This window comes from Cervus canadensis, chromosome X, assembly GCF_019320065.1.
Source record: "Cervus canadensis isolate Bull #8, Minnesota chromosome X, ASM1932006v1, whole genome shotgun sequence".
Taxonomy (NCBI): Eukaryota; Metazoa; Chordata; class Mammalia; order Artiodactyla; family Cervidae; genus Cervus; species Cervus canadensis.
Genome location: NC_057419.1, coordinates 50859914 through 50932002, shown reverse-complemented (window position 1 = coordinate 50932002; position 72089 = coordinate 50859914). Strand labels below are relative to the sequence as shown.

General features: G+C 40.5%; 2 protein-coding genes and 1 pseudogene across 6 annotated transcripts; 2 read left to right on the top strand and 1 right to left on the bottom strand.

The window, feature by feature from the left end:
• The first annotated feature begins 28011 nt into the window (after nucleotides 1-28011).
• LOC122435545 lies at nucleotides 28012-28487 on the top strand (annotated as a pseudogene).
• A 5582-nt stretch (nucleotides 28488-34069) lies between these two features.
• LOC122436004 (sperm acrosome-associated protein 5) lies at nucleotides 34070-36421 on the bottom strand. The gene is made up of 4 exons (XM_043460126.1): nucleotides 36225-36421; nucleotides 35634-35792; nucleotides 34364-34442; nucleotides 34070-34260 (listed from the first exon to the last, which is right to left on the bottom strand). Exons 1-4 carry the CDS (start codon nucleotides 36367-36369, stop codon nucleotides 34164-34166), a joined length of 480 nt encoding a protein of 159 aa, XP_043316061.1. The 5' UTR covers nucleotides 36370-36421; the 3' UTR covers nucleotides 34070-34163.
• A 4235-nt stretch (nucleotides 36422-40656) lies between these two features.
• ZNF182 (zinc finger protein 182) lies at nucleotides 40657-64434 on the top strand. Of its 5 annotated transcripts, none has more exons than XM_043457762.1 (6): nucleotides 40657-40839; nucleotides 41047-41229; nucleotides 42105-42164; nucleotides 56800-56884; nucleotides 57198-57290; nucleotides 61564-64434. In XM_043457762.1, exons 3-6 carry the CDS (start codon nucleotides 42150-42152, stop codon nucleotides 63192-63194), a joined length of 1824 nt encoding a protein of 607 aa, XP_043313697.1. In that variant the 5' UTR covers nucleotides 40657-40839; nucleotides 41047-41229; nucleotides 42105-42149; the 3' UTR covers nucleotides 63195-64434. The 5 variants fall into 5 exon arrangements, with proteins under 5 accessions (XP_043313697.1, XP_043313694.1, XP_043313693.1 ...); XM_043457759.1 differs by having other exon boundaries at nucleotides 56752-56884; XM_043457758.1 differs by having other exon boundaries at nucleotides 40658-40823; nucleotides 56752-56884; nucleotides 57195-57290.
• Nucleotides 64435-72089: the final 7655 nt, after the last annotated feature.

The following is a 72089-nucleotide window of genomic DNA, read 5'->3' as shown; positions in this document are numbered from 1 at the left end:
GTAAACATATAAGTTTGGCATCAACAGGCTTTTGAGCTATTGAATCTCAGCCTGCAGTGAAGAAATAAACAACTTTGGGGCCAATAAGTAAAGGCCATCTTTGAACTATCTATATAACAGGTGAAGGGCACAATCTATCCCATTAAGTCCTTACAAATTCTGGCGGGATCTTAATTCCCAGACCAGGGTTTGAACCCATGCCCACTGCGGTGGAAGCAGAGAGCCCTAACCATTGGGCCACTAGGGAATTCCCGGAATTCTGGCATAAAGGTTTAAAGGTAGTTTCTCATTTAGGGATCATCCCTGGTTCTGGCACCTGCAGTTGTAGCCCTGGTCCCAAGACTACTGCATCATGTTGGAAAGAAGAAAGTGGAGGTGTTGGAGGGAAATAATTGTGTAGTAGTAACAGCATCTTCCTTGCTCTCTCTGCCCCAGACCTCACATAAAATTGGAGGAATATATCAAGCAGGGACTGTCCCTTGGCCCTTATGTTAAATGTGAGCACACATTCATAAAGGAATGCAAGCCAGCTCTTCATGCCTTTATCCACCCCCTATTTTAGACATTTGCCTGTTCCATTTCTCTGAGCTACATAGGCAACATGATCTATTCATTTAATGTGATATCTGTGCTCATTTTTGGACACTATTATAAGCTATAAGTGTAGCTATAGCTATAAGTGTAGCTATAGCAACACATAGCTATAAGTGTATTCCTAGGTTTGAAAATGTAACTGTGGTTCAAGTTGCTACAGTAGCTTCTATTCCAGTCCTTTTATAGTATTCTGAGTATTTGCTTCTACTGCTCAAAGCCCAGTACAGAGTGTCTGTTCCTGTCAAGTCACATTTATAAAAGACTCATTTATGTGATGCCATAGAGATGGTAACATATTGCAATATATGTGTATCAAGTCAACATGCTGTCTACCTTAAACTTACATAAATGTTATATGTCAATTATACTTCAAATTTAAAAAAAAGATCCCAGGAGTTCCTCGGTGGTCCAGTAGCTAAGACGCTGCACTCTCAATGCAGACGGCCTGGATGGGATCCTTGGTTGGGGAACTGGATCCCACATGCTGCAACAAAAGATCCTGCATGCCACAACAAAGACAGAAGATCTTGAATGTTGCAACTAAGAGCCGGTGCAGCCAAATAAATTTTTAAAAGTTAAATTAAAAAATGTTTAAAAGATCCATTTATAACCCCCTGGAACTATCAGCAGCAGTCTGACATAGTCTACTTGCCAGCTATGTGTGGGGCCTTCCTCCAGGGACTCTGCCCCCATCAGTTCAGTTCAGTTGCTCAGTCGTGTCCCACTCTTTGCAGTCCCATTGCACACCAGGCCTCCCTGTTCATCACCAACTCCTGCAGTTTACTCAAACTTATGTCCATTGAGTCGGTAATGCCATCCAACCATTTCATCCTCTGTCGTCCTCTTCTTCTCCAGCCTTCAATCTTTCCCAGCATCAGGGTCTTTTCAAATGAGTCAGTTCTTCGCATCAGGTGGCCAAAGTATTGGAGTTTCAGCTTCAGCATCAGTCCTTCCAAAGAATATTCAGGACTAATTTCCTTTAGGATGGACTGGTTTGATCTCCTTGCTGTCCAAGGGACTCTCAGGAGTCTTCTCCAACACCACAGTTCAAAAGCACTCAGCACTCAGCACTTAGGCACTCAGCTTTCTTTACAGTCGAACTCTCACATCCATCCATGACTACTGGAAAAACCATAGCCATGACTAGATGGACCTTTGTTGGCAAAGTAATGTCTCTGCTTTTTAATATGTTATCTAGGTTGGTCATAAATTTTCTTCCAAGAAGCAAGCATCTTTTAATTTCATGGCTGCAGTCACCATCTGCAGTGATTTTGGAGCCCCCAAAAATAAAGTCAGCCACTGTTTCCACTGTTTCCCCATCTATTTGCCGTGAAGTGATGGGACTGGATGCCATGATCTTAGTTTTCTGAATGTTGAGTTTCAAGCCAAGTTTTTCACTCTCTTCTTTCACTTTCTTTTTTTTTTCCATTTATTTTTATTAGTTGGAGGCTAATTACTTTACAATATTGTAGTGGTTTTTGCCATACATTGACATGAATCAGCCATGGATTTACATGTATTCCCCATCCCGATGCCCCCTTCCACCTCCCTCTCCACCCGATCCCTCTGGGTCTTCCCAGTGCACCAGTCCCGAGCACTTTTCTCAGGCATCCAACCTGGGCTAGTGATCTGTTTCACCCTTGATAATATACATGTTTCACTTTCATTAAGAGGCTTTTTAGTTCTTCTTCACTTTTTGCCATAAGTGTGGTGTCATCTGCATATCTGAGGTTATTGATATTTCTCCCGGCAATCTTGATTCCAGCTTGTGCTTCCTCCAGTCCAGCATTTCTCATGATGTACTCTGTATATAAGTTAAATAAGCAGGGTGACAACATACAGCTTTGATGTATAGTCATCTGAAATCTCTGCCTCCTTTGCCAGACAGGGCAGTTCTGGTTGACATTTTGTGTCTCATTGGGTGCTAGAGGAATATGTCAGTGATCAGTTCATCCTTGCATTGCTGTATCTTTCCCTTGTCCATTCATTTCATGGACCCAGGTGGCTATCTCAAGCAAGCACGTCAATATCTACTTGTAAAATCCTTTGGCTCCTGAAAGAGGTTCTTCTGATGGGTATCAAAATGTTCTACTTTATAGCACCATTTAAATTCCCCTATTGCTTTTCATAGAGCTGTGCCCCATATGCGGATCCTTTCAACAGTCCAATTTTCTATTGCTCATCTATCTAACCACATGGCCAGACCAGTCAGTAAAAACTCAAACACAGTGGCTCTTTTCTTTGTCCAATTCTTCCATTATTGCAAGAAAAATAGCATGCAATTCAGACCTGAAAGTAATTTGTTCTTGCTGTCTTCATTTGGAGATTTTATGAGTCAGCTGTAATGTGGTAGCCTCCCAAACAGGGTGTTATCTGTCCACTTTGGAACCACCATCAGCAAACTAGGTAGCTGTCTGATATTTAATAGAGAGCTATTCACAGGACAGCACCCTTGTGGTAGTAGGATTTGGCAGCTCCTCGTTCAAAGTCAGCCCTAAGAGTCTGCCTGCTTGTGAATACAATTTCTTACTACACTTGATCTTAGCCAAAAGGCCGAGAAGCGATGTGAATACAATTTCTTGCATTTCTCTTATGGCATATCGTTGTTGTTCAATCACTCAGTTGTGTACGACTCTTTGTGACCCCATGGACTGCAGCATACCAGGCTTCCCTGTTCTTCACCATCTCCTGAAGTTTGCTCAAACTCATGTCCATTGAGTCAGTGATGCCATTCAACCATCTCATCCTCTGTCATCCCCTTCTCCTCCTGCCTTCTATCTTCCCCAGCATCAGGGTCTTTTCTAATGAGTCAGCTCCAGTTGTCAAGCAGGGGGCCACACTAGTCCACAAGAGTCTCCAATAGAACTGCATTAATGCCTTGATTTTGGCCCCATCAATGTCTCTTTTATTAATCCCATTTTAATAAGTGTTTCTTTTTTCTTAATTTTTTAAAAATTGAAGAATAGTTGATTTACAATGTTGTGCCAATCTCTGCTGTATAGCAAAGTGACTCAGTTATACAATACATATACACATTCTTTTTAAATATTCTTTTCCATTGTGGTTTGTCCCAGGAGATCGGATATAGTTCCCTGTACTATACAGTAGGACCTTGTTTTTTATCCATTCTAAATGTAATAGTTTGCATCTACCAACCCCAAACTCCCAGTCCATCCCTCTCCCTGTCCCCAAAGTCTATTTCTAATGAAGGTCAAGTTCCATTTGCTTTTCTCTATACTCAGTTTTGCCCCACTGTTATTCCACATCTCACAATTACAAAACATACCGTAAGTCTCAGTTTCAGCATCTGTAAAACAGTGCAAAGTGCATCATGGTGCTACTGCAGAGTTAAATCACTGAACCAAACCCGAGGATTGGCAAGTATAAGCACTCTGGCAGCCACCCTGACTATTACTTACTCCCAGCACTGCCCCTGGGGCTGGATAAAGTCTAAAGGATGAGGGTGGGCACATGGCAGGGTCATGCCATAGAGGTAGGTCTGAGATCACCCTGCCCCAGCCCTGACACCTTGGTTGCTACAGGGAAGTGTCCATGAACAGGTGGCTGAGTCCCCTCTTAATAACTGTTTAAAGGTTTATATATAAAGATATATTAATGTATGAAGATACTTGTTCATCTTACTTGGACAAATCCCTTGACTTTTCCCTATTGTAGTTCTTCATTCTTTTGTAAATCACCCTAATTTTCTTACATCTGTAAGACACATAAAGGGAAGGTGTTGATAGTGATCTACAAAATGAGGTAAGTCCTTGTTATGACTTTGTTAAATTAAAATTTGTTAAATAGAGGCCTGGGGAGCTGAATGGAGAGCCTAGATTTAATAAAGAAATTGAAATTAAAGGGGTTTATTTTTTATACATCCTGGAGGAGGCACATCTTTGTGGGCCACATTGGGGGGTGGTAAATCAAGACAGGGTGCAGGTGGACAGAGAGGCAGGACCTGGGGCACATGCCTTTATTAAGGTCCGTTGAATTGAGTGCTTTAGGGTTTCTGGACTAAGGCTGAATTGGTCAATTCAAACAAAAAAAATGGGGTTTTGGTAAGTTCCACAGGGGTCTTATCTAAGGGGTACACAAGGGGAAGGCCCTAGGTGGGGAGACTGTTTATCACAAGGGTTGTTGAGGAAGTCATATCAGGAACTTACATTTACTTGTTATTCTGTGGGCTGTTATCAGTGTACATGCTTGCATGAGTGAGCTAGTGACAGTTTAAGGCCCCCACAGGCTGCTTGGTCAAACAAAATGGATGCTGAGGCAGCAAAATTATGGAGCAGCTTAGTTAAACTCTTGACACTCATTTAGTCTGTATCCTCTGGTGTCAATAGTCTCTTTCTTTTGCTTCCCTGCCACCTGCACTACCTTCCTGGTGACCAGGGGTTGTAGAGATACTATCTGGTGCATGCTAAGTTGCTTCAGTCATGCCTGACTCTTTGTGACCCCTGGACTGTAGACTGCCAGACTCCTCTGTCCATGGGATTCTCCAGGCAAGAATACTGGAGTGGGATGCCATGCCCTTTTCCAGGGGATCTTCCTAACCCAGGGATTGAGCCTGAATCTCCTGCATTGCAGGAGGATTCTTTATTGCTGAGTCTATCCAGGCAAATTTACTCTCTTTGCTTGACTAAGCTGAGACATTGGTCTACTCTTGCCTTTGAACTGGGGGTGGGGTCGGGGGGGAGGGTTGTGTATACCATTGATGCTCCTGGTTCTCAATCCTTCAGATTTGGACTGGAATTTATACCACCTGCCTTCCTGGATCTCTAGCTTGCAGACAGCATATTGTGAGACTTCTCAGCCTCTATAATTGCATGAGCCAATTCCTTATAATAAATCATATGTGTGTGTGTGTGTGTTTATGTATAGTTTGTTCATTTGGTTCTGTTTCTCTGGAGAACTTTATTTATTTATTTATTTTGTAATAGAAGTGCTGGCAGAACTTTATTGCATCTCAAATAGCTCTGCTACTTAGACTGTAAATATTTGTAGAATCTTTACTTTGCAAGAAGCTACCTTGCAAAAAAAGTGAGAAGAAATGACTATTTTATTTATTTATTTATTTTTTTTTGGAGAGCCATTATAGAATTTTTATTTGGCAAGTTTGGACTTTGTTCTGCAGGCACTTGGGGGTGAGATTAAAAGCAAAGGTTTTTGATCTTAATTTATAGAAATATGCATAATTTAAAATAAAATTTAAAAGACTCATATCATCATTATAACAAAATAACTCTTTTTTTTTCCTATGTGTATTTCCTCTGGCCTCTGTCCATGTAAGTATATTTTACACAACTGTATATATATATATATACATTTTGACATAGTTGTATTTATAGTGTACATGTACTTTTTGTCTACTTGTCAATCACAATACACATGCGTCTCAGGGTTGGGAAATTCTCCTGAATTATTTTGTTGATTCTCTCCCCTCTGCTTTCTCCATTTTCCCATCTGGAACGTCCATCATTCAGATGTTGCATCTCCCAGATGGTCTTCTAATTTTATATTTATTTATTTATTTTTCATTTATTTTTATTAGTTGGAGACTAATTACTTTACAATATTGTAGTGGTTTTTGCCATACATTGACATGAATCTCTCTGAAGAACTTTAATACATCCAATGAGGCAATTCCTCAGGAGAGAGGTCTGTCATTTCTAAATTCCATTGGTAACGTTTACCTCTAGTAACTGATCAGAGCACAGCTGTTACTTTATACTGTGAGTGATTTGGAGGCTATCCAGGCATCAATGGGTCATCAATTCTTATCCACTCATCCTTCCTTTTCCCAAACAATACTTTTACCATGTTTCAGTGAGTCAGGGTCATTCTAGTGAATGTCACTTCTGATGTCAAATATGGGGCCTCCAGGAGCACCCTCAGTTTGATGATTCAGTAGAAGGACTCACAGAACTCAGAAAAGTGGTTGTGATTTCATCAAAATATAGTATACCATAATCAAAAGCTCATGACTATGGTTTACTATAGTGAAAGAGTACAGATTAAAATCAGCAAAGGAAAAAAAGTGCAGAGGGTAGAGTGCAGAAGAAACCAGGCCTAGCTTCCAGTTATCCTCTGCCAGTGGTATTGCATGGTCAGCACTTGTTTTTTCTAGCAGTGATGTGTAACAACATGTATAAAGTATTGCCAACCAGGGAAGTTTATTGGAGCCTTGGTATTCAAGTTTTTATTGGTGGTCAGTCACATAGGCATGTAGTACCTGCATGACTCACCTTAACTACTTAGTCTCTAGCCTTCCAGAGGTCAAACCAATATAGTGTGACCCAAAGTCCCAGAGACACAAAGTGTACATTCAACATAAATTGGGTTTTAGCATAAAGTATCTGGTGTAGTCCAAGATCTCAGATACACAAAGGTGCTCTTATCAGGCAAGATATTCCAAGGATTCAGAGGTTATCACCCAAGAACTGGTTAAGGGCCACTCCTGAAGACGTTTGGAATATGCAGGTTTTGGGAAGCCCAGGCCAGCTGCATTAAGTCTTTACTGCACAGGCTAAACAAACATCTCACTAGGGACTATATAATTTTTCATTCCTGTTTAGAAAGGCCCCAAGGGGAAGAACAGAGTGTTGAGAAACCAGAGTGGCAAACATCTTTATAATGGAATGTGTGAAAATGTTGTTTCTTCATATGAACTACTTGTTGCCCTCTTATGATACAGCAGTTCTATTTATATTTCTAGAAATTCATCAAAGACAATAATTATGGATTTCACAGAGGTTTAAGTTTAGGAATCTTCATCACAGGTTTTTAATTAACACCAAGAAATTGGGAATAACCCAAATTACAACCATGAGTACTGGAGAAAGAAATGATACCTCCAAAGTATGGAATGCTAGAAGATCACTAAAAACAATACTAAAGAGGGAGTTCCCTGATTGCCTAGTGGTTAGGATTCCAGGCCTTCACTGCTGTGGCCCTGGATTCAATCCCTGGTCAGGGAACTAAGATCTTGCAAGCTGTGTGGTATGGCCAAAAAAAAAAAAAAGCAATAATAAAAATGATTATGGTACTCCTGAGACATAGCAACCAAATGAAACATGTGGGTTCAACATTGAGATCTAGATTAGAAGAGGAATTGGTAGTGAAATAATTTTAACAGGGCTGAGTTTAAGGTAAGATCAAAAGGACTGTATAGGTACAATAGTAAACAAGGGCTTGGGTTCTACTTCAGACCTGAAAGACATGGATGTTGTAATATTTAACAAAGATCCACATTCAAGATAAAATCAGAGCGACACTGGTGGTGAATGACTTAATTTAAGTATAGGTTCTATAGCAACGAGAGAGGAGCATGATGGCGAAATAGTTGACAGAGGCCAATTTAAGAGCATAGTGAAGAAACACTGATGGTGGAGGAATTAATAGACAGGAAATACTGAATCCTAGACTAGACAGCCATTGATAGTGGGCAGGTTAACAGTAGTCCAATCTTAAGATCCAATATAGAAGAACACTGATGGTAGAAAAGTTAACAGTAGTACAGGATTTGATATCTAGATGAAATTCATAAAATATTGAAGAGCGTTGATGAAAAATTAATCAGTTGATCTAAGAAAAAATCGGAAAATTTTATTTGAGCTAAATTTGAGGATTATAACTCAGGAAGAGCATCTCAGAAAGCTCTGAGAACTGTTGTACTTGTTAGAAGTCAAGGCACAGTTATATAAGTTTTTTGAGACAGAGGGCTTTACATTAAATGACACATTATTGACAGTTTACATAATCAAGATCTAAGTGTCAGCCTGGTGGGTCATGTGACCCCTTACAAGATCAGGAAGGAATGCTCTCTTTTTAGGAGTTGTTTTGTTGATGCTAGAAGAATGTTACTTTTTATAGTTGAGCAGGTATTCCTGCTGATGGGGGAGGTTTGGTCAATGTATAATTACAGATACATACTGCACAGTAGGGGGGAGGAACATGCATCCATGCTTAGTTGCTCAGTTGTGTCCAGCTCTTTGCAACCCCATGGACTACAGCCCACCAGGCTCCTCTGTCCATGGGATTTTTCAGGCAAGAATACTGGAGTGGGTCGCTGTTTCCTCCTCCAGGGGATCTCCCCCACCCAAGGATTGAACCCACGTGTCCTGCATCTCCTGCGTTGCATGTGGATTCTTTACCTGCTGAGTCACCAGGGAGGCCCGGTTGAGGGGAGAGAGGAGATCAAAGGGTAGAAAAGAATGTTTATGTTTAATTTTTTCTTGTTTTGCCATAAACTGTGAATTTTATTTCACATGAATTAACAGAGGCCTAGTTTAGATCATGGTTTCTACTTGTAGAAGCATTAATAATGAAAGAGTAAACAGAGGCCTAGGGTCAACACCAATTCACAGGGGCATCAATGGTGGAAGAGTTAACAGAGAGTTGGGTTTGTCTGTAGAGAAGAGCTCTTTTGCTAGAATAATTAATAGAGTTTTGGATTTAAGTTTAAAATAGAAGGTCTTTTGTGTGTGTGTGTGGCTACACTGCAGGGCCTGTGGGATCTTAGCTCCCTGACCAGGGATTGAACCCAAGCCCCCTGAATTGGAAGGCAGAGTTTTAATCAATCACTGGACCACCCAGGAAGACCCACAACAGAGGATCTTTGATGGTGTAAATGTTGAGAGGAACCCAACATTCCTCTCAACTCGAACCCAGTCTCAAGATGAGACTGTGTGCGTGTGTGTTAAGTTGCTTCAGTCGTCTTCAACTCTTTGCAATACTGTGGACTGTAGCTCACGAGGCTCTTCTGCCCATGGGATTCTCCAGGCAAGAATACTGGAGTGGGTTGCCATACCCTCCTCCAGGGGATATTCCCAACCCAGGGATCATCCAATCCATATCTCTTATGTCTTGGGCATTGGTAGATGGGTTCTTTACCACTAGCACTACCTGGGAAGCCCAAGATGAGACTAGAGGAGCATTTGAACCATGTCCCCATAAAAGTGAATTACTCTACTGACTTTATGATTAACCTCTCTATCTAAAATTTTATTCCCTTCTTGTCCCTTCCCTGTTACCCTCAGGATAGATGAATATCAAAAAAGAGGGACTGAAATTGAGCAGGACCCTGTGAGACCCTACTGGCTCAAAAGTCCCTCTGTGTCCCCTGTTTCTTGTTTGTAGAAAAAGACAGTCTCCCAGACTTCCCTGAGTTCCAGAGAGCAGACTCAAATGGTTACTAATTAGAGAAGTTACGGAATGCAGAAACAAAGGAAAAGCAGTCAAGAAACAAGAGTTCAGTGAAAAGACAGAGTCTTATTTTCTCCTCAAGGTTTTATATATATATATATATATATAAGCTAAAGCTCCCTACTCAGGTAAGGGATGATGACTCCATGCTGAGCATAAGCACTAGACCTCAGACTGGTTGGAACCAGGTTGATGATTAAAATTCCTTAAACGTCACCCTGTTATCTTACCACCAACAACCAATCAGAAGAAAGTCCATGAACTGATTACACACCCTGCAGCCCCCACCCCTAATGTTGCTTTAACTATCTTTCCCTGAAAGCTGTCAGGGAGTTCTGGTCTTTTGAGCATGAGCTGCCCCTTCTCCTTGCTTGGCATCTGCAATTAAAGCCGTAATTCCCTTCACTATAATCTGGTGTCAGGAGTGCTGTGTAGGCAAGCAGACCCAAGTTTGGTTTGGTAAAGTTCTGATGATTGAAAATATAATACAAGGCTTTATTTGAGGACAAACCAAAAAGACCTTTATGGTGAAATTTGTTCCATGTGTCCAGGAACAAAATCCAGACCAGAGGAGTATTGATGGTAGAAGAATTCACAAAGTCACAGATTTTACTTAAGAATCACAGGTCATTAATATTGGAAAAGTTAACAGAGAGCAGGATCAGCAGTGATGTGATTATTATCACAATTATTAACAATTGTGGTAGACTGTTATATTACTGTATCTAAATGAGTCATGCCTTCCAATTAAGTCACTCCTCCTGGTATCCATGCTCTTGTGTAGTCACCTGAAGACGGCTTGAACTGAGATTGGACCACAGCAACATAAATGGTGGAAAGTTTAAGAAATATTCAACTTTTTGGTCTGTCCGGAGGGGCATTAATGTAGCAACCATTTACAAGTACTTGAATTGACAATAAAAGCGAGAGATACTGACGGCAGAACAGAGCTCAGAGACCCAGGCTTTGAGACTTAGAGCAAAGAACCATTGATAGTGGGAGAGTTAAGAGTAACCTAAATTTACAGTCAAGGCAGAGGGGCACAGTGGGGAAAGTATTATCAGAGGCCTAGGATTTGATATCCAGAATAGAGAATCATTACTGATGGAATGGTTAGCAGAAGGGTTCAAAACATAAACTAGAGGGCATGGGGAGCAAAATGGTGACCAGAATAGGAGGTCATAGCAGAGGGATGATGGTGATGGAAGAATAAAAACAAACCCAAGTTCAAGTTAACAACAGATGATAGAAGAGTTAACAGAGACAAATATTTGAGTTCACACAAAAAAATTGTCAGTGAATAACAGAGGCCTGGATCAGAGTAGCAATGATAGTGGAATAGTTCAAGAACACCGAGATTGAGGTCATTGATGGTGGAAAGGTTAACAGAGGTCTGGGCTTGTATTATAGCAGAAGGCTAGTGAAGATGGGATGCTTAACAGAAGTCTGAGCTTTAGGTCAAATCAGAAAGGTATTAATGATTAAATAGTTAACAGGGGCCCAGGTTCCAAATAAGAACAAAAGGGTTGTACTAGTCTGGGTTTTTTTCAGAGAAACAGAACTGATTGTGTGTATGTGTGTATGTGTGTGTGTGTGTGTGTGTGTCTAGTGGTGTGTGCACATTTGTGCACATGGGCATGCATACATAAAAAGATTTATTATAAAGTTATTGGCTCACACAGTTATGGAGGCTAATAAGTCCCAAGATCTGCAATCAGAAAGCTGGAAACCCAGGAGAGCCAATGGTGTAAGTTACAGTCAGGGTGCACAAGAATGGTGTCCATCTCAAAGACAGTTAGAGAGTGCATTTTCCCTTACTGAGTCTTTTCTTCTATTCATGCCTTCAACAGATTGGATAGGGCCACTTACTTTAGGGAGGGCAATCTGCCTTATTTGTCTACAATTCAAATGTTAATCTCATCAAGAAACACTCAGATACACAGAATAATATTCAACCAAAGTCATAGTCCAGTAAAATTGATATAAAAATTAATCACCACAGAGTCATTGATAGAGGAAGAATGAACAAAATCCCAAGCCATCAGGCCAGAAAGGCTGTTGGTTTGATGTTAGCATAGTTAACAGAGACATAGGTTCTAGTTCAGAATCAAGGGGCACTGATTGTATAAGTGAAGGTGGAGGCACAGTTTCAAGGTCTAGAACAGAGAGTTACTGATGGAATAATTTGAAGAAGCCCAAGTTAAGGTCATGCCAGAGCAGCATAGATGGTGTAATACTAAAAAGAGGCTTGATAGACAAGAGATGTCAAGTGTTAGTGAGAGTGTGCAGAAAAGGGAACATTTATACATTGTTTGTGGGGATGTGAATTGGTACAGTCACTTTTGAAATGTGGTGCTGGAGAAGACTCTTGAGAGTCCCTTGGACTGCAAGGAGATTGAACCAGTCAATCCTAAAGGAAATCAGTCCTGAATATTCATTGCAAGGACTGATGCTGAAGCTGAAGCTCCAATACTTTGGCCACCTGATGCAAAGAGCTGACTTATTGGAAAAGACCCTGATGCTGGGAAAGATTGAAGGCTGGAGAAGAAGAGGACGACAGAGGATGAGATGGTTGGATGGCATTACTGACTCAATGGTCATAAGTTTGAGCAAGTTCTGGGAGATGGTGAACGACAGGGAAGCCTGGTGTGCTGCAGCCCATGGAGTTGCAAAGGGTTGGACATGACTAAACAACCAAACAACAATAGCCACTATAAGGAAAAGTGTGGAGATTCTTTGAAAAATTAAAAATTGATCCAGTATTCTCACTTCTGGGTATATACCCAGAGGCAATAAAATCAGAGTCTCTGAGAGATATCTATACTCTCATGTTCATTGCAGCATTATTCACAATAGCCATGGTATGGAGACAATCTAAATGCCTGTTGACAGATGAATGGATAAAGAAAATACATGAACACACACTATAGAATATTATACATCAATAAAAGAAGAAAATCCTGCCACTTGCAACAACATGGATGAACCTGAAAGGCATTATGCTTAGTGAAATAAACTAGACAGAGAGATACAAATATGTATGGTATAACTTATATGTAGTAGATATAATGGTCATCTGAGTTAAATTCACCCATTCCTGTCCATTTTAGTTCGCTGATTCCTAGAATATCGACATTCACTCTTGCCATCTCCTGTTTGACCACTTCCAATATGCCTTTCATGGACCTAACATTCCAGGTTCCTATGCAATATTGCTCTTTACAGCATCGGACCTTGCTTCTATCACCAGTCACATCCACAACTGGGTATTATTTTTGCTTTGGCTCCATCCCTTCATTCTTTCTGGAGTTATTTCTCCACTGATCTCCAGTAGCATATTGGGCATCTACCGACCTGGGGAGTTCCTCCCAGTATCCTATCATTTTGCCTTTTCATTCTGTTAAATGGGGTTCTCAAGGCAAGCATAGTGAAGTGGTTTGCCATTCCCTTCTCCAGTGGACCACAATCTGTCAGCCCTCTCCACCATGACCCGTCCATCTTGGGTGGCCCCACACGGCATGGCTTAGTTTCATTGAGTTTGACAAGACTGTGGTCCTGTGATCAGATTGGCTAGTTTTCTGTGATTATGGTTTCAGTGTGTCTGCCCTTTGATGCCCTTTTGCAACATCTACCATCTTCCCTGGATTTCTCTTACCTTGGACGTGGGGTATCATTTTAGGGCTGCTCCTTACCTTGGACGTGGGGTTGCTCCTCTCGGCCTCCGCCCCTGACCTCCGCCTTGGGTAGCTCAATTCAGCCGCCGCCCCTGACCTCGGTGTGGGGTAGCTCCTCTCGGCTGCCGCCCCTGACCTCGGGCGTGGGGTAGCTCCTCTCGGCCGCCGACCCTGACCTCGGGCGTGGGGTAGCTCCTCTCGGCCACCGCCCCTGACCTCCGCGTGGGGTAGCTCAATTCAGCCGCCGCCCCTGACCTCGGCGTGGGGTAGCTCCTCTCGGCCGCCGCCCCTGACCTCGGGCGTGGGGTAGCTCCTCTCGGCCGCCGCCCCTGACCTTGGAGGTGGACTAGCTCCTCTCTGCCGCTCCTGCGCTGTCGCAGCCTGGCGCTCTCGGTCGCCTCCCTGAATTTGGGCGCGGGGTAGTTCCTCACCGCCGCGCTTCTGCGCAGTCCGTCGCAGCTGGCCGCGCTTCTGCGCGGTCCGTCGCAGCCCGCGCACTTCTGACTACCGCACGATTGCACTCATCTCACATGCAGGCTTCAGCAATAGGTGAACCGAGAACTTCCAGATGTTCAAGCTGGTTTTAGAAAAGACAGAGGAACCAGAGATCAAATTGCCAACATCCGCTGGATCATCGAAAAAGCAAGAGAGTTCAAAAAAACATTTATTTCTGCTTTATTGACTATGCCAAAGCCTTTGACTGTGTGGATCACAATAAACTGTGGAAAATTCTGAAAGAGATGGGAATACCAGACCACCTGACCTGCCTCTTGAGAAACCTACATGCAGGTCAGGAAGCAACAGTTAGAACTGGACATGGAACAACAGACTGGTTCCAAATAGGAAAAGGAGTATGTCAAGGCTGTATATTGTCACCCTGTTTATTTAACTTATATGCAGAGTACATCATGAGAAATGCTGGGCTGGACGAAGCACAAGCTGGAATCAAGATTGCCAGGAGAAATATCTATAACCTCAGATATGCAGATGACACCACCCTTATGGCAGAAAGTGAAGAGGAACTAAAAAGCCTCTTGATGAAAGTGAAAGAGGAGAGTGAAAAAGTTGGCTTAAAGCTCAACATTCAGAAAACTAAGATCATGGCATCTGGTCCCATCACTTCATGGGAAATAGATGGGGAAACAGTGGAAACAGTGTCAGACTTTATTTTTTGGGGGGCTCCCAAATCACTGCAGATGGTGACTGCAGCCATGAAATTAAAAGACTCTTACTCCTTGGAAGGAAAGTTATGACCAACCTAGATAGCATATTAAAAAGCAGAGACATTACTTTGCCTACAAAGGTCCATCTAGTCAAGGCTATGGTTTTTCCAGTGGTCATGTATGGATGTGAGATTTGGACTGTGAAGAAAGCTGAGCACCAAAAAATTGATGCTTTTGAACTGTGGTGTTGGAGAAGACTCTTGAGAGTCCCTTGGACTGCAAGGAGATCCAACCAGTCCATCATAAAGGAGATCAGTCCTGGGTGTTCATTGGAAGGACTGATGTTGAAGCTGAAACTCCAATACTTTGGCCAGCTCATGCGAAGAGTTGACTCACTGGAAAAGACCCTGATGCTGGGAGGGATTGGGGGCAGGAGGAGAAGGGGATGACAGAGGATGAGATGGCTGGATGGCATCACCAACTCGATGGACATGAGTTTGAGTAAACTCTGGGAGTTGGTGATGGACAGGGAGGCCTGGTGTGCTGCGATTCACGCGGTTGCAAAGAGTCGGACACGACTGAGCGGCTGGACTGAACTGAAGCAACTGAACTTATATGTAGAATCTAAAATAAGCTAACTCATAGAAACTGAGTAGAATGTTGGTTGCCAAGGGTTAAGAGGTGGGGGAAATGGGGAGAGTTTGGTAAAACGATACAAGCTTTCAGTAAAAAGATGAATAGGTTCTGGGGATCTAATTACAGCATAGTTACTATAGTTAATAATACTACATTGTATACTGGAAATCTGCTAAGAATGTGGATCTTAACTGTTCTTACCACCACTCCCAAGAGTAAACATGTGAGGTGATGAATGTGTTAATTAACTTAATTGTGGTGCTCATTCACAGTCGTGTCTGACTCTTTGCGACCTCATGAACTGTAGACCACCAGACTCCTCTGTCCATGGAATTCTCCAGGTGAGAATACTGGAGTGGATAGCCATTCCCTTCTCCAGAGGATCTTCCTGATCCAGGGATTGAACCTGGGTCTTGTGCATTACAGGCAGATTCTTTACCACTGAGCCACCAGGGAAGCCAGTGTATGTATGTATGTATGTATGTATATATATATATATATATATATATACTTTTTGTTTGTCAGTTATACCTCAATAAATAGGGGAAAACTGAGAAGTTTGGGTTTAAGTTCACACCTGAAAAGCTGGATATTAAAATATTTAACAATAGCCCAGATTCAAGGTTAGACTAGAAGGGTATTAATGGAAGAATAGTTAACAGACACATGGGTCACAGGAGGAGCACTGATAGTGGAACAGGTAACAGGTGTCCAGGTTCAGTATCAGCACAGAGAGAATTTGAAAGTAAAAGCATCCATTCTATGGCCTGAGTTGAGAAGAAAATTGATAATAGAACTGGTAACAGAGGTTCATGATTTTAGATCTAAGCCAAATGGGCACTTATTTTGAAAGAATTCACAGACCAAAATTTGAAGTCAGACCAGAATAAAACTGATAGAGGTAGATAAATCAGAGGCCTGGGATTTGAGATCTAGACCAGAAGGTAATTTGTTGTGGAGGGGTTAACAGGGGCCTGGGATTAAGGTCAATCCACAGAGACCTTGATAATAGAATAGTTAAAAATATACTTGAGTTTGAGGTCTGTCTAAAGGGGCATTCATGTTGGAAGAGGTAATAGAGGCTCTGGGTTTGAAGTTACAGCTGTGGGACACTAATGGAGACATAGTTAACAGAGATTCACTTTCAAGGTCAGACTCAAGGGGCATTAATGGTGGTAAAGTGACCTGGCTTCAAGGTCACAGAAGATGGCTATTCACAGTGGAGAAGTTGACAGAGATCTTTCTCAATTTCAAAGCAGAGAGGCATTGATGAAGGAATTGACAGAAGCCAAGGATTTGAGACCTAGACCCATGGGTGATTATTGTTTGTATTACACTAATTATTAAAGAGTTAATTACTATAGTTTCAAGGTATAAGTGGAGTAGTTTAGAAAGACTGACTTTGAAATCAGTCTAGAATATCAGAGATATTGGAAAACTTAATAGAGGCATTGATCAACAACAAGATAATAGAACCAAAGACAAGTTCTAAAAAAGAAGGAAATTGATGGTAGTCAAGTTAACAGAGACCCAAATTGGAGGTCAGTTTAGGGGGACAGTGATGATGGAAGAGTTGTTTGATGCTTGGGATTTGGCATCCAGATCAAAATGAAATTGATGTTGGAATAGTTAACACAGGGCCAGATACAAGTTTAGAGCAGAGGGGTATTGATAGTGGTATTGTTAATAACCGTCTGGATTCAAGGTTTACACCAAAGTAGCATTTATGATGGAATAGTTCATAAAGGGCTGGAATTGACATGAGATCATAAAGCTATTAATGGCACAATATTTGACAGAGACCTGGGTTCAAAGAGTGGGACATGACTGAGCGAACTAAACTGACTAACTGGGTTTAATGTTAGGCCAGAAAAGTGTTGGTGAAAGTGTTAACTAAGGTACAGTTGGGATGTCAAATTATGGTGAAATAGATAAGAAAGTCTCAGGTTTATGGTCAGGAATATGAAACAGGTGATGGTGGAATAGTTTGTAGAAATCCAGATTCATGGTTAAAGCAAAGATTTGGTTGATGGCTCTTCAATGTGGCAGAGCCTATCCCCACCTGTCACTCTTGGTCCAAACATCACCTGCAGTCCTCCTATTGGCTTCAATGCTGGTACCACTTCTCCCAGGCTTGGGGTCACTGCCTCACATTGGGGCTATATATTGGCAAAGTCAGCCCCTCCCCATCACTGACCTGGCCTGTTACTCACAGACCCAGCATTACCACCCTCCATGTCTCTTATTGGTCCTTAGACCCAGTATTACCTTCCCTGCAACCTCCCACTGGGCTTTAGTAGGATAAAACCTGCTTCTGCCTATCACTCACAGCCCTCCAGAACTTCTACTGTTCCTTCAGTGCTGGCAGGGCCCACCTCATCTGACCATCAAATCCCAGCACTGCAATCCTTCAGATCTACCACAGATTCTTTACTGCTGATAGAGCCAACCCTTGCTTGTCACTTGCAGCCTCCAGGTCAGCACCCTCCAGGACTCCCATTGACCCTTTTATTTGGGCAGGATCCACCCTAGCCTGTCGTTTTCAGCACCAGCATTACCACTTTCCAGGCTTATCATTGGCTTTTTTTTTTTTTTTTTTTTTTTTGCTATTCTGGGTCTTTATTGCTGCACAGCCTTTTCTCTAGTTGTGGCGAGTGGTGGGCACATGGACTTCTCATTGCAATGGCTTCTCTTGTTGTGGAGCTTTAGGGTGCATGGGCTCAGTAGTTGCATTTCCTGGATTCTATAGCACAGGCTCAATAGTGGTGGCCCTCAGGCTAATTTGCTCCATGGCATGCAGGATCTTCCTGGATCAGGGATGAAACCCGTGTCTCCTGCACTGGCAGGCAGATTCTTTACCACTGAGCCACCAGGGAAGCCTTCACTGGCTTTTCAATGTGTCAGAGCCCATTCCAGGCTGTCATTCACAGTGCTAGTGTCACATTCTCACTGTCTTCTGAGCCTCCCATTGTCCCTTCAGTGGGGCAGAGTCAACTCCTGCTTGTCACTCATAGCCCAAGCATAATTGTCTTCCAGGCCTCCCATTGTCTTCCCAGTGTCTATCCTTGCCTGTCACTTTCAGCCACTGGCCCCTCAAATGGGTACAGTTTGCCTCTGCCTGTCATTCACAGTACTAATATCCTCTCAGCCTCCCATTGGCTCCTCTGAGATCTGCCAAGGCCAATCTTTGCCTATCACTTACAATCTTTCTGGGCTTCCCTTGTGGCTCAGCTGGTAAAGAATCCGCCTGCAATGTGGGAGACCTGGGTTCCATCTCTGGGTTGGGAAAATCCCCCAGAGAAGGGAAAGGCTACCCACTCCAGTATTCTGGCCTGGAGAATTCCATGGGTTGTATAGTTCATGGGGTCACAAAGAGTTGGACACGACTAAGCAACTTTCACTTTTACTTTACAATCTTTCTGCTCCTGGAATCCCAAAGTCTCTGACAGAGTTAACAAAAGTCAGAATAGATTCAAGAAACAGATTCAAGAGCACATTTGATCAATACCGATGGTGGAAAAGGGACTCATAATTTGAGACCCATACTTTAATTACAAAAGAATTAACGTAGTCACAATTTTATGATCCATAGCAGAATCATTGATTGTGAAATGGTTGTGTGAGATCTACCTTTGATGCTCAGGCAAGAGGAACACTGCTGATAGAAGGGTTAAGAGAAACCTGGACACTCTGAATAGTTAGGAAGGGTAGTTATAGGGGGAATATTAGCAATACCAAAGATGCAGTTTAGACCTCAGGGATGTTGATCATAGAAGTAGTAACAGATTCATGAGTCTAAGAAACAGAGAAGCATTGGTGGTGGAAGAATTAATAGCTAATTTGATATAAGATCTAGATCAGATGGGCATTGGTATTAGAAAAATTAGCAGGAACATTATTTCTTTGTCACATGTGGTAAGTTTAAAATGGCCACAATCCTTTTCATTTTCTCCCATTCTTACATTGGGCTGGCCTGGTTATTTACTTTGACTAGTACAATGTCACAGAAGTGATGTTATGAGGTTTGCAGTTTCTGCCTTCACTCTTGTAGAACTCTTCCTCCATTATGCAAAGAAGTCTAGGATGGAAATCTAAGTGGAGAAGAGAGGCCCAGGCATTTTAGCTATTACAGTCACCCCAGGTAAGGCCACTGACACGAGAGAGAGGCCTTCTTTGACATTCCAGCTGACTGCAGCTGCATATGTGAGCCCAGGTGAGAACAGCAGAGGAATCACCGAGGCAATCCTCAGACTCCTTAAATTAATACATGGTTGTTGTTGTAAGTCACTAAGTTTTGTGGTCATTTGTTACACAGCAATATGTAACTGAAATCTCATATCAGAGGAGTTTTAATGGTGGAATAGTTATCAGAGTACAAGGACAAACCAGGGTCCACTGATGGACCAGAAAGGCTTCTGTAATACAGTAATTGATAGAGCCTAGACTGAACAGCAAAGGTTTGATTTCAAGATCACAGGGGCAATGATTATGGATGAATTAACCTACAACCAGGTTGAATTTCAACCAAGTGATCACCAACAGTGGAATAATTTTAAAAGGCTCAAGTTCAAGTTCAGACCAGAAGAGCAGATGGTAGAACATTTAGGAAAGCCCCAGGACTCAAGATCTCTAGCAGTGAGATATTAATGTGGAAAACATAACAGTAGCCCTGACTCAAGGTGAAATCAGAAGGACCTTAATGGTAGAAGAGTTAATAAAAATCTAGTTTCAAGGTCATTCCAGAGAGATTTTTATTTTAGATCATAGTTTAGATTTCTAATGTACAATGTGAAATAATTTTTAAAAGTCAACACTTTGAGTATTTTACTTTTATACTGTAGTGTAATGCTCTGCAACTTTTAAGCTTCAAAATAAATGGTAAATATAGTATTTACTTTAGAAGGTCCTGAAAAATGAAAGTTAAACTGGCATAGACAGCTTGGAGAAGGCCTTCTTTGAAAGTTTTGATTAGTAGCTACTATCCAAATAATAGGCTTCCCTGGTGGCTCAGCAGTAAAGAGTCTGCCTTCAATTCAAGAGCCACAGGAAATGCGGGTTCAATCCTTAGGTCAGGAAGATCCCCTGGAGAAGGAAATGGCAACCCACTCCAGGATTCTTGCCTGGAGAATTCCATGGACAGAGAAGCCTGGTGAGCCATAGTCCATGAGGTTGCAAAGAGTTGGACATAACTGAAGCGACTTAGCGTATACACATGCATCCAAATAATGTCAAGAAGTTTTAAACAGGGTGAAAGATGAATAAACTAAGGGAACATATGTATATAAGCAAAGGGTTGTGATTAGATATGAACAATGCATTATTTGTAGGAAAGAACTAATTATAATACCATGGAACAGCAGCTACTTTATTTCATCTAATTTAAGGTACCATCAATTGTAAGATGTAGCATTATTTCATGTACCACTGAGGGAAAAAAAAACCTTTGCCAATGGAATCATTTCTTGCCATTAATAGTAAAACAACCTGATTTCACAGATGTTACATTTTGAATAACAATGGATGTCCTTAATAGAATGAAACATGACATTTATTGGGAATTTGTATAATGCAAATTTAGATGCATGGGTGAAGCTTGACTGTGTAAGGCTTTGTCAGGCTGATCACTGTAAAGTTTTTCTCATTCAATATCATTTAGAGATACGAAAACCAAGACCTAAAAGTAGAGGTTAAAGTGTGGGGGATCTTTTAATTTTGGCCATAATGGAGTAGCTTGTATCGGACTTACTCTCTTACTGAAACAACTATATAGGCTGAATAAACATATATGAAACTTTTTGAAGGCACTGGAAGCCTACTAATACATGCAGGACTTGAGGAGCTATAATTCTTGAAAGAAGGGAAGCACAGGGAGTTCTACTTTTACCTTGATATTTTCCAAATGGCAGTTCAAGACAATAAGAGGGAAGAGAGACCATTAGAAAGTGACTACCTTGCCAAAGCAGTTGGAAGTAGGAGTCAAAAAACCTCAGAGAAGAAGGGACTGCAGACAGAAAGAGAGCCAAAGTATCTGTGTACAAATACCCTTTTGTCTAAGTTCTATGTGTGCAGGGTAAGATTCCAAGAAACCCAACAGAAAACTATATCTTGGAGAGTAAAGAGATGAGTGAGGCTTTTTGTAGCTATTTGGTGCTAGAGAAACAAAGAATGGAGTTCAAGCCCCATCAAGGTAGAGAGGCCCTGGCAAGCAATCTAGGCTTTCGGTTGAGACTCAGAAGAGCTGTGTCCTTGGAGTAAGAGCTACAATTTAGTAGTAAGGGTTACACCTTATGAGTGAGGGTGTAAGCAGAATAGACCAGCTTCAACAAAGCCTAAAATCAAGTCTCAATGGCATCAGTGTGATTTCACCAGACTCTATCTGCAGCCAGAAGAAACTATGATTAACAAGTTCAAGAATATGGAGGGAAGGATGGACAAATAGATGTAAAGATATAAAAATTCAACAGAGAACTACAATCACTAAAAGAAAAAAAGGATCAAATGGACCTGCTAGAGCTCAAAATTATAATATCAGAGGTTAAGAACTCATTGGAAGGGCTTAACTTTGTATTGAACACAGCAGAAGACAGGATTAATGAATTAGAAGACAGGACAATAGAAAAAACACAAAAAGTAACACAAAGAGAAAAAATAAAGCATAAAAATAACCATGACATGAATAATAAACGACATAAATGGACAAGAGCTATAGTGGAAGAGTTCCTCTACCATGTCCTGGTGACCTTGTATGTATCCACATGAGCCACATAGAGAAGGTTGAATAGAGCTGAATTGATGTCTTGGCAGAATGCTGTGTTGTTCCTGGAAAATGAGAGCATGAGAGGCTTGTGAGGAGCTCCTATAGGGTTATTTCCCACTTGCCTCCCTATCACCTCTGGGAGACCACTTCTCTCTCCTTTGAGGTTCAAAGAGGTATGAGATTTTCTGCCTCATTCTCTTAAAGTAGAACTGCAGGCTATAAAACTTCTTAGCTGCAGCTATTTCAGTATCAGAGGGTCCTATCATTCTTGTTGCATTCATCAGGCCCCTTTGTTTTGTTGCTGCCCTGCACAGGGTCTTAGGGAGCTGTAATCTTTGGTTGATCCTTTTATTTGTTGCTTCAGTCAGTAATAAACAGTCTGAATCTTAAAAAGGGTTCATTGTTTCTTTACCAGTTGAATCTGTCAAGCTTTGGCCTTGCCTTGCCTTGTGTTTGCCAAGAGGATAGAGCAAATAGGGGAAGAAGTATTAGGTTACTGCAAGTAATTGCGGTTTCAGACTGTGAATTTTAAATCATTATAAGTAGGCTCAAACACATCTTTATTGATAAAAAAAAAATAGGAGCCAGTACAAGCAACACATTTTTGCCAATGGGAAATAAGTTTGTTTATTCCTGTAGCATAAAAATCTGTGCTTTGGGATTCAACTAACTCTTGGAAAGCATTTTCTGCATCCTGTTGGTTGTGGAAGTGTTTTCTCTGCAAAAAGTTGTTGAGATACTTTAATAAATGGTAGTTGGTTGGTGAGACATCAAGTGAATATTGCAAATGAAGCAAAACTTTGTAGCCAAATTTGTTCAACTTTTGAAGCACTGGTTGTGTGACATGCAGTCGGGCATTGTTGTGGGAAAGAACTGGGCCTTTTCTGCTGACCAATGCTGGCTGTAGGCATTTCAGTTTTCAATGCATCTTATCAATTTGCTGAGCATACCTCTCAGATGTAATTGTTTTGCCAGGATTTAGAAAGCTGTAGTGGATCAGACGGGCAGCAGACCACCAAACAATGACCATGACCTTTTTTTGGTGCAAGTTTGGCTTTGGGAAGTGCTTTGGAGCTTCTTCCTGGTCTGACCACTGAGCTGGTTGTAGCATATAATCCACTTTTTGTCACATGTCACAATCTGATCAAGAAATGGTTTGTTGTTGTTGCATAGAATAGGAGAGGATGACACTTCAAAATGACAATTTTTTTGATTTTCAGTCAGCTCATGAGGCATCCACTTATCGAGCTTTTTCACTTTCCCAGTTTGCTTCAAATGCCAACTGACCATACAATGGTTGATATTGAGTTCTCCAGCAACTTCTCTTGTAGTTGGAAGAGGATCAGTTTCGATGATGGCTCTCAGTTGGTCATTGTCAACTTCTGATGGCTGGCCACTACACTCCTCATCTTCAAGGCTCTCATTTCCTTTGCAAAACTTCTTGAACCACCACTACACTCACTATACATTCATTAGCAGTTCTTGGGCCAAATGCGTTGTTGATGTTGTGAGTTGAGTCTGCTGCTTTACAACCCATTTTGAACTCAAGAAAATTGCTGCAATTTGCTCTTTGCCTAACATCATTTCCATAGTCTAAAATAAATATGAAATAAATAACACGTAATAAGTCATTAGCAAAAAAACAAAGTGAGAAATGCACATGAAAATGATGTGTAATATAGCCACATTTATTTAAGAATGTATTCCAATATCAATGGCAAATTTCAACAATGCAAAAACCACAGTTACTTTTGCACCAACCTAATTTGTAGAATTACTGTTTGAGTATTTTCCAACACTAATGGAAGTCATCAGCAAACAGTTTCAAGAACCACACCAAACTGTAAGTATTATAAACACAAATAAAACCACATCTAAACACACCATACTCAAATTGATGAAACCCAAAGTTATAAAGAAAACCTTAGAAGTTGTCAGAGAAAAAAGGACAAGGACAAAGGAAAAACAATAAGATGAATGGCTGGTTTTTCAAGAGAAATTCTGGTAATCAGAAAAAAAAATGGAATGATATCTTTGAAGTGCTGAAAGGAAAGAAAAATCTGCCAACTGAGAATTCTACACCCAATTCTATCCCGGTAGTCCAAAACAGCAGGTTAAATAAACACAAATATTTATTACAAAATTTAATAAAAGCTAAGAGAATTCATCACCAGTAGACTTATATTACTAGAAATACTAAGTGGAGTTATTTTAATCTGATCCTAAATGGAAGCAAGAAATATAGAAAGGAATGAAAAGGCACAGAAAAGTTGAACATAAAAGGATGAAAAAATGTATACAATGAAAACACTAATAGAAAGCTGTTGTAGCTATAATAATAGCAAAGCAAGCAGGCTCTAAGGTAGAAGTATTGGTAGAGATAAAGAGGGAAATTTCATAATGATAAAAGTGATAAAATCTTCAGAAGATTCAGCAGTTCTTGAATTTTAATCTACCTGCATTATTAGTTTTTGTTGCTGATGTAATAAATTATCACAAACTTAACAGCTTAAAGCAACACCCATTTATTACTTCACAGTTTCCATGGGACAGATGCCCAGGCAAAATGTGGCTCAGCTGGGTTCTCTTCTTAAGGTTTCATATAAGGTTGAAATTATGGTGTTGGCAGGACTGTGTTCCTTTCTGGAGGCTCTAGGGAAGAATACACTTCCAAAGTCATATAGTTTTTTGTCATAAATCATTTATTTTTTCACATGGTCCCCTCCATCTTTAAGATGACAGTAGCATGGCAACTTCTTTCTGTGCTTTGAATCATTGACTTTCCCTTCTGCCTTCCTCTTCCACCAGTATCTGCTTTTAAGGGCTCATACATTTACACTGGGCCTATATGGATAATCTGGGATAATCTCTCTAAATTAAGATCAACTGATTAATAATCTTAATTATGTCTGTAATGTCCTTTCTGTCATGTAAAAAGCATTCATGTGCATGGTAACTCATCATATTCAGTTTCTGGGGATTAGGATGGTGCATCTTTGGGGGTTCATTATTCTGCTTACTATATCACCTAATAGCATAGGTTCAAAACATGTAAAGTGAAAGTTGATAGAATTAAAGGGTGAAATAGACAAACCCACAACATAGCTAGAGATTTGAACACACCTCTGTCAGTAACAGAACAAACAGAAGAAAATCAGAAATGATATAGAAGAGTTGAATATCACAGTTAACCAACTTCATATAATTGGCACAAATTCATATAATTACTACACCCAATAACTAAAGAATTTACAGTCCTTTCAGGTGCATGAGGAGTATTTATCCAAATAGATCCCATGTTGGTCCATAAAGAAAGTCTCAACAAATTTCAAAGGATGAAGTTATACAGTGTATATTCTCTGGCCATGGTGTAATTAAACTACATGTCTCTAACAGATAACTAGAAAATCCTGAAATGTTTGAAAATAAGTCATACACTTATAAATAACCCATGGATCAAGAGCAAATTACAACTGAAATTAGAAAATATCTCAACCACATGATACCATCTCATTTATGCATAAAAACCATTTGACAAAATCTAACATCCTTTCATGATTAAAAAACATTCAACAAACCAGGAATAGAAGGCAACTTCCTCAACCTGTTAAAGGGCATTTATAGAAAACCCATAGCTAACCTCATTCTCAATAGTGAGACTGAAAGTATCCTCCTAGGATGGAGAACAAGACAAGAAGGCCCAGTTTTGTCACTTCTGCTAAACATTGTACTTGAAGGTCTAGCCAGAGCAATTTTCAGTCAAGAAAAAGAAATAAAAGGCACCCAAATTGAAGTAAACCTATTTCTATTCCAAGATGATATGATCATACACACACACACACACACACACACACACACATATATTCCTAAAGAATCCACAAAAATCTATTAGCGCTTATAACTAAATTCAGCAAAATGGCAAAGTACAAAATCAACAATAAGAATCGCTTGTATTTCTATACACTGGCAATGAACAATCTGAAAAGGAAATTAAGAAAAACAATTCTATTTATAATCTATTTTATTCTATGTATAGTAATTCTATTTATGATCCATTTTATAGGATCAAAAAGGATAAAATACTTCTTAATAAATTTAGCCAAACAGGTGCAAGACTTGTACACTTAACAGTACAAAGCATCATTGAAAGAAATGAAAGACCTAAATAATGGAAAGACTTCCAGTGTTCACCGACTGGAAGACTTAACATTGTTAAGATGGCAATACTCCCCAAAGCAATCTACAGATTCAATACAATCCCTATCAAAATTCCAAAGGCCTATTTTTTGCAGGAATGGAAAAGCAGATACCAAAATTTATACAAAATTACAAAGGATCCTGAATAGTCAAAACAATCTGAAAAAGAACAAATTGGAGAACTCACACTTCCTGGTTTCAAATCCTACTACAAAGCTACAGTGTGATACTGGCACAAAGATAGATGTACCTGTCAATGGAATATAATTGAAAATCCAGAAATAAACCCACACTTTTATGGTCAATTGATTTCAATAAGGGTGCTAAGACAATTCAATGGGGGAAAGAGAAGTCTCTTCAACAGCGTGCAAGGACATCTGGATTTCCACATACAACAGAAGGAAATTGGATCCTAACTGCACATCACATGTAAAAATTAATTCAAAATTTACCAAAGACCTAAATATAAGAAGTAATACATTCTTATATGAAGAAAACATAGGGGTAAATCATTGTGACCTTGGATTTGGCAATGGTTTCCAAGATATGACACTAAAACCATAAGCAATGAAAGACATATTAGATAAATTAGACTGCATCAAAATTTAAAACTTTTGGGAACTCACTGGTGGTCCAGTGGTTAGGACTCTGGGCTTTCGCTGCCAAGGGCCTGGGTTCAATCCCTGGTGAGGGAACCGAGATCCTGCAAGCTGCACAGTGTGACCAGAAAATAAAAATAAAAACTTTGGTGCATCAAAGGACATTATCAGGAGAGTCAAAACGCAACCTAGAGAATCAGAAGAAGTATTTGCTAATCATACATTAGATAAGCATTTGGTATCCATAATGTATAAAGAACTCTTACAATTGACAACAAAAATCCATTTAAAAAAATACATTTTTTTTCCAAAGACATTTCTCCAGAGAAGATATACACATGGCCAATAAGCACATGAAATATTCTCACTGTCACTAGGCATTGCATGTGTGCTAAGTCGTCGCTTCAGTCATGTCTGACTCTATGGACTGTAGCCCTCCAGGCTCTTCTGTCCATTGGATTCGCCAGACAAAAATACTGGAGTGGGTTGCCATGCCCTCTTCCAGGGGATCTTTCTAACCCAGGGATCGAACCTGCATCTCTTATGTCTCCTGCATCGGCAGGCAGGTTCTTTACCACTAGCACCACCTGGAAAGACCTCACTAGTCATTAGGAAAGTGCACATCAAAACCACAATGAAATACCACTTCATAGCTACTAGTATGCCTCTAACAAAAAGAAACAGAAAATGACAAATGTTTGGGAGAATGTGGAGAAATTGGACACCTATAGTGCTGGTGTGGAATGTAAAAGAGTGCAGCAACAGCGGAAAATAATTCCTCAAAAAGTTAAACATAGAAATACTATATGATCCAGCAATTCTACACTTAGGAATATACCCAATAAAATTAAAAACAGAAATTCAAACACAAATTTGTACACAAATGTTCATAGCAGCACTATTCACAACAGCTAAAAGGTGGAAGCAACTCAAATGTCTATTAGCTGATGAGTGGATAAGCCAAATGTAGTATAGCTGTATAATTTTTCCATGAAAAGGAATGATTATGGATACCATACCACCACATGGATGAATCTTGAAGACATGCTAAGTGAAATAAACCAGATACAAAAAGCCACATAGTGTATGATTCTATTAACATGAAATATCCAGAATAGGTAAATCCATAGGGACATAAAGTAGATTAGTAGTAACCATGGGCTGGGGGTAGGAGGGAATAGGAAATGGGTAAGCACTTCTTTGGGGGGTGATGAAGATGGTCTGGAACTAGATAGTGGCAATGGTTGCACAGCATTGTGAATGTACTAAATGACAGTGAATTGTACACCTTAAAATGATTAAAATGGTAAATGTCATGTTATGTGTGTTTTACCACAGTAAAAGAGATATTGACTGTCTCTCTCTTTCTCCACAATTGTGGTGTGTGTACGATTGATTCTGTTCCTCACTATGACTTTCTTCTCATAAGACTTTCAGGATCAAGTGATTCCTGGCCAAGAAACAAAAGAATAGTCCCATTCCCTAATGGATTGGGAATAAACTGGTAATAAAATCAGGTACAACTCCAAGAGAAGACACTGGAGACTAACAAAGCTGGGTCTGTAAGGAATTGCACATGAGATGGCACACATATTTATGCTGTATCAGAGTCACTAGCATCTTACCATATCAAGCTGAAAACATTACCGCTATCTGGACATTTGGAAAGGTTTTATTAGAAAAGTGATTTTTCCCTTTGTTTCTATGTTCTCTTTGTTTCTTCACTAGCAGTTTGGTTCAGTAATAAATATGTGAGAACATTGTTTGAAATAAAAAGGTATTAATATGAGGTACAGGACTTCTCTGGTACTCCAGAGGTTAAGATTTTGCCTGCCAAACCAGGGTTCGATCCCTGGTTGGGGAAGATTCCACACACCATGGGGCAGCTAAGCCCATGCACCACAACTACTGAGCTTGTGCTCTAGAGTCCATGAGTCGCAACTACTGAGCCCACCTGCCCTATAGCCAGTGCTCTGAAACAAGAGAAGCCACCACAATGAGAGGCCTGTGCACTGCAATTGGAGAGTACCCTGCCACTCACCACAACTAGAGAAAGCCTGCATGCAGCAACGAAGACCCAGTACAGCCATAAATAAATAAATAAATAAATAAATAAAATTAATTAAAAAAGAGTTCACTTTAAAAAAAATATGAGGTACAGAGTGTGTGAATGGTAGCCATGAAGCAGAGTGAATAAAAATGAATAAACAGTGTTACTGAATGGGGTAAATCTGGGGCACAGTGAGAAGGAGTAGATTTAAATGATTGGTAGAGTCAGGAGGAATGGGAGCCATGAGGGGCAGAGTAAGCTGGAATGGAGGTGACTGGAAGTGTTGGACTTTATACCTGAGGGAGGCCTGTGCTTCTGGAAAGCAGTGAAGAAATTCCCCAACCCTTTTGTGTTCCTGAAAAGGGAACTACAAAGTTCCATGTTTTAATCAGCTCAGGTTGCCATAACAAAATACCATAGACTGGGGGTCTTAACAGAAATTTATTTCTCACAGCTCTGGAGGCTGGGAATCCAAGATAAAGGGATGGCTGATTTGGTTCCTGGGGAGAGCTCTTTTTCTGGCTTCTCACTGTGGCCTGACACAGCCTTTCTGAAGTTTTTTTATAAGGGCACTAATCCCATCTGACCTGAGTCCCACCCTCATGATATAACTGAATGCTAATTACTCCCAAAGGCCCTATTTCCAAATAATAGCACCTTGGGGGTTAAGGATTTAACATATGAATTTTAAGAGGGACACAATTCAGTCCATAGCAATCCCCAATACTTCTGCATATTCCAAGATAAACCCTGTCCTTGTCCTTTCTCATGACTCAAATATGATTCTTTTTTTTTTACCTGCTTCTTTAGATAGCATCACTGACTCGATGGACTCAAGTTTGAGCAAATTCTGGGAGATAGTGAGGATGGAAGCCTGGTGTGCTGCAGTTCATGGAGTTGCAAAGAGTTGGACATGAATGAGTGACTGAACGACTGAACAACAACATAAAACCCTAGATTCCTTTCCTTGCCATTGAGAAGCTTCTCTTTAAAGAAAGTCTTCCCTATTGCAAAAGCCTGAAGAAAACAATCTCCTTTAGTGTCCCATGCATTTTGCCTTTCACATGACTAAGTAGTAGAGTATGATTAATACGGTAGAGCATTAAAGGTTCAGAACCTGAGCACTGGTTTGCCCCCTGTTTGTTCCTGCTCTAGGCCTCAGGGAGACCCAGAGTCCCTACCCACAGGACTTTGAGCCTGGTATCTTGGTCACACCTCATCTTTCTGTGGTAGGTTCCCAGGAGGAGGATGCAAAATGGACCTGGAGGGTCACTATCGGATCTGGATTCTCACCTAGTCTCCTTTTAGGATCCCACTTTGCCCCAGTTCTCCCGGGGCTTCTGTCTCCAACTTATGTTTACTGGTACCACTTTCTTCACACATCTCTTTCTTTGAGTACAGAATTGTACTACCCTCAGCGTTCTCCCCATCTATCCCAGTGGTATCTCCCACAGAGGAGCGTACCAACTCGGGTCTTCACCACTGCTAGCCCAATAGCGTCTATCGTTAAGGACTGCTTTACTCCATCTCCATAATTTTATCTTCTTGAGAGGACTACTACCCACTACTTTCTCCCCATCTCTCCAGTGATACATACTGATCTCTAGAGGAGTGCATCATTCCCCGCTTTGCCTCTCTTCTTCCCGGTAATAGTTTCTAGGGATAGTTGCACTATTCCTGGCCTCCCTCCCACATCTCCCCAGTGGTATCTCCCCACAGGGGTCTGTGGTCCTCAGCTCTGTTTGTTCCTATGAGTTCCCAGGAACCTCCCCAAATGTGAGTATAACTTGCCCATCACTAGCCTTTATACAAAAGGCTCTGCTCTTACTGCAAGTTTTCAAATTCTTCCCGAAATTCCATATTTTCTAAACTTTCTCTGCTATAGAGTGGTAACCTTTGTAAAGATGTCTGCTCCCTTGATGATCTGATTTATTGGCACAGCCATTTTTCTTGCCAGCCACACAGTCAATGCTGTTACAGAACATGACTATCAGTGATGCTACGGGCTACTAACACTGATGGTCTTAGGAAGAGCAATTTCCCGGTGATCAGAAATGGTGGGGGTCAAGGACCAAGAAAGTAGTTGTTGGAAGAAGTTGTGACTGGTTTTGGAAATGACAGGCAGATCTCGCCAGAATAAGAATTCTGTTCTTAACATCAGAGCAGGGGATGAAAGAGGGTAGAGGGTTCACTCAGAATGAAAGTGAGACAGGGCTAGTGGTCTGTGGGCAAAGTTACACGTGTGAGTATGGGCTTTGTAAAGACGTGAATTTACTGGGTGATTACTTGGAGGGGTGCTCTGATATGACCAATAAAAGTCTCCGGGGATATGTGGTGAGAGGTCTGTAAGCTGAGTGATAGCATCTGTGGAGTGCATGACAGGGGATGTGAGGTGAGTGATAGGGTGTGTAGGGTAATTGATGGGTGTGTTTTTTTGGGGTGTGTGTGATGATGCATTTGTGGGGTTTGTAATGGGAGGTCTCTAAAGTCAGTGATGGGGGAATCTGTAGAGTGTGTGATGAGAGTATTTGGAGTGATGGGAGGGTCTGTAGGGTGTGAAATGGGGGGGGGGCGGGTCTCTGGAGTCAGTAATGGGTGAGAATGAGTGTTGCGAGGTCCTGTGAGGTCCCTGATAGGGTGGTGGTGTTGAATGATGGAGGTCTGTGGGGAAAACATGTTCTTTCCCATATTTTGGCTACAGTTATGGCCATTTTAATAGCTGGCATTTATGGATTTCTAGCCTGATGATTTGGTGAACTTTCAATCTAACTTTTCCATGCCATCTCCAATTCTTCTGTTTTCTTCACTCAACCGTTCTTCCTTTTTAGGCCACTGCCCTCACTCCACAAGTCAGACATGACCAAGTTCCAGGTAAGTTGTTATTTGCTCCCCTCTGTGCGACCTGTTAGGACACTTAGAGGCAAGGAACCAATAGTGATTAAGAACACAGACTCTGGAGCCAAAGGGTCCTTAATAGCTTTCTAAGTTTAGGCAAGTCTCCAACTTCTCTGCACCTTAGTTTCCCCATCAGTGAAATGGGGATGATGATGAAGAGAGTGGTAATAATAATACCTACACCATTATGGTTGTTGTGAAAATCAATTGAGTATTTAGAACAATACCTGGCACACATATAATAAGCCTTATGTTTTTAGTATATTATTATTAGTTAGGATTATAAAAGTGGATCAAAACCAAAGCAAAATTGAAATGTATATATGGAGATCATATGATCTTTCATAATTATGTTGAGCTAGTTATTTTCTGAGCTTCTTGGAAGCCATGACATACAGGGATTGAAAAACACTCACTTGCTTTATTTATCTCAACCATATAGAGAAAGTGAGCCACTTCTCAGGAGCAAAGATTTCCTGGTATTGAGGTTTGAAGACATTTTTCTGATAGTTCAGCCTCATCTGCAATCTTGTGATAAATGCAGGGTTAACATTGCTCTATGTGTGACTTAAAATGTCTTCATGACAGTCAAAGGTGTCCTGCTGGGGCAAAACTAAAAAGATGCAACTCTTCAGGAAACCAAAGGCCTGCCAGCACAAGGGGCTCTCTTATGTTCTGGCTCAATTCAGGGAGAACACCTTGATGGTGAGGAAGAATCAGTAAACCCCATGATATAAAATTAGAGATCTAGAGATAACCACTAAAGGAATAACAATGATGTATTATAAATGTAAATAAATAGAAGGGATACATGATCAGAACAATGTAAAGGAAACACTAGGGCATCAAATCCAGTTTTCAAAAGTAACAACAGTTGATAATGCCCGTATTTCTTATTTATTTATTTAGTTGCACCCAGTATTAGTTAGAGCACTTGTGGTCTTTGATCTTCCCTTGTGGCATGAGGGATCTTTTCAGTTGCCACATATTGCATCGAGTTTCCTCATTAGGGATTGAACCCAGGCCCCCCGCATTGGGAGTGCAGAATCATAGCCACTGGACCACCAGGGAAGTCCCAGTGCTAGTATACCTGCCCTGACCTATTCTGTGGTCAAGATTTTGGCTTTTTCTGTGTGTGGACCTACCCCCTTTCTGAATTTGATCATGCAATCTTCCCAGAAATACTATGAGCTACCTGATAGGCTTTTAGAAGATCTGCTTTTTACTTAAATTCACCAGAGTTTATCTATGCTTCATTTGATAAATAAGCATCTCATTCAGAAACTGGTATCCAGAGTGATGGTACTTTTTATTGGACCCTCAAGGAAGTGTGAGATTTGGTTATCTAGGCTGGTTGAGGCTGAAGGCAGGGGAAATCCAGGTGGCATTAAGGAGGGGGACTCTGGCATTTTTCAGCATGCAGTGCAGATAGCTGCCTTAATGATCATCTGTGCTTATCTTGAATGAAGTCAATACTGAAAACAAGGCTTTGGGTAGTTGAATATCCACTGCAACCAAAGAGTACAAAGAATGTGAGAGACTGCTTCCTCATGGGGGTGGCTGCTTCCAATGGGGCTGGCCAGCATAAAGGGAAAGAATGGCAAGTTCAAATGCCTAAATTCTCTGCTCAAAATGGACTGTAAAAATAATTATTACCTTGTGCAGCTGTTGAATTCCTGGCCTAAATTTCCAGTTTGTCATTTGAAACTTTGGTTATAGATCATGAAAGGAGGAGTTGGGGGCTGAGAGTTAGAATGGTAATATGTGAGAGAATGTGAATGCTTCAAAATCCCAATTCCTACTGAGCTTCCTGTGCCAGCTGAAACCAATTCATTTTCCCCTGAAGATTCTGTATTTGCCTTAATTAAACACCCTATAGTTACTTCAACTGGGAGTGATACTTTTTAAGGGAAGCCAATTTTCATACCTCCCTACTCCACTCTTCTACCTCCAGACTTAGAACTGCTTTGTGTACCACTTTATGTACCTTACAAACATTAATTCATTTAATTTTCTCAACAACCCCAGGAGATAGTTACTACCACTATCATCCTCATTTTGCAGATGAGGAAACAGAGGCACAAAGAAATTAAGTGCCTTACACAAGGCAACCCAGCTAGTAAGTGGTAGAGATGGTATCTGAACCCAGGAGAACCTATATTCTTAATCACTACATTATCTTCCACCCCCACCCAAGTGATCTCATGTCCCCTGATTAGAGCTTTGAATATATGGGGGGAGTGATTGAATAGGGGCACTTTCAGGCACTGAAAAAATGAAGAAAGCCAGACATCAGAGGTTGTTTGCATTGTTTATAGATATCATCCTTTATCATATCCACAGAAGAAAGAACAGAAAGGAAAATAAAATCTCCATTCCTAGGAAGCTGAGTCATGAATCAACTTTTTTGTTAGGTTTTGCATTCACATGACATCCCCTGAGCCATTCAGATAAATCATGGCCATAACAGTGTTGCTTCCAAGAATCCCTGGGAAATGAAGGAAGAGAGGGAGGATGAAGTGGACAGGCTGATGGAGTGACAGTGGCACTTTCCCAGCTACCCAGGGTCCAAGCCATCCCCATGAACATACCAAGCACTCATGCCATTCTCTGAGGACACTACCTCCTTGGCACACATAATGTCATCCAGAATATGGCGGTTGAGCAGTTCTAAAGGGAAAAGGTGACAGAGTGATCTGGGGTACTAGGAACAGGGTGACAGTATATAAGGGACCAGGAGTTCTAGGTTTCTTGGGACCTGAATATCTTCAACCACTATATTGTCTGATTCTAGATGACATTGATTTACTTATCAGCCTGTTATGAATTGCATCAACTACCATGTTGACTTGTTCTATAGAACCTTAACCCATTGACTGATCCCAGGTGATTTTGACTGTCATGTTGGCTGGTTATATATAACCTCGCCCACCATATTGACTGGTCCTGGACAACCTCAGACTCCATGTTGGCCAATTCTGTATGACCTTGACTGTCATTTTGTGTGGTTATGAATGATCTCAACTGCAGTGGATGTTGGCTTGTTGGGAAACCACTCAACCGCAAGGTTGGTCAGTCCTGGGGACTTCAAACACTATGTTGTCAGGTTCTGGATAACCTCAACACCCATTCTTACTGGCTACAAGTGACCTCAGTCTCCATGTTGACTAGTCCTGTTCAACTGCAGCTACCATGGTGCCTGGTCCTAAATGATCTCAACTGCTATGGTGGCTGGACGAGGATGACCTTAACTGTCATTCTGACTAGTTAATGATCTCAACCACCATGTTGACTAGTCCTGGATGACCTCAACCTTTGAGTGGACAAGTCCTGGGTAACCTCTTCTGTCACTGTGGCAGGACTTAGACAACTTCAACCTCCATTTGGGCTGGTTCTAGATAACCTCAGTCTCCATTTTGGCCAACCCTGAACAACTTCTACTGCTATTCAGTTTTGTCCTCAACAATACAACACTCTTGTCTGGAAAATTCTCTCCTTTCTGCACAGAGGTACCTTGTTTCTGTTCCTACAGACAGACAGCAGCTTCTTTCCTCCAGGCCTGGACAACCCCAATCCCAAATCAGGACAGTTTCCCCCTCCTGATTCCTAGTCCTAGAAAATGGCAGCCTCCATTATAGGTGAAGATTGGGAGCTCTGAGTCTTCCTGACCTAGACAGCCCCTCAGGGCAGTCTGGGTAAGGATACAGGCTGGTTTGTATCTGCAACAGCGCAGGCAACTCTGCTCCTTTCCCTATAATTCTTCTGCTTGTTACTCAAGATTATGGCTTAGACAGTCTTGCCCTCTGCATGTTGGGGAGTGGGGCCAGGCCGGGCTTCTGTGTGTCCTCAGTGTCGCCTCACCATGACAGTCCATGTGGCAGAGGTTCTCGGTGGGTGTAACACCATTGTAACACCACCAGGCGGAATTCAGCTGGAAAATGCCATATCCGCTGCTGCCATCGGGATTGTGGTTCACGAAGGAAGTGTCAAAGCCACTCTCATAGTGTGCCATGCACAGCCCTGGAGCAGGGAAGGAAAAGGTAGCAGAGAGGCATGAGTCCTGGGAATAGGGAAGAAGGTAGGAGGAGGGAGTGGGGCAGGCATGGTTTTCCTGTCAGTTGTGGGGGTGATGATCTTGGTTTGGTGGTGGTGTTGATGTTGGTGATTCTGGAAAGGTGTCAGTAATGGCGGTGGTGATGGCATTCACGGTGATTTTAGCAGTGGTGACATTGATGGTAATGATGGTGGTGTTAGTAGAGATGAGGGTAAATGGTTGGGAAGGCAATGATGATGAAACTAGAGTTAGTTAAACTACTCATAACAGTCAGAGGGTGACCAAGAGGATCATTCCCTAGCCTGGGGAGATAACAGATAGCAAGGGGGTGGGGTCTGGGTCTGAGTGTGGTGGGCAGCTCACTGCATGGATGGGATTTGGGGCAACTGGGGTCTCACAGTCTCCAATGGTATAGCCGTTGAAGCCCTCAAGGCCGGCCGCTTCCAGCTTATTTGCCAGGTCACAGCGTTCGTAGATCTTGGCCTCCACATTGGCAGCCACCAGGATCACCAGGATCACAACAATAGTGCCTGAGACCTGCATTATGACAGCCACAAGTCTTCCTAACTTACTCCCCTGCTCCAGACTCACCCTGCAGTGTGCAGAACTAGGGGTTACTGGAACTATGGGCTTTATGAGCAAAGAGCTAGGTGATAGATTCTAGAACACAGAGGCCAGAGACGGGGTTGGGCATCTCATCATCTTCCCCTGTACCAGCTCTCTTAAAGACACACACAAAGAAAAAAGAAAGATACTGATATATGCACAGAGGTGGAAGGAGACAAGGACAGGGAGAAACCAAGAGATGTCAGAAAGGGATGCAGGGAGAGAGGGGTTTGGGACACCCAAGGGACTGACAGGACCCAAGTGCTAGACCTCACACTCAGCACACATTCCCCTATGTTCCTTAACACTGTCCCACTCAACTCCCATTAATCATGCTCTACCACTTGGTTACCTCCATTTCCCCTCACTCTGCCCCTCATCACCTCCATTTCCCCCGCTCCATTGAGTAGTCAGCTCTAGTCACTACACCATACCTACTACCACCTTGGATTCCTCATGCTCTATAAAATATGATTACTTGGGATGGGGAATACATGTAAATCCATGGCTGATTCATGTCAATGTATGACAAAAACCACTACAATACTGTAAAGTAATTAGCCTCCAATTAATAAAAAAATAAATGGGAAAAAAATTAAAAAAATATGATTACTGTGCCCTCACCCTCTGCTCCACATTACCTCCATTTACTGATTCTCAGCACCTCCTTCACCTCTCTTCACTTAATGTGCTCTGTTCCACCCTCATTTACTGGAATCTGCCCCACATTACACCCATTTAATCAGACTCTGCCCCACATTATATATTACATATACATGTTCATTCTACTGCTTTTTCACCCACATCCTCATTCTAGCTTTTATTCCCTTGTCCACTTACACTGCCTTGTATCCATTTATATTCATTCATGCTGGGCCTTGTGTTTCTGTAATTCCGTAACCCTCTACTCACTATAACCCAAGCTCTCTCATATCCTTTCCTTCTTTACCTCCTTTCACTCCTACTCAGACTCTCATTTCCTACTTTAACCTTCACTGCCTGACACCGCATCAAATGACTCCCATCCACTCTCATGTGGCCTATCCTTCAGCTTTATTCATTGACTCTGGGCCTCATTCCCATCTCATTCACTCTCTTTCTGCCCCTTCTTCACTTCTATTCTCTCAAGGGCTGCCCCCATATTACCTGCATTTCCTGGAACTATATTACTCTCAAACACTAGCCCAAGTTATCCACACATACTCACTCTATGCTTGATCGCCTCTGTTCTTTCTCATTTTTCACTGCCTCTATCTTCACTGCCTCCATTTACTCACATGCTGCCTCTCATTATCTCATTAAAGTCACTCCCCAATGTAACCCCTGTTTCCACTCATCACTCTCGTTCTGCTCCTGATTCATGTTGAGTTGCTCCCACTCCATCCCACAGTACCCTTGTTGAGTCACACTCTGTCTCAGATTTACCACTTTTTACTCACATTGGGCCCCATTTCCCCCATTTTACTCACCTTGGGCCAAGTGACCTTCACCCTCTTTCCCTTTGCTGTATAATAGCTAGTTCCTCACCTTCTGCTGTTTACTTCCATCCTCTATCACTCTGCCCATCTTTACCTCCATTCACAAACATGCTTCATCTCATTCACCTGGGCTGATTCTCACTGGGATCCCTGCCTATTACTGCAATGCTACCCTGCATTATCCCAACCTAATCTCAGTCAGTCCAATCTAATTCAATATGCCAGCAATTTGGAAAACTCAGCAGTGGCCACAGGACTGGAAAAGGTCAGTTTTCATTCCAATCCCAAAGAAAGGCAACCCCAAAGAATGCTCAAACTACCACACAATTGCACTCATCTCACACACTAGTAAAGTAATGCTCAAAATTCTCCAAGCCAGGCTTCAACAATACATGAACTGTGAACTTCCAGATGTTCAAGCTGGTTTTAGAAAAGGCAGAGGAACCAGAGATCAAATTGCCAACATCCGCTGGATCATCAAAAAAGCAAGAGAGTTCCAGAAAAACATCTATTTCTGCTTTATTGACTATGCCAAAGCCTTTGACTGTGTGGATCACAATAAACTGGAAAATTCTGAAAGAGATGGGAATACCAGACCATCTGACCTGCCTCTTGAGAAAACTGTATGCAGGTCAGGAAGCAACAGTTAGCACTGGACATGGAACAACAGACTGGTTCCAGATAGGAAAAGGAGTATGTCAAGGCTGTATACTGTCACCCTGATTATTTAACTTATATGCAGAGTACATCATGAGAAACGCTGGGCTGGATGAAGTGCAAGCTGGAATCAAGATATGTGTGTGTACAAGGTGGTAGAGAAATTATGTTTACAGGCTGGAAGAGGCCAGAATAACATGGGCCCTAAAGGTCCAGATCCTCCTATTTTCCACCTTCTGATGCATTCAGAGAGTTGACAAGTTTTGTATCCAGGAGGTGCAAATCCTTAAGATTCCAAGAGACCTGAGTTACTTCTCTGCTTTCTCTCTTTGCTTTGTCTGTTAGGAAGCTCCATATGTATTCCTGGCCCCCCCCCAAAAAATTGTTGCCTTGTTTTTAATGGTTCTGGAATAAGGACCCTCAGGTACTTTCCAGAAGTTCTGTGGTATACCAAATAAAGTATTATTGGCTAGAAGTTAAAGATCTGATCTTGGGAACCTGTGTGACCTCGGGCAAGTTACTTAGTATCTCTGGGATTCAGTTTCCTCACCTGACAAGAGGGAGGACCACAGGATTGTTCACAGAAAATGGGGAGTATCTGAGGCAGGTCGTATGTCCTTCACACAGTGCCTGGCACACAGGAGATACTGAGCTAGGTCTGAGCCTCCATTATCACTTACTGGGCCCGTTGGTAGAAGCCTCCTCACTATTCTTCCTGTTTTCATCCTTGCCCTCTGCAATCTGTTATCCACAAAGCAGCCTGCAGGTCATCTTTTTATTTTTTCCTTCTTATTAGTAAAAGTTTTATACATACACACGTCTACTTTTATCTTAATCAACAACATCATCATCATCACTTATATATTAGCACTTGCTATGTGCCAGGGATTGTTCTAAACTATTTACAATTAACAGTTCATTTGTCACCACAGTCTTATATGTAAGTGCTGTCATTATCCTCATTTTATAGATGAGGAAATTAAACCCAGAGGAGTTAAGTCCTGCCCTAGATTACATAGCTGTTTCTATCATTTTATTTGGTTGGTTGGTTCTGTTTTCTTCCCTGCTGTATTCCAGTGTCTAGAACACTACCAGGCATACAGGAGGTGCTTAAGTAAATTCCTGCGGAGCTCATATTTTAGTGGTGCAAGACAGGCAATTAAAGAAAAAGTCAAATATACATGTATTTAAAAAGTTAATATATAATGCTAGATTGCTTCAGACTGGATTTTTAAAAATCTGACCCCCTCCCCTCCCGCTTAATGGCATCCTATTATGTCCAGAAGGAAATAGGAGCTCTGTCCCTGGCAGGGGAGGCCTTAGGGCATCTGCAACCCACTCACTTCTCCCTTGCCCACAATTCCTACATTCCCAACACACTGACATTGTTTCTGTTCCTCCAATATGCCAAACCAGTCCTACTTCAGGCAGGGCCTTTGCAACAGCCTCACCTTCCACCACAAAGCTCTTTGATTCAGATTATTTCTGTGGCTGGCTCCTTTGATCAGTGTAACTGTCACCTCCGACAAAAGGAGATCGTCCCTGCCCATCCTGAGAAAACAGCCTCCCAGCCACTACTTAACACATCCCCTTCATCCCCGTGTGTGTTTATGTACTAGGTCGCCGTTTATTTATTCTTCAGCAGCTTGTTTGTCTGCACACCGTCCTTCAAACGCTAGACTGTAAACTCCCAGCCTTGGCCACTGGATGGAGCCAGTGACTTTTCCCTACTCCCAGCCTTTGTGCACGCAGAACAATTCTGCTACGCATCCCGAGTTCCTATTCAATTATATCTGCAAACCTGATGCTGCCCTCCAGGTTCAAGACATCAAATTCCCGCCTGCTAGCGTTTTCCTTAATTGCGCATTTCCCCTCCCGCAATAAGGAAACCCGTCTTTGGAGTCTTAGGAATGACGGCCTCTGTAGATCATAAACACCTGTTCTACACTGCAGCCCTAGAAGGGAGGAGAAGCGGTAGGCACGGCCATCGCGTCAGAGCAGTGACGTCACCGGAGCGGCCATTTTCCTTCTGCGCCTGCGCTGCGGCTCCATTGCTTTCGCGTCCGGCCGGCGGGAGGGGGCCCCATGTTGACTCTTGGCGGATGCGGGCTCAAAGGCCCCACTGAGCGTGCGCACACCCGGCCACTGCAGCCCTGTGGGCTGCGGAGCCTGAGTTGGTCCCAAAGCGGAAGTGCTTCTCCGGGGCTAGTTCTCGTAACCTCTGCACCGAGCAGAAAATCTGTTGTCGAGAAAGAGGTTGAGGGGGCGAGTGGTAGGGATGATGGGCTGAGTGATGGCGAGTTCTGGGGAACGAATGCATCGGGTTTGGGGGGTCATTGACGTGGGAGGTTGTGGGGTGAGTGATGGTGGACCAAGAGGTCAGCGAATGAGGGTTTGTGGGCTCAGTTGTAGACAAAGTTATGGGGCTAGTCAGGGTTGAATGGGGCTTACTAAATATTGACTTTTACACATTTTCTAGCACAGTGACCTGCGCTAAGGGTTTATACGCATCCTCAAGCTTCTGCCTAGGCGCCCCCACCTCTCCTGCCTGTATCCCCTTTTCCGAGCCCCCTAGGTAGGGGCCAGTTTTGAATGTTCCAGTTGAAGTGAATCTGCACCCGAGGGCTTCCTTCTGACTCCTGGGCAAGACGGCCCCAGTGAGGTGAGGAGAAGCAAGAAGAGGTACCTGAGAGTACTCACCCAGTAAAGGGCCTCGCCCAGAGTTTGGGGCTTGGGAAGGTTGGGCAGGGACTGGTGGTGTGGAGTCTGGGGGGATCTGGCTTAAAACGCATGGGAATAATAATTTTAAAGTTCAGTTTCTTTTTGGGATTTAAAAGTAGGTAATATTTGCATTGTAGATTGATTAGCAATGAGAGGAGAAGAAAATAAAAAGGAACTAATTTATGCCCCTATATTTATATTGTAATTCTTGACATTTTTTAGTGTGTATGAGGTGTATGCATTTTTAAACATTTAGCGCATGGGTTCCTGCAGTTTCATAACTTACCTTTTTTTCATTTAGAAGTTACTATGATTCAGCTTAAAAATTTATCGTATAACATTTAAAATACTTGTAATTTAGATACATGTACAGAAAAATAAACAGGTAATAAGTGTACAGTTCCATACAAGATTATTTTTAATAGCTATAATAGCTTTTAATAGCTATAATAGCTAATATAAATAATAGAATTTAATCCCTTATTATGGATCATAAGTTTGGCATTGTTAAAGTCAGTGCTGAGATGAAACTATTTAAAGAGAAATTGTGATCCATTATTTATTTAATTAAGGAAAATACCTAGAAATACAATTTCTGAGTCAGTACACAAGTATATCTACAGAAGAAAACTTTTGTTTTCGCATGAGAAAAAGACTCAAGAATACACAAGTGGTTGTTAAAACCACATGGTTTCCCAAACTTCCACAGAGCAGCCACGTGCCCAGCTGGTGTGAGGGGATTTCTAGGCAGATATTTCTGGGCACTGGAAGCCTGATGCAGTCTCTCATATGCTGTACACTTCTCCACTCTTCTAGCTCAGTCTTCACACATCTCTTGTTTCTTCCCAAGAAGAGGAGGGAATGGCCGAACCCCAGGTAAGGATGTTGTCTCTTCCTTTTATTTTACCATGAATGTGTTCAACGATGTAGGAATCTCAAACATAAAATAGATTATTTATAAACAAGTGTTAATATCAGGGAAAATGAGAGACAGCAAAGGCCAAATTAAAATGTAGACACAAGACTTAGGGTGTAACGGACAGTTACGCATTACAATATTAGTTGAGTTGCAAATTTCTCTTTGAGCCTCTGGCAGCCAGAGGAAATCTGGCTCCATTTACTATTCATCAGGTCCTCAGGGAAGTAAAGGTTTCCTGCAATTGCCTTTCAAGTCATTTCTTTGCTGAATCTTCCTTTGGGTGGTGGAGTTGTCTTCAATCACAGACTAATCTGCATTTCTCTAATGACCAGTGATATTGAATATCTTTATATAGGCTTATTTACTTTTTGCATATCTTCTTTGGTGAAGCATCTGATCAAGTCTTCTGCCCATTTTTAAATTGGATTGTTTTTCTCACAATTGAGTTTTGAGAGTTCTTTGTATATTTTGTGTACAAGTCCTTTGTCAGATACATGGTTTGTAAATATTTTCTTCAAGTGTGTGGCTTGTCTTTTAATCATGTTGTTCATAGAGCAAGAATTTTTAATTTTGAAAATGTCCACTTTATAAGCTATTTCCTTTATGGGTTGTGCTTTTGGTGTTGTTGCAAGAAGGGGGACCCCTTCCAGGGCCCGAAACTGGGCTCAACACTTGGAAATGAATTGTCTGAGGAGACACATGTGCTGACAAACCAAGAGATTTTACTGGGAAAGGGCACCCGGGTGGAGAGCAGTAGGGTAAGGGAACCCAGGAGAACAGCTCTGCCACATGGCTTGCAGTCTTCGGTTTTATGGTGATGGGATTAGTTTCTGGGTTGTCTTTAGCCAATCTTTCTGACTCAGAGTCCTTCCTGGTGGTGCATGCCCTTGTTCAGCCAAGATGGATGCCAGAGAGAAGGATTCTGGAAGGTCGGACATGTGGTGTCTCCTTTTGACTTTTCCCGAACTCTTCTGGTTGGTGGTGGCTTATTAGTTCCGTGCTCCTTAGCAGGACCTCCTGTTGTAAAACAACTCATGCAAATGGTTACTATGGTGCCTGACCAGGGTGGGCAGTTTCAGTCAATGTGCTTCCCCTAACAGTGTCAGGTCTAAGAACTCTTTGCCTCACCCTAATTAAAATGGAAAAACTCTAGTCTTGTATCTCCTATGTGGAGTTCTTTCCTACTGTGTCACTCCCATAAGTTTTCCTTTACTCTCACAAATAACACTTCTGATACTTCTGGTCACCAAATGTGTGGCGGTTTCCCCCGACAACAAGCAAATCTCTGTGACACCAGCTGGGTGTTCTACAACTTAATACTGACACTGTCTACCTGGAGATTGTGTCAGATCCCATCGGTTAAGGGCTCAGTTCCACAAGACTGCCCCACCTCCCAACTTAAGATGCCGGTCAAAAGCCCAGTGCTTATCACCTGTGCTTCTGTACAACTAGCTGTTGATCAGAGCTTCCAGTGACCCCCTCTTCGAGTTAGATTCATATGCTAGAGTGGCTCACAGAACTCAGGGAAACATGTTTCCCAGTTTATTAAAGGATATATTAAAGTATACAGATGAACATGCAGATGGAAGAGATATGTAAAGGCAGAATATATGGGGAAGAGCTTCCATACCTTCTCTAGGTCCAGGTGTGTCACTCTCCTAGCACCTCCATGTGTTTACAATTCAGAAGCTCTCTGAATCCAGTCCTTTTGGATTTTTATGCAGACAGGGAAGCCTACCGTGCTGCAGTCCATGGGGTTGCAAAGAGTTGGACACAACTGAGCAACTGAACTGAACTCTTTACATAGGCATGATTGATTAACTCATTGGCCATTGGCTTTGTTGTTGTTATTTATTTAGCAATTGACTTTTGATTTAACCTCCAGTCCCTCTCCCCATCCCCAAGGTTGGGGGGCGGGAGTAAAACTTCCAGTCCTCTAATCACATGGCTGGTCACCAGCTCCCCCTTCTTAGGTGGGGTCCTAAAGTCATCTCATTACATACCAAAAGACACTTTTATTGCTTTCCTTGCTTGAGATACTCCAAGCCTTTCAGGAGCTCTTTCTGCCAGAATTTGGGAGCTAAGACCAAAAATGCATTTCTTATTATGAATCACAATATCACATTAGGTCATGAAGATTTGCTCCTATAATATTTATAATTTTAGGTTTACTCAAGATTTAGACTCAAGATCCATTTTGTGTTAATTTTTATGTAAGGCATAAGGATTAGGTCATGGTTCATAAATTTGCAAATGGATTTCTATTTGTTCTAACCCCCATTTGTTGAAAGGACCATCTTTTCTCCATTGAATTGATTTTATGGTTTTGTCAAAAATCAGTTGGCCATATTTGTGGGATCTGTCTCTGGACTGTCTTCTGTTCTATTGATCTGTGTATCTAATCCTCCACCAGTACCACACTGTCTTCATTACTGCAGCTTTATGATAGGTCTTGAAATCAAGTAGTATGATTTCGCCAACTTTATTCTACCTTTTCAACTTTTTTGGCTATTTTTGTGCCTTTGTCTTTATATGTACATTTTAGAATAATCTTGTTTACATGTCTAAAAATGATCTTGCTGGGATTCTGATAGGAATTGAGTTAAACCTATAGATCAGTTTGGGCAGACTTGATGTCTTTATTATGTTGTGTCTTCCAGTCCATGAACACAGTATTTATTTACCTCTCCATTTATTTATTTAGATCTTCATTTACTGACTCCATCAACATTTTGTAATTTTCAACATACAGATTCTATATGTGTATCAGTCTGCTCAGGCTGTCATAGAATGCCACAGACTTGGTGGCTTAAACAACAGAAATTTATTTTTTCACAGTTCTGGAGGCTAGAAATCCCAGATCAGAGTTGGTTTTGGTGAGGACATTCTTCCTGGCTTATAGCCAGCTGCCTTCTCACTGTCCTCACATAGGCTTTCCTTTGTGTATCTGCAGAGTGAGAGGGAGCTGTGGTGTTTCTTCCTATTTTTAGGACACCAATCCTGTTGGATCAGGTCCCACTCTTATGATGTCATTTAACCTTAATTACCTTCTTAAAGACTCTGTCTCCAAATACAGTCACACTGGGAGTTTGGGCATTCAGCTTAAGAATTTTCGGGGGGGCACAGTTCATTCCACAACAATATGGCATGCTTCATTTTTTAAGCCACCGCAAGTGGTTTTGTTTTTAAAAGTTCAGTTTCAGGTATTCACTGCCAGTATATAGAAATATGATTGATTTTTGTTTGTTGACCTTTGCTATGGTCTGGATGTTTGTGTGCCCCCAAACTTCACGTTGGAATCCTAATGCCCAAGGTCAGTGATGGTGTTAGGAGGTGGGGCTCCCTCTTCTTTATTTATATCATTAATACAGAATTTTAATTTTTATGGATTTTAACTTTTTCAGTAGATTATAATGTATTATAATTGTCATTGTTTATTTTGCTGCTCACTTGCCCCTGAGTTATCCAGGGGGATCCCCTAAGCTGGCTTTTGTGTCCTTTTGTCACATCCTGATACTTTTCTGAGCACCACCTTAGTGCCAACATAATAAGATTTTCCAGCTTCCATCTTTTTTACTTTTCCTACCCCAGACCTAGAATCATCCATTTCTCCAAGCAGCACTGGTTCCTGTTAGTAAATAATTATATATAGAAATCAAAATCTGGGTGGTAGGTGTGCTCATTGCTTTTGGAGCATTATTACTTCTAGGTCTTTTCAGTGAACTGTGTCTCTGTATGTCTGTGTATACACACACATACATACATGCATAGCTTGAATTTATGCAATATCCCAGGAATCTTCCTAGACCTCTCTTACTCCATATTTGCATCTCCCTTCACTAACAGTGAGGGGACTGGCTCCTAGCATCAATATATTGATTCATTTTCTTAGTCTTACAATATACAGAAGATAGAATCAGAATTCCTACACACCTGTGAAAAATCAACCTATTGAGTACAGTACACAAACTGCATGCCTTTTATACTGAGGATATGTAATCAAAGTACTCTGTTTAGAAGTTACATGAATTAATTTTTCCTTTTGATTTTTTCCTATATAGTGTGGTTATGTTATTTATTTGGTATACAGTTAGGTTCATTTTTTCTGTTTGTATTCCATTGTTATTTTATTTCTTTCCATCTTTGTTGATTTAACTTTATCCTTATTTTATACTATATATAAAATGTTAATATGATTTGAAGACAGAAATATATACACAGAATTGTCACCTCTTCCTGTACCTAATACCCAATTCTCATTCTACCTTGGAGATAACCAGTCTTGTTAGTTTCTGATTTATGCTTATAACGTTTCTTTTTTAAAGAAGCAGATAAAGGTATATTTTAAAAATTTCCCCTTTCAGTTCAGTTCAGTCACTCAGTTGGGTCTGACTCTTTGCCACCCCATGGACTGCAGCACGCCAGGCTTCCCTGTCCCTCACCAACTCCCGGAGCTTACTCAAACTCATGTCCATCGAGTCAGTGATGCCATCCAGCCATCTCATTTCATCCCCTTCTCCTTCCACCTTCTATCTTTCCCAGCATCAGGGTTTTTTAGTGAGTCAGTTCTTCGCCATCAGGTGGCCAAAGTATTGGAGTTTCAGCTTCAGCATCAGTCCTTCCAGGGAACATTTAGGATTGATTTCCTTTAGGATGGACTGTTTGGATCTCCTTGCAGTCCAAGGGACTCTCAAGAGTCTTCTCCAACACCACAGTTCAAAAAAGCCTCAATTCTTAGGCGCTCAGCTTTCTTTATAGTTCAACTCTCACATCCATACATGACTACTGGAAAAACCATAGCTTTGACTAGACGGAGCTTTGTTTGCAAAGTAATGTCTCTGCTTTTTAATATGCTGTCTAGGTTGATCATAGCTTTTCTTCCAAGGAGCAAGTATCTTTTAATTTCATGGCTGCAGTCACCATCTGCAGTTATTTTGGAGCCCCCCCCACCAAAATAGTCTGTCACTGTTTCCATTGTTTCCCCATTTGTTTGCCATGAAGTGATTGGACCAGATGCCATGATCTTAGTTTTCTGAATGTTGAGTTTTAAGCCAACTTTTTCACTCTCCTCTTTCACTTTCATCAAGAGGTTCTTCAGTTCTTCTTCACTTTCTGCCATAAGGGTGGTGTCATCTGCATATCTGAGGTTATTGATATTTCTCCCGGCAATCTTGATTCCACCTTGTGCTTCATCCAACCTGGCATTTTGCATGATGTACTCATGTGATGATTTCCCCTTTCATATTACTCAAAAAAGTAGTATACTTTATTTATAGACTCTTTTGCACTTTGCTTTTTTCCCTTAACAATATATCCTGGAAATTGCTCCATGTATGTTTACAAATACTGTCCTCATTCATTTTAATTGAGATATGATTGACATATACATTAGTTTCAGATGTACAACATAATGATTCAATATTTGTGTATATTCCAAAATGATCACCACAGTAAGTCTAGTTAACATTCATCACCACAGTTACTCATTTTTTTCTTATGATGAAAACTTTCAAGATTTATTCTGTTAGCAATTTTTAAATATATGATACAGTATTATTAACTGTAGTCATCATGTTGTGCATTACATCCCCAGGACTTACTTATAGATATTTTATAACTGGAAGTTTGTACCTTTTGACCACCTTTACTTATTTGTCTATCCCCACCCATCACCACCTGCGTCTTGTAACTACCAATCTGTTTTTTGTGTCTATGAGGCTTCTTTTGTTTGTTTGGATTCCACATACAAGTGAGATCATATGGTATTAACTTTCTCTTGACTTACTTCACTTAGTATAATGCCCTAAAGATCCATCCATGTTCACAAATGGCAAGCGCTCCTTTTTTGTGGCTGAATAACATTCCATTTGTATATGTGTGTCTATCACATTTTCTGTATCCATTCATCCTTCAGTGGACACTTAGGTAAAGTCCATGTCTTGGCTATTGTAAATAATGCTGCTGTGAACATGGAGGTGCATACATCTTCCCCAGTCAGTGTTTTTGTTTCCTTTGAATAAATAGCCAGGAAAGGAATGGATGGATCATATGATAATTCTATTTTTAATTTTTTGAGGAACCCCCATACTATTTTACATAATGGCTGCACCAATTTACATTCTCACTAACAGTGCATGAGGATTCCCTTTTCTCCACATCCTTGCCAACACTTGCTATTGCTTATCTTTTAGATAATAGCCATTCTGACAGTTGTGAAGTGATAGCTTATTGTGGTTTTGATTTGCATTTCTCTGATGATTAGTGATGTTGAGCATTTTTTCATGTGCCTGTTGGCCATCTGAATGTATTCTTTGAAAAAATGTCTCTTCAGATCCTCTGCTTATTTTTGTTTTGATTTAAAAAAATATTTATGACTGGGTCTTCATTGCTGCACCCGGGCTTTCTCCAGTTTCGGCCAGTGAGGGCCACACTCTAGTTGTGATGCATGGGCTTCTCACTGCAGTGCCTTTTCTTGTAGAACAGGGGCTTTAGAGCGAGGGCTCAGTAATTGAGGTGCATGGGCTTAGTTGCTCCACAGCATGTGGAATCTTCCCAGACCAGAATCAAACACATGTTCCCTGCATTGGCAGGCAGACTTAACCACTGGACCACCAGGGAAAACTCCCTGCTTATTTTTTAATTGTTTTCTTTTTGATACTGGGTTTATTTTTGATACTGAGTTGTGAGTTCTTTATATATTTTCAATATTAACCTCTTACAATTTATATGATTTGCAGAAGTTTTTTCCTGTTTGGTAGGTTGTTTTCTCATGTTCTTGATGGATTCCTTTGCTGTATGGAAGCGCTTTATTTTTATGTAGTCCTATTTGTTGAATTTTGCTTTTGTTGCCTTTGCTTTTTGGTGTTAATCATTAAATCAATGATTTTTTTATTAACCAAAAAAATCACTGCTGAAACTGATATCAAGGAGCTTACCACCCATGTTTTATTCTAGGAATTTTATGGTTTTGGGTCCCATATTCAAGTCTTTAAACCGTTTTGAGTTAATTTTTGCATGTAGTATAAGATAGTGTTCCAGTTTCATTCTTTTGCATGTAGCTGTCCAGTTTTCCCAACAGAATTTATTTTAGAATTTATTGAAGAGATTATCTTTTCCACGTTGTATATTCTTGGCTCCTTTGTCATAAGTTAATTGACCATATATGCATGGGTTTATTTCTGGGCCTTCTGTTCCATTGATCTATGTGTCGGTTTTTATGCAAGTATTTTGATTACTATTTTGATTCAATCAAATCAAGCTATTTTGATTACTATAGCTTTGAATACAGTTTATTTGTAACTACGGAGTGTGATGCCTGCGGCTTTGTTTTCTTTCTCAAGATTGCTTTATCTATTCAGGTCTTTTGTGACTTTTATATGAACTTGAGGATTGTTCAATTTCTGTTTCATTCATTTTTTCAGTTGCATAGTATTCCATTAATGGATGCACCAGTTTGTTCAGTCATTCTCCTATGTACATGTGAATTTTGGTTGTTTCCAGTATTTTGCAATTAGGAATAATGCTGGGGACTTCCCCGGTGATCCAGTGGCTAAGATTCTGCACTTCCAGTGCAGGGGGCCCTGGATTGATCCGTGGTCAGGGAACTAGATCCCACATGCCACAACTAAGACCTAGCACAGCCAAATAAATAAATAAAATTTTAAAAAGAATAATGCTGAAATGAAATGTATTGTGCATAAGTTGTTTCCTTTTCATTCAGGTATATCTTCTATATAAATTTCTACAGGTTGCATTGCTGATCAAAGGGTAAATACACTTGATTAGATATTGCTAAATTCCCTTCTATATGAGTTATACTCTTTTATATTCCTACCAACAATGTATGATAGTGCCTTGTTTCTCTGTGACTATACCAATAGAGTATGTTGTCTGGCTTTTAAACTTTTTCCAATCTGCTAAGTAAGAAATGGTATCTCTAGTTTTAATTGCCATTTCTATTATTATGAGTAAAGTTGAATATAATTTCATATATTTAAGAGATATTTTTATTTCTCTTGTTAATTGTATTACATTTTTTGCCTGATTTTCTGTCAGGTATTTGTCCTTTTTTCCCCCTTGATTTTCAAGAGTTCTTTATATGTTAAGGATATTAATCTTTATCTGTGATATATGTTATACCAGTCTTTATTTGTGATATATGTTGCAACAGATTTCACCCCTGCTTTGTCCTCGGTCTTGTCCTCGGTCTTATCAAAGTGTTTATTTTTTTTTTTTGCATTTTTTTCCCATTTATTTTTATAAGTTGGAGGCTAATTACAATATTGTAGTGGTTTTTGCACTATAAAGTGTTTTTATATTGTATTTTGTGGTTATGTTTATTAATCTTTTATTATATCTGGATTTTTATTCATAGTTAGAAAGTCTTTCTCTGTCCCTGGTGGCTCAGCAGTATAGAATCCTCCTGCAATGCAGGAGACTTGCAGGAGATGTGGGTTTGATCCCCTGGAGAAGGAAATGGCAACCCACTTCAGTATCCTTGCCTGGAAATCCCCATGGACAGAGGAGCCTGGCGGGCTACAGTCCATGGGGTCGCAAAGAGTCGGACACCACTGAGTGAGTAAAACAACAACAACATCCAGGTTATATGGACATTCACCTATGCTTTCTTCTAGTACTTTGATTAGTTGCATTTTTTTACATTTAGGTCTCTGATCCATTTGGTGTTTATACCTTATGCAATGAGGTGTGGATCCAATCTAGTCTTTCCAAAATGGCTTTCGAGTTAACTCAGCACCATTAATTAAAAAGTGGGTCTTTCGAACCCTATGCTTTGATAGAATGCCTGTATCAAAATATGTTTTGGTATCTGGTAGAGCTGCTTCCTCCCTGAAGCAGAAATTTTTCTGCTTTTTCTTTTCCAGAAATTTTCTAGCTATTCTTGCATATTTATTTTTTGATATGATCTTTAGTACTACCTTGTTTAGTACCATTAAGAAGCTTGTGTTTTAAATTGGGATCACATTAAATTTATAAATTAACTTAGGGATAACTGCATCTTTGTGACCTTGTGTCATTCTATCTGTCAAGAGTTGGACAACTCTGAAGTTAGAGAAAACTGTCCTGATAAGAGACCACACTCACTTCTGACACCACTTGCAAGTTTGGGGGTCCCCAAGGTCACGCTTAGGTTTGACAGTTCACTGGAGGAAGTCAGAGAACTCACTGAAAGCAGTAATACTTATGGCTATGGCTTATTACAGGGAGAGGACACAGATTGGAACCTACCAAAGAGAGAAGTATATAGGGCAGATCCCCAGAAAGTACCAAACGTGGGGCTTCCATTTTTCTCTCCCCCTGGAGTCAAGATGCATGACTTTGTGTAATTGGTATTGATGTGTGGTAGTACACATGGAATTCTGTCAACCAGAGAAGCTCTTGTGAGCCTCAGTGTTCAGAGTTTTTAATTAGGGCTTCATTTTATAGGCATGATTGTCCATGTGGCTGCTCTCTCTCTCCAGCCCCTCTGGGAGTGACCCAAAGCCCCCACCCTAAATCATGTGGTTGATCTTTCTGGTGTAGCCAGCCCCAACCCTAAATCACATCATTACATTATCCTTGGTGATCCAAGGCCCCTATGCAAAATATACATTCTGTCCTTCCTTCCAGTCCAGTTCATCCCTCTGTCCATCCTTTCTTTACTTCCATTCCAATTTGCCTTTCCTTCCTTCCTTTCCTTCTTCCTTCCATTCCAATCCTTCCTTCATTCCTTCCCTCCTTCCTATCTATCAATATTTATCTATCTTTGGTTATTTTAAGGAAATTATCATTTATTCCAATCTGTTTTGTTTATCAGGATTGGGTATTGAATTCTGTTTCAATATTTTTGTATTAGCATTTATTATATTAGTTATATTCATATAAGTTTTTTCTTTAGGTCTGTTTAATGGTGATTTATGTTAATGAATATTCTAGTATTGAACTATCATCGTATGGCTGGAATAAATCTTAATTGGTCACAATGTATTATTGTCTTAATGTGGATTTATTGTTTGCTTATGCAGCTGACTTTTGAACAAGGTGGGTTTGAACTGTTCAGGTCTATTTACATGTGGATTTTTTCAATAGTGAGTACTACAGTACTACACAGTCCTGTGGACTTGGTTGAATCCACAGATGTGGAAGAACCTCTGATTTGGAGGGCCAGTATAAGTTATATGGGGATTAACCTTCAGTTGTTCAAGGATCAGCTGTATTTTATTGAGGATTTTTGCACTGTTGTTCATAAGTGAGATTAGTCTGCATTTTCCTATTTTGTACAATCTTAAATGGGTTTATGTGTCAATTTTACATTCAATTCATGTAAGAATTTGGAAGCTTTTCATTTTTCTATGCTCATGAAGAATTAGAGCAGTTAGTCTTCTCATGTCTTTTGTGAGCCTAAGTCCTGTCCTGGGCATGTATGTGGCTTTCTACCTTTCCCTGTATATGGGTATTTTTGAATATCCTAACTTCCCACAGAATCTCAGGCCTTAGGCAGTCTGTTCTCTGTCTGGACTGTAATCTTTGGCCCCAGGCATCTCTGGGTTGTTAGTTTGTCTTGCAGTCTTTTAGAGCAATGCCTACTGCTTTTTGGCCTGAGTTCTGAGTTAGGCGAAACAGAGAGGAGTACCTCACATCAGTCTTTCTGGTTAAGACTCTGAGTTTTCACTGCTGAGGGCCCGGGGTTCAACTCCATGACCTGGAACTAAGATCCTGCAAGCCACATAGTGTGGCCAAAAAAAAAAAAAAATCACCTTATGTCTATGCAAGGATAGAATATTATCTACATATATACTATTTTTTCAAGACTTTTTCTTAATATTTTCTATATTTCTAGTGCACACAGTTTATGTGAGTTTTTCAAATTGTTGCAAATCTCCAAAATTTTTCCAGTATGTTTAATTGAAAAAAAATCTGCATATAAGTGGACCTATGTAGTTCAAACCTGTGTTGTTCAAGGGTCAACTATATTTCCCTTTTGTAGTTCACCCCTTGCCACACCCTGGTCCCTAGTAATCATTGATATATTTTTGGTCTCTATAGTTTTGCCTTTCCCATGTTATAGAAATGAAATCATATAGTATGCTCAGATGGTGAAGAATCTGCCTGCAATGCAGGAGACCTGGGTTCAATCCCCAGGTCAGGAAGATCCCCTGGAGAAGGGAATGGCAACCCACTCCAGTATTCTTGCCCGGAGAATGCCGTGGACAGAGGAACCTCATAGGCTACAGTCCATGGGGTCACAAAGAGTCAGATACGACTGAGCGACTAACACTACTACTACTATATAGTATGTTGCTTTTTGAGTCTGGCTGCTTTCACTTAGTATAATACATTTGAGGTTCACCCATGTTTTTGCATGTATCATTAGTTCTTTCATTTTTATTGTTGAGTTGGATTACATTATATATATTACAGTTTATTCACAGGTTGAATAACATTTGAGTTATTTACATATTTTGGTGATTACAAATATAGCTGCTTTATTAATGTTCATGTACAGGATTTGGGATTTACATAAGTTTTCATTCCACTTGGGTAAAGAAACCTGTGAGTTGGATTGTAGATACTATGGAAGTATATGCTTAACTTCATAAGAAACTGGAAAACTGTTTTCCAAAGTGTCTGTGCCATTTTGCATTTCTATCTATGATAAATGAGACTTTGTTTATTCTACATCATCACCAGCACTTGCCATTGTCATGTTTTTTCCCATTCTAATACGTATGTAGTGGTAGCTCATTGTGGTTTTGATTTGGTTTCCTCATGGCTATAGATGTTGAGCATCTTGGTATATGCTTATTTGCCATTTAACTTTGATAAAGTATGTCTCTTGGCTTTTTTTTTAAGTTTTGAGAGTTCTAGTTCTTATGTATTCTCAATACAACTTCTTTGTCGGATGTACAATTTGTAAATATTTTCTCCCATTTCATGGGTTTTTATTCTTTTAACAGTGTCTTGAGTTTTGGTGTCACATCAGAAAAATACTTGGCAAATCTAAGGTTAAAAAGATTTTCTCCTATATTTTATTCTAAAATTTTTTTAGGTTTAGATTTTACATTTAGGTTTGTGATCCTTTTTTTTCTCATTTTATTTTATTTTTTTAGTTCTACCACTTTATTGCTACCACCCCATCTCCCTCCACCCTCGTGCATACATGCTCAGTCATGTAACCCCATGGACTGCAGCCCGCCAGGCTCCTCTGTCCATGAACTTTTCCAGGCAAGAATACTGGAGTGGGTTGCCATTTCCTTCTCCATGTGATCCATTTTTGAGTTAATTTTTATGTATGTTGGAGGTATATGGTTGAAGTTCTTTTTTTTTCTTTGCATATGGATAGTCAGTTGTTCCAATACCATTTGTTGAAATGCGAACTCCCATTTTCCATCAAAGTGTCTTTGCACTTGTCAAAAATAATTTTAAGTATAAAGGTATAAAATACATTTAATTATGACATACATGAAATATGGTTTATAAGTGTACAGCTTGATGAATTATGACAAAGTGAACACCCTGTGGAGCCACTCCTGGAAACAAGGTCAAGATTAGGACATAATCAGGACCTCCAAATCCCCCTTCATGCTCTCTTCCAATCAATACCAGCCCCAAAGGTAACCACTGTCCTAACTTCTAACAGCATGGATTAGGCCTGCCTGTTCTCTTACTGTATATAAACAGAATCATGTAGTATGTGCTCTTCTGTGTTTGGATTCTTTTGCTCATTAGTACATATGTGACATTCATCTGTGTTGGATGTGCAGTTGTAGTTCATTCCTTTTCATTACCACATAGTATTCCTTTGAAAGATTGTGCCACAATTTGCCCATTGTATTGCTGAGGGACATTTGGGTTTTTCCTACAATTTAGCATTACAAATAGTCCTCCTGTGAACATCCTTGTACTTGTTTTCTAGAGTACATGTGCCCGATTTTCTCTAAGGTGTGTATGTAGGAGTAGAATTGCTGGGTCATAGTATTTGCAGTCATTGACTTTAGTAAACAATGCAAACTGTTTTCCCAAGCAGTTATACCCGTTTTTACATTCCTTTTAACAGTGTGTGAGAGTTCCCATGTCCACACAGTTTTATGGCATTTTAATCATGTAATTATGTTTCTGGTGAGTGCCAAGTGGTGTCTCAATGGGGCTTAAATTTTCATTTACCTGAGTGCTAATGGGGTTAAGTACATTTTCTTATGTTCACAGAACATATGTTCATATGTTTTTCTTTTTAGTATTCACATCTCTTGTCTATTTTTCTGTGCTGTTTGTGTTTCTTTTGATTTGTAGGGGTTATTTTATATATTCCAGATAAGAACCCTTTATCACTTATGAAAGCTGAAGATAATCTCCCCATCTATACTTACCTTTTTACTGCTGTATCTTTTCTAACAGTACTGTATATTCTTTTTTTTTTTTTTAAATTTTTGGTATGCATTTTAAATTTTTTATTTCTTTTTGGCTGTGCTGGGACTTTGTTGCTACCCACAGGCTTTCTCTAGTTGCAGTGCATGGGCTTCTCATTGTGGTGGCTTCTTTTGTTGCAGAGCATGGACTCTAGGCATGCAGGCTTCAGTAGTTGTAGCAGGTGGGCTCTGTAGTTGTGATGCACAGGCTTAGTTGCCCTGTGGCATGTGGAATCTTCCTGGACAAGGGATTGAACTATATGGATCTTTGTTGGCAAAGTGATGCCTCTGCTTTTTAATACACTGTCTAGGTTTGTCATAGCTTTTGTTCCAAAGAGCAAGCTTCTTTTAGTTTCGTGGCTGCAGTCACCATCTGCAGTGATTTTGGAGCCCAAGAAAATAAAGTCTGTTACTGTTTCCAACTTTTCTCCATCCATTTGCCATGAAGTGATGGGACTGGATGCCATGATCTTCATTTATTGAACATTGAGTTTTAAGCCAGCTTTTTCACTCTTCTCTTTCACCCTCATCAAGAGGCTCTTTTATCTTTTAGTTCCTCTTCTCTTACTGCTGTATTTTTAATCTTGTAACATATATCTTTTCCTTTATGAGTAGTGCTTTTCATGTCTTGTTTTTTATTTTCCCTACCCTAAGCCTATGAAAACATTTTCCTATAGTATTCTCCAGATACTTCATTGTGTTACCTCTCATATTAGATTTACAATTTACCTGTAGCTGATTTTTGTGTATGGTGAGAGTTAGGGGTTAAATGTCATTTTTTTGGTCCACATAGATATCTGGTAACCCATCTATATTTATTTGAAAATATCATCCTCTCCTCACTATTTTGCAGTTTCAACTTTATCATTACTCAGGTGTCCCTACACATTTGGATTATCTTTTTAATTCTACTGGACTATTTGTCTATTCTAATACCACATTGTCTTAAATATTCTATTATTTAGTATAATAGTTTCTCAGCCATGACTTGAGATTTTTTTCCCCCACCAAGTAGGTCAGTAACTTGACAGACATCCTGTATTGTCATCAGCATGAACTGGGAACCCAAACAGAAGTTCCCTTACATTTATCCCATCCTTATCATTCAGTGGTCAGCATTTTCAAATAAAAGAATATACAGTTACAGGGACTCATGACATTTGAGGATGTGGCTGTGGATTTTACCCAGGAGGAGTGGCAGTACCTGAACCCTCCACAGAGGACCCTGTACAGAGATGTGATGCTGGAGACCTACAGCAACCTGGTCTCTGTAGGTAAGAATCGCTTCCTCAGGTAATTTTGCTATTTATGATTACTCTGTCCCACAGAATGCCTTTTCCTTTCTCAAGTTGGAAACTTGTTAGGCCTCTGAACTATAGAAGAGTTTGACATTAAATTCCAGGGATCAGAGTTCCTTTTCCCCCTTTGCTTTCCTGACAAGGTGTTTGGGAACTCAAAACCCAGGTGAATTGGTTTGACTATCATTGTGTCAAGTGATACATCCCTTGTACTGCCCCACACTCCACCTTCCTTTTTCTCAGAATCTCTGAAGACCAAGGAGGTATTGCTTTCATTTCTCATTAGCAGGGCATCATGTTACCAAACCAGATCTCATCCTCAAATTGGAGGTGGAAGAGCGATGCCTGCTAGAAGGAAAAATTCCAATTTGGAGCTTTCCAGGTAAGTGGCATTGACCCAGGCTATGGGGGCAGGAGATCCCAGCTTGTCAGTCAGGGGTGAGGGCCTGTGAAATGACTTTCAGGAATATCTCAGGGATGGTTTATGGAGGACAGGGATATCAACACCTAAGACTAACACCTTCTCCCCTGTTCTACACTCACCAGGCCACTCTCCTTAAGTTGATGCTCACCCATAAGTTTCTGCACAGTCCCATTTCCCTGTGCAGGGAATAAGACACCTGTAATACAGGTGTCTTATAAGTGCCAGCCCCCTGGCCCCAAGGCCTGCCTCTTCTGTTGTTCTCATTTCTCACTGCTCATCAGAAGCCAGGCCCACATTAGTCACAGGCCTAGGCACTAGTGGTCTAATTCTGGATTGGATTACCTGATTCTATCCAGTTTAGATATTCCTATCAGAGTTGGTCTCCTAAAGCATCTTGATTCTCTTTCAAAATATCTTTATTAAGATATAATACACATACAATATAATTCATGCTTTTGAAGTGAAACTCAAAAACTCAGTGATTTCTAGTATATTCACAGAATACTCTATCTAACCCCACTATCTACTTCTAGAACATTATTATCACCCCTCAAAGAAACTCCTGTCCCTTATCAGTCACTCTCCATCCCCCAGCCCCCATCTCCTGGCAAGCACTAATCTACTTTCTCTCTCTAGTTTTGCCTGTTCTGGACATTTCATATAAATAGAACCATACAAAATGTGGAATTTTATGTCCAGTTTCTTTCATTTGTATGTTTCAAGGTTCATTCATATTGTAGTATGTGTCATCCCTTTTTATGGTGGAATGATATTTCATTGTATGGATATCCCACATTTTGTTTATCCATTCATCTGTTGATGGGCATTTAGGTTATTTTCACTTTTTCTGTATTAAATATAATGCTGTTATGAATATTCATGCAGAAGTTTTGAAATGTACATTTTCATTTTTTGTGAGTACATACATAGTGGAATTGTTAGACTATGTGATAACTGTTTAACATTTTGTGGAACTGCCAAACTCTGAACATCCTGTTCCTCAAAAATTTTTTACCCAGTGGTTTTAATGTTCATTGATGATTCTTCCCTGAATCAATTACAGTAAGTCCCCTACATATGAACAGGTTCCTTTCTGAGAGTACATTTGTAAGTCCAATTTGTTCATAAGTCCAGCAAAGTTAGCCTTGGTACCCAACTAACACAATCAGCTATATGGTACTACACTGACTTATGTGAGTGGACATGTGAACGCACATTTGCACCTTTTTTTTTTTCATTTGCATCTTTTGAAAGTTTGAAACTTGAAGGTTCATATGTAGGGCACTTACTATATTACTAAGATGGTTGGAAAAACTATGCATTTTCTATCATTCATTTTACATTTGTAAGTTGGCACTTTTAAGGACTTTTCCTTCTTTGTTGATTAGCTGGAATACTTCCATAAAGAGGGATTGCCCTCCATCTGTTAACAGTTGACCCTTGAACAACATGGGTTTGAAGCATGCAGGTCCACTTTTATGCCTTTTTCAATGTTAATAGTACCGTGCTAGACAATCTACGGTTGATTGAATTCACAGATATGGGACCACAGACTTGGAGGAGGAGCTGCCTATATGGAGGGCCAATAAGTTACAATTGGATTTTCAACTGTGCAGAGGGTCAGTGCCCCAACCCCTGTGTTGTTCAAGGGTCAACTGTATTTGATTATATATGAGTTACATATATTTTTCTATTTATTTACCAGTTTTCAAAATGAGTTGGTTTTGTTGCATCATTCAAAGGTGCCTAATATGTCTTTTTTGAGTATCGTTTATGGACTTATGGATTTAAACACTTTTATGTTTTGATCCATTGCCTTATCCTTATTATAAATCAAACTGCTCCATCTCTGGCCAGTGGATTCCCCTTTAAGTTGGGTCCCGAGTCTTTGGTAGCTTTCTTTTGTTACAAGATATTCCAGGCTCATATTATGTATTTCCTATACCTTCCCTGAAATCAGCCATTTTTCCAAGGAGCTTTGGTTCTTTTTAGTGGTAATGTTTCGTGACCACAGTTTGGATGGTAGGGAATTGTTTTCTAGGCTTTTTAAAAAATTGACATAGCTAGGAACTATGTAAAAGATTTTTTAAGAGAAAATGCATCATGTATTCAAATGTATATTTCCAAATCAAATTCTGGGCTTAAAATATTTTAATTGGTTAATTTTACATCTGATGGTAGTATTGTTAGTATTATTCTGAGACTGCAGAATGTGTACAGTGGGTTGATTCAATTGAGTTAATCATGTTGGTGCCATTGAGAATCAAGAATTTTTAGCATGGTTGTTAGGAAATACAGAATGAGTTGATACTTATTACTATTAGGTAATCCTTTTATTTTCAGTTTTGCTCTATGATTATATAAAATATTTGTAAAATATTTACTTGATTCCAAAATCAAATCTAGAAAACAATGTATATTCTAAGAAGTCCAGCCTCTTTCCCTCTCCATCCTACTCTTTCCTTTCCTTACCCATAGGTAACCATTTATTAATATTTAAAAGTTTATCCTACTGTTTTTTACAGTATGAGCCTATATTATTTTAAATATATACTTAATACTTATTTCCTCCATGGAAAAATGGTAGTCTACTGTGTATATTTTTATTCATCTTTTTTTCATTTAATTCAAGAACATGTTAAATATCCTGAGACAGCCCTTATTTCTTTTTATAGTATAATGATTCTTAATCATAATAGTAGTAGCTATTATTATAGTAGTAGTTGTTCTAGTAAACATTTGAAGTGCTATACATGCCCTATTATAATTAATTTAATCCTATAGACATACATTTTGGTGGATACTGTTACAATTCCTGTTTTCCAGATGTGAAAGTAAGATACAAATAGATTAGCTAATATGCCTAAGGTCAAAGAACATGTAAAAGTCTGATCCAGGATTTGATCCTGGGCTAGAGAACTTACAGCCCTCACCACATGCGCTGTGTTGCTTCTTATCACCTAAGGAGGTCCAGATTCAGCAGATCCTTGGTGGAGCTTGGGTCCCATCAAATGTATTTTGTAAAAACTTTTCTTTATGATGTTCATGCCAAGTTCAGAACTAGTGCTTTACTATAGAAAGAAAGGAAGTCATAGGAAGAGAAGCCACAGCTGCATGATCCATTTTAAAATCCAGTATTAATCTTAAATATTGCTGTTAAATCTAAGTGGTAGTATGAGTAGTTACTGTACTCTTCTTTCAACTCCTCTGTATGTTTGAAATTTTTTGTATAAAATTTTAGGAATAGGTGAGAAGAAAATTAAACTACAAAAAATAAAAATTCAATATATGTGCAAAAAGTATTTACTGACCAAGATACCATTGATTTTAAAACACACCACTGAGAAAGAAAATTTGCCACCAATTAATGACATGTCATTGATTGTAAGGTGAATCTGGATTCAGTGGTATTAAAATGTGGAGTAATATGCATCTTGTAATTGATGATATATTAAAGGCAAGGCTTTGTGCTTTTAACTGTCTAAATGAGTGGTACAGATAACTGACTACTTTAGAAGTTAATGAAAGTTATATAAGATGATCAGAGTAAGCTTTTTTTGAAAAGACTAAACTGCTTCTTGAAAGTTATCTAGATTATGAAATAGCAAAACATGAAGGACTGGGCTATGTGGGTGATGAAACATGAGGAAGGATTTGAATTAATAATAGATGTAGTTTTTAGTGGAAATAGTATAGGCAGAAGTAGAAGTTGGTATTGAAGAACTGTGAATGCAAACTTGGATGAATGCAAAGATCATTAGGATGAATGCAAAAATCCATATTCAGCAAAGATCATTAGGTTTCTTTGTTTTTGTAAGGATAATTATTCTGGATCTTTCTCATTTATTGAAAATGTGGATTTCAGGATTGTTGGAAGATTTGAGTCCATGAGTCGCAGTGTTGCATTTCTATCTAGGTGGAAGTAGTATATCAGAAATAGTTAAAAGAGTTCATATGATAAATGAAGATAAAAAGGGTGGTAAGGTCCCCAGAGTGATATAAAAGTAGAAGTAAGAAAGACTGAAGTGTTAGGATAAGATTGTTCTTGGTAACAAAAAGGCTAGCAAGTGGGAGTTAAGTAAAATAACAGGATTTGATGGTCAAGATTCTCTCTCCAGGAACTCTGTTAAAATGACATATCAGTATCAGCTTTCATATGGCAAAACATTTCTAAAGAAGGTCCATTCCATAATGTCAAAGTTTAAAGGTGGTTTATTGTACTTCTTTCTAGAAGAAGCCTGCCAGGTTGATGAACAGATTGAGAGACAGCATCAGGATGACCAAGATAAATATCTGATGCAAGTTGGATTCCCTGACAAGAAAACAATTACCAGTAAGAGTGGCCTTGACTATAATGAACTTGGAAACATACTTTATCTGAGTACAAACCTTTTTGCTTCAATACAAAGGCCCCATAAATATGAATCATTTGGATATAATATGGTAGATAATTTAGACTTATATAGTAGAAGTTCTGTGGGAAAGAAACATGATAATGGATGTGCAAAATTATTCTTCCATACTGAATATGAGAAAACAACTCCCAGAGTGAAACCTTATGGATATAAAGAGTGTGGGAAGACCCTCAGGCAAAAGAAGGGTCTTAGTCTACATCAGAGAATTAAAAATGGAGAGAAACCCTTTGAATGTACTGCATGTAGGAAAACTTTCAGCAAGAAGTCACACCTCATTGTACATTGGAGAACTCATACAGGAGAGAAACCCTTTGGATGTACAGAATGTGGAAAAGCTTTTAGCCAAAAATCTCAGCTCATTATACACCTGAGAACTCATACAGGAGAGCGACCCTTTGAGTGTCCAGAATGTGGAAAAGCTTTCAGAGAAAAATCTACTGTCATTATACATTACAGGACTCATACAGGAGAGAAACCTTATGAATGTAATGAATGTGGGAAAGCCTTCACTCAGAAGTCAAACCTCATTGTCCATCAGAAAACCCACACAGGAGAAAAAACTTATGAATGCACCAAATGTGGGGAATCTTTCATACAGAAGCTTGATCTAATTATACATCATAGTACTCATACAGGAAAGAAACCCCATGAATGTAATGAGTGTAAGAAAACTTTCAGTGATAAGTCAACTCTCATTATACATCAGCGAACTCATACAGGAGAGAAACCTCATAAATGTATGGAATGTGGGAAGTCTTTCAACGAGAAGTCAACCCTCATTGTGCATCAGCGAACTCATACAGGGGAGAAACCCTATGAATGTGATGTGTGTGGGAAAACCTTCACCCAAAAGTCAAACCTTGGTGTACATCAAAGAACTCATTCAGGAGAGAAACCCTTTGAATGTAATGAATGTGAGAAAGCATTCTCTCAGAAATCCTATCTCATGCTACACCAGAGAGGTCATACAGGAGAGAAGCCCTATGAATGCAATGAATGTGAAAAAGCATTTTCCCAGAAATCTTATCTCATTATACATCAAAGAACACATACAGAAGAAAAACCCTATAAATGCAATGAATGTGGCAAAGCCTTCAGAGAAAAGTCAAAGCTCATTATACATCAGCGAATTCATACAGGAGAGAAACCCTATGAATGTCCTGTATGTTGGAAAGCTTTCAGCCAGAAGTCACAGCTCATAATACATCAGCGAACACACACAGGAGAGAAACCCTATGCATGCACTGAGTGTGGCAAAGCCTTCAGAGAAAAATCAACATTCACTGTTCATCAGAGAACTCATACTGGAGAGAAACCCTATAAGTGTACAGAATGTGGGAAAGCCTTTACTCAAAAATCAAATCTTATTGTACATCAGAGAACTCATACAGGAAAGAAAGCCCATGGGAAAGGCCATTCTTGGAAGTCCAAGCTCATTGCACATTAGAGAATTGATGGTGCAGTTGTGTTCACTGAAGGACATTTTTGCCAGTTTAATTAAACATTTAAAAAGTATATTCTGACTTCTGGTTTAAATATATAGAGAGTAAAGTTAGCCTTTTTTTTCTTTTCATCTCAGTCTTCACCCAGAAGCTACAAGGGGAAAAGGAAGGACTTTGTATCTGACAAAATTAGGAAATAGCTGAAAACGGATGAGAGGGCTGTCAGAGGCAGAGGAAATCAAGCACCAGTGCAAGGAGATTTCAAAGGCTAGAGAGGAGTGGTCAAGGCTGCAGATGTGAGATAGCACTAGTAAGGACTCTTAGCCAAGTTTCAGGGTATACCCTGAGTGCAAGACCATATAGATACATAACAGTGGTAACAGAGCATGGGCAGGTGGGACGTTTCCTCTACCCATATGGAAGTCTCAGGAGAGACAGGCAGGGGCCTCAACAAGGAAGTGCTCAGACAAGCCATATTTGCAGAAAGTAGTCTATACTTGTGAGAGGAGCAGTTGGTAGGGATTGGGGAAAGAGAAGGGAGTGTTCTTGTGAAGAACCCAACAGCTGCCCCTATTTACTGACTCTGGAGAAGTCTGAAAGAACTACCAAATGGGAAAAAAAATCCAGTTGGAAAGCTCGATCTGCCTAGAACATGGCCCCATTTCTTCCCCTACATGAACTTCCAGCACTTACTCAAGGAGGAATGATTCCAAAGAATCAAAACCAAAACCACACATGGCTTTTGAGCCAGCAGTTCCAATTCTAGGACTGTATATATTCATGCATGTACCAAAAGACGGACATACAGAGGTATTCAGTGATGTACTGTTTGTGAAAACAAAAGGTTGGAAGCTTTCCACATGGCTCCTGGAATCCTGAAATGTTCATACAGCAACCTTTCAGGTAGACAAAAAAAGAATATACAAAGAAAACTTGGACACCATTTGTTTAGTGATGTGGGATGATATCCAACATACATTATTGGGTGAGAAAAGCAAGGTGCAGGATAGTGAGAATACTATGCTGCCATTTGTATATAAAAAGGAGAATAAATGGTAAATACACAATTGAGTGTATATGCATAAACTATCTCTGGAAAGATACACAAGAAGCTGGGAACCCTGATTACCTCTGGGAAAGGGATGGGGAAGTGGGTGGCTGGAGGGAAAGAATTGGGAGTGAGATAACTTTTGAAAATTGTACTATGTGGATGTACTACCTTCTCAAAAAATAACTTTTAAACAACACGTTTTGTTCTGTTACTGTTCAAAGGAAGTCAGATTCCAGATACAGGATTTCATAACATTTAAATATAGATATGCTTAAGGTGGAGCTTAGGGCTTCCCAGGTGGCTCAGTGATAAACAATCTACCTGTCAATGCAGGAGATACAGGTTTGATCCCTGGGTTGGGAAGATCCCCTGGAGTAGGAAATGGCAACCCATTCCAGTATTCTTGCCTGGAAATTCCCATGGACAGAGGAAACTGGTGGGCTGCAGTCCCTGGGGTTGCAAAGAGTTGGACACAACTGAGCATGCACATACAAAACCGACTCACAGACATAGAGAACAGACTTGGGAATGCCAAGGAGAAAAGGGAAAGAGGAGGGATGGACTGGGAGTTTGGAGTTAGTAGATGCAAACTATTACATTTAGCATGGATAAACAAGGTCCAACTTTATAGCACAGGGAACTATATTCAATATCCTGTAATAAGCCACAACTGATAAGAATATGAAAAAGAATATATACATGTATGTATAACTGAATCACTTAGCTATGCAGAAATTAACACAATATTGTAAATCAATTATACTTCAATAAAATTAAAAAACAAGCTTTTCATCCTCCTGCTGATAGAAAAATATTCCTGGGGTTTCTGGCCCATCAAAGGTCACCCTTAAGTGGGATGGGAAGGGGTGATCAGGTCTTGCCACTTCAGGTTGATTTTTTACTCCTGCTTCCTGGAGCCCAGGTGGCAATCTGATGTGATGGGCCATGTAGGTAATCAGAGGTGAGTGAGGCAGGGACCCAGAGGCAAAGGAGTGGGGATGAACAGCAGAATGTGGATAAATGGAATGGAATTAGGGGAGAGACGATGAAGGGCTGAGTATGGGAATGGGTCGATGAGGGACAGTGGGGGTGAACAGGGAAGGGCAGAGAGAAATGGAAGTATCCAATAGAGTGAGTTACTGGAGAACAAACAGTTGAATGTAAGCAGTGCCAGGGAGAATGGGAGTGAGTAGTTTGAGCAGGCAGGGTGGATATTGGAAATGTGGACCAAGTGGAGTAAATTGGAAACAATATGAGGCACAGTGGTGAATGGGGCAGAGTGAAAAGCAGTCAGGCTCATGGCAAAATGGGGCAGAGTGTTTAGTAAGCGCATAGAGGAAGAGTGTGGGTGGGCAACGTGTGGCAGACCACCAGACCAGGTGAGTGCCAGGTGCTATGTGTGGTGAGTGAGGGGGATCTGTGGAGTTGGGCTGTAGGGTCTCAGAGTCTCAGTGATGCAGAAGCTTGTGTTGATGAGAACTAAGGGGAAGAAGTGGGAGGTGGTCTCAGGAGCTTCCCCAGGTCCCCCATTGGTGACCACAGGTATATGGGATGGGAGCAGCCTATGATCAGGACACACAGCTCAATGAACAGTTCCTCCATGTCAACAACATGCAGAGAGGGCAAGGCCCTATGACAAGTGTATCCCTGACACCTCCCCTAAATCGACTTGATATTCACATTCCTATATTTCAGTAACTCTTGTTTCTTCCATAGTAGATTTCATTTATTCTCTTTAATGCATTCTACAAGCTATTAACTTACTTGCTGACTATATTTAACACATCTTAGGAATTCTGCCTGCGTCTCAAAAGCTGCTTGCTTACTCATCACCTGTACTTCACACATCTGCTCATATTTCAAGCTCCTAGCGTACTTACTACCTATGCTTAACACTTCTTAGGAGCTTCCTCCATCACACTTGTTTTCTTGTCCTTCAGAAGTGATGAAGCAATAGAGAAAATCAAATTCTTTGAAAAGATTAATAAAGTGAGAAACCCTGGACTGATCAAGGGAGGAAAAAAAAGGAAAACACAAATTTTCAAATCAGAATGATATAGTGGATATCACTACAGATTTAATTAATATAAACATCAAGGAATTATGAAAAATCTCTGACAGTAAAGTTGATAATGTAATTAATAAAGGAGAAAAATATAATGACCTCTATAGATCTAGAGAAAGGATCTCATAACACTCAACACCCTTTCCAAATATAAATTAACAAACTAGGACTAGAGAGAGCTTCCTTAAGTCTGATAAGGGCTGCATTAAAAGAAACTGCAAAGACTTAATGGTGATATGGTAAAAGCTTGTCTTGAGACAAGATATCTGCTATGCCCACTCCTATTCAACAATGTACTGGAGGCCTTAGGCAGTGAAATAAAGCAAGAAAAAGGAGTAATGGCTGGAAAGGAATAAATAAAACTCAGTGTCTGCAGATGACATGTACACACAGAAAATCCCAAAGGACCTACATATAAGTTCTGAATAAGTGAATTTAGCAAACTTGCTAATATAAGCTGAAATTACAGAAAGTGTTTATCTTTTACTGGCAGCAAACAACTAGAAAACTGACACCACAGTTTCAATTTTGGGGAACAGAGAGAAACAAGCAATGGGGCCATATAATGGAAGTCCTTGAAAGTTTAAATTTGGATGGGGTGGAATCTGACTAAAACACAGGGAGAAAACACCTTGAGGTTTCTCACAAGGGTGAGAGAAGTAGAAGAAATGAAAGTCACAAAGGTAAGGACAGCTCTTTAAGTGTCTGTGTAAGGAAAGGAATTGATGACAACTGGAGAGAGGGAAAGTGCAAAGGCCAGGGAAAGGGAGAATGATCGAGAAAAGTTCGTTTCAGCTGGAGGAGGCAGGGATAACATCCTGAGAACACGGCAGGCAGGCAGTGTTCTTTTTTCTTTTTATATATTGATTTTATGTTATTTTTAAAATTTTGGTTGCACTGGGTCTTTGTTGCAGCACATGTGCTCCAACTATGCACTCCATAGTTGCGGCATGAAGGCTTAGTTGCCCCACAGCATGAGAGATCTTAATTCCCCAACCAGGGATTGAACCTGAGTCCCTGCACTGGAAGATGGACTCTTAACCACTGGACCACTAGGGAAGTCCCAGGGTTCTTTCTCAAAGCTAAGCAAAGAGTAGGGGAAGATGCATAGAGAGGCCATTTAATCTAAGGAACTCCTATCCATGTCCTACCTCATCTCCTTTGAGGAATACTGTTGTGTGACATGTCTGTGGCATGTCAAAGGAACCTCTTCTTCACTAGCTAGAATCTTCCATCCACCATCCGTTATCCCCAATCTTTCTAGTTCTCATTCACCTTTGCAATTTTAGATTTTTCTCTGTGTTCTTTCCCAAACATGAAGATTAAGTCTGGTTTGGTAACTTGATACCCTGATAGGAGGACATGATTCAGGATTTAAGGCACCTGCTTGGGCTTGGGACCCTCTGAAGACTGAGGAAGGGGCAGTTTCAGTGACTGCACAACAAAGCTGCTCAATTTTATCCTGGCAAAGGCTGCCCATTTCCCTTGAAAGGTGAGAAAACAAATACCTACTCCAGGGTCTAAAAGGGATGAGAACATTTCACTCCTGAATATATTCAGCACTTCAGGGGTAAGAAGATCCCACATATCTTTTCCTCATCACCCAAGGATGATGTTACTTCACAAACCAGCCCCTGTACACAGTGGATGGCCAGGGGAAGTGTTGGGTATCTTGGCAGGGGTCCCCAGTCTGGCATATAGGGCTACAGGCTCTACTGGTTGGTCATTCAAATTTACTGAAGCCTGGGGCAGTACTTCGTTCTACACAGCCAAAGTGGTTTTACCTTTGGTTAGCAATTTAATCTGCTGCTTTAACATTGCATGCTTTCTACCAGCCCTGTTATAGAGGAGATGAAATCTCCATTCAGTGTCATGATCTTTTGCCCAGTCTTTCACATTGTGACCTTTGAAATGAGACACCTGATCACTGTCTAGTCAATGATGGTATCTACTTGGTACTCAGTTTCTCTAATTCCTTAATGGTGGCAGCCTGGTTTGTGCAGTGACAGGAAAGCTTGGGTTAGGCCAGACGCAGTGTCCACAAAAACCAAGGCATTTTTAGAACCCTTGCTCAGAGGGAGGGAGTCAATATTATCAACTTGCCAATCCTTCACCACTTGGGAACTCCAGTGGATGGCCCCAGACCCCTTTGACAGCTGCCTTGGACATTGCGTAGAACACACAGGACATGCTGTTACTGCATTAACCGTGTCACTGCATTTCAAGGGCAATCCAGCATCTTTGGCAATATGCCATTCCACCTGGATGCTATGGTAATGGCTTTTCCTGTGCACTCAATCAGTTGTATCTACTGAAGGGTCAGTTACTAGGTCACATACCTGAGCTAGGGCATCAGCTTCCTGATTGCCAAGGAGTGTCAGTGCCTTGCGAGCTGTGATCTGGAAGGCAGTAAGGATGGACTCAGGCTCTTGCAGGTGAGCCCAAATGTCTTAACATATCCTGACTCCACAAGGGCTTATTCATGATTATCTACCCCTCAGCTTTCCATTGTGCAAGTCATAGAGTCAACCACTTTAGAACAGCCCAATTGTCAATGCAAAGGACTAACAGCCAAGCATCATGAGTGATCACCAGATGAACTGCTCTGAGTTCAGCCCACTGAACACTTCCCAAGGAGCATATGATTTAGTCAGTCTGGGGCAAGGCCAAGGAATCTATTTTTACTATACTCAACTGTATTGCCCTCATGTCACCAGCAAATTAAACCAATATCATGTGTGTTAACATCCACTTAATGACACCAATCATAAAATAGATAACGAATGGGAATTTGTTGTATGACTTGGGGAACTCAAACAGGGGCTCTGTGACAATCTAGAAGGGTGGGATGGGGAGGGAGATGGGAGGGAGGTTTGGGAGGGAGGGGACATGAGTATACCTATGGCTGATTCTTGTTGATGTTTGACAGAAAACAAAATTCTGTAAAGCAATTATCCTTCAATTAAAAAAATTAAAAAGTATAATTCATGTATCTTTTTGGAAAAAAAAAATTTTTTTTCTCTGGAAAAAAATCCTATTTCCTGCTGGGCAACTGTATACTAGGCATCAGCTGGAATTTCCCCCACTCCCACTTATAAGCTGCAGGGGTTACCACAGGAATAGGGATGAGGGCTTCTGGAAGATCTACATACTCTACATGGCCTAGTAGCACCTGCAATCTGAGGAGAGTGGGCTGACTGACAGGGTGCTTCTTTGCTGTGAATAGGCATGCCACTTAGTCAAAGTGGGGGTATTAAGCCATGAGAGATGTGGGTCAATGGAACATACTCTCAATCCACTCCTGGATAGGAAGGGAAGTTTTTCTCATGATGCTATTCCTTTGTAAGAGGCTCTACCTGGAGAAGCGCTGTGCATGCTGCTAGGAGCTGTTGTTCTATGGGGGTATGTTGGGTTTCTGCCCCCTTCCAGAGCTGGAAGCAGAATCCTAGGGGTACTCTCTCTTTTTGTTGTCTCTGCCATGGTGCCCAACCCATCTTTTCCAGAGCCCCAGACACATCTAATTCAAACAGGCATCTCCCTGTTTGGGAGATGCCTCAAGCTTTAATCTGCTTCACTAATATTTTTGCCTTTTAAAGGTAGTTTGCTGCTCTGATCCCCAGTTCCACGTGGACTTGCCTTCACAGATCATGCTAGCCACCACTCTCCATCACTGAAAATGAGCTTTCCACAAAGTCCCTCTTACACTAACCACTCTAGGATCACTGGTTTGGAGGGCAGTAGAAACAGTATACATTTGGGACATAATGTAACAATGAAAAGACCAGAGAGAGCTATGTCCACATAAATTAGTCGTCCAAGAACTGGGACTCTCGACTGAATCTTACCATAGTTTAGGAGCCATGGTGTTAGATAACCACATAGCCCTAAATTACTTATTGGTTGCTTGTCTGGGGATGAGGGTGGGGTCCTGCATACTTGCCAATACATCTCTCTGCATGTGAGTAGATAACACCAAGTTTTACTGAAAGTCAGGGATATACACCATAGAGGTCATAATATCACTCTACTGATTAAACAGATTGAACACATCAAAATCTTCTTTCCTGATTGGTTCTCCTGGGTTTCCCTACTAAACTGGCAGACTGGCAGTGAAGGGGCTTTGAAATCTCAGTTTGTGTCTATATAGAATTCTGGGTCTTGAGGATGCTTTGCACTGACTCCAAACTCATGTGTTAAGAAATAACATACAGGAGCTTTCCTGGTGGTTGAGAACCCACCTGCCAATGCAGAGGACACTGGTTCAATCCCTGGTCTGGGAAGTTCCCACATGCCGCAGAGCAACCAAAGCCCCATGCACCACAACTACTAAACCAGTTCTAGGGCCCATGAATCACAATTACTGAGCCCCTGTGCTGCAACTACTGAAGTCCACATGCCTACAGCCTGTGTTCTACAACAAGAGAAGCCACTGCAACGAGCAGCCTGTATGCTGCAACAAAGACCCAGCACAACCATAAATAAATAAATCTTAAAAAAACTAACATACAACTCAGGTTGCAAAACAACATGGGACCAGGGGATGAACTGTTACATAAATGAGACAAAGATGGCCCCAGTATACTAGCCCTATATTGTTTATTTTTTTCACAGCAAGCCAATACCCTTAGCTGAAAAGTTGCTGGTGCCAAACTCAAATTTTTACACATGCATTTGTTTTAAATATAGCTCCAATAAGCAGACTTTCAGCCATTTAGAGCCTGCTTGCTTTGTATACTCCTCAAAATTACAGGCAACATTTGCTAGCCATTTGAAAAGAGAAATCCTAGGTCTATAAAAGATCCCAAACCACTTGTTCTCCTTAGGGTGCTTACACAGAGACTTTCTACCTTGACATATAAGTCCCCTCTTAGATACCACTCACACTGGAGTTTCCTTGTCCTTCTCCCCTTCTGAGTGGCGTGGTTCCTGGAAGGTCTTCAGCTATAAGGACATCCTCTTGCCAGTATCCTTTCAAAGCATTATTTTAAAGCTGTTGTGTGCTACTGCCACTTTCTGGCCAGGTTTTTCCTCTTGATCAGACCTGAAAACTCTTAAAAAAAACTTTATACTTTGTTCTGAGGCATAGCTAATTAACAAACAATGTTGTGATAGTTTTAGGTGAACAGCAAAGGGACTCAGCCATACATAAACATGTATCCGTTCTTCCCCGAACTCCCCTCTCAGCCAGGCTGCCGTATAACATTGAGCATAGTTCCATGTAGGTCCTTGTTGGTTATCCATTTTAAATATAGCAGTGTGTACATGTCCATCCCAAACTCCCTAACTATCGCTTCTGCTTGACCCTCCCCCTCCCCTGGCAACCATAAGGTTGTTTTCTAAGTCTGTGAATCTGTTTCTGTTTGGTAAATAAGTTCAATTGTATCACTTCTTTTTAGATTCCATATATAAGGGATGTCATTTTCTCCTTCTCTAACTTCACTCAGTGTGACAGTCTCTGGGTCCATCCATGTTGCTGCAAATGACATTACTTCATTCTTTTTAATGGCCAAGTAACATTCTATTGTATATATGTACCACATCTTTATCCATTCCTCTGTCAATGGACATTTAGATTGCATCCATGTCTTGGCTACTGTTAACAGTGCTGCTATTAACACTGGGGTGCATGTATCCTTTCAGATCATGTTTTTCTCCAGATACATGCCCAGCAGTGGGACTGCAGGGTTGTATGGCAACTCTATTTTTAGTTTTTTTTTTCTTTTTTTTCCTTTATTTTTATTAGTTGAAGGCTAATTACTTTACAATATTGACTGGAGCCCATTA

Coding starts and splice junctions, on each gene's coding strand:
- LOC122436004 (XM_043460126.1), bottom strand. CDS start 36,369: ATGCAGGTCTCAGGCACTATTGTTGTGATCCTGGTGATCCTGGTGGCT. Junction 34,443..35,633: donor CTGCCACATGGACTGTCATG/GTGAGGCGACAC, acceptor TTTTCCCTTTAG/AACTGCTCAACCGCCATATT. Junction 34,261..34,363: donor GAGAATGGCATGAGTGCTTG/GTATGTTCATGG, acceptor TTCATTTCCCAG/GGATTCTTGGAAGCAACACT.
- ZNF182 (XM_043457758.1), top strand. Junction 56,885..57,194: donor CAGCAACCTGGTCTCTGTAG/GTAAGAATCGCT, acceptor ATTTCTCATTAG/CAGGGCATCATGTTACCAAA. Junction 57,291..61,563: donor TCCAATTTGGAGCTTTCCAG/GTAAGTGGCATT, acceptor ACTTCTTTCTAG/AAGAAGCCTGCCAGGTTGAT.